The sequence below is a fragment of the Lolium perenne genome, chromosome 3, assembly GCF_019359855.2.
Source record: "Lolium perenne isolate Kyuss_39 chromosome 3, Kyuss_2.0, whole genome shotgun sequence".
NCBI classification, from domain to species: domain Eukaryota; kingdom Viridiplantae; phylum Streptophyta; class Magnoliopsida; order Poales; family Poaceae; genus Lolium; species Lolium perenne.
Window position 1 is genome coordinate 94,857,659 of NC_067246.2, and position 72,089 is coordinate 94,929,747.

A 72,089-nucleotide genomic window follows, 5' to 3' on the forward strand; every position below is an offset into this window, starting at 1 on the left:
ATTAAGCAACACTTTGGGCAGGAAGAGAAAGATAACAACTCCATTTCTCTTGATTTGGAGATGGGGATCTCCAAAACATCTCAATATGAGGTAGGTGAAAGTTCTGGAGTGAAGAAGAAGAAAAAGAAGAAGGTGAGGGGGCAAGTTGATAGAAACCCTTAATGGATGGCGAATGAGGGAGGTGTGTATCCTACTGGGGATACATACGAGTCACTGTCCAGCTATTTCGGCATGACAGATCTCTGTCTCGGCACTTCGTCTGACTCAGACTACATTCCAACTGGAAGGACTTATGTTCCGGATGATGTTGGGAAGACCAACCGCTGTACCGGATGGACTCCAAGCATGTACGCGGAGGCGAACGAAGATGATGAGGAGTAGTTCTCGAGAGAGGAATAATGTAGTATAGTTGGTACTGTACTAGGATGTAATTTAAATTCCGTTGGCTTGGGCATTGAGCCAAAATAAGTGGTTATATACGCCACATGTAATATATGTGTGTAATGTTATGTTATATACGGTGTATATACATACTAAATGTTTGCTTTGGATTTGCTTCTTGATTTCATTGTGTGACTAGTACTGAGCAATGAGTTGAGCTCAGAAAACATTTGCATGGCGTAATTATGAGTAATGGCTCTTTGTTACAGGACTAGGGGGATATGGCGTTAATTGAAACCGAAGAGGCTAGAAGAGAGCGGGAGGCGAAGGAAAAGGAAGAAGCAGATGCAGAAGCCAGAATGGAGAATGGAGAATGCACCACCACCACCACATCCTATGATGCATCCAGATTTCCAGCAGTATATGATATCAATGGAAGAAGATAGGAGAAGGTACCAGGAAAGCCAAAACAAGAACATGCAAGATTTCTTTGCTCATGTTATCAACGAGAGGGGCAACGAAGGCAGAGGTGTAACCCTATCATACTTTCAAAATGCAAGGCCACTACCTTTTGCATCGGCTCCAGAACCAATGGATGCAGAAGATTGGCTGATGGATACAGAAAGGAAGTTAAGAATCGTTGGATGCAACGATGAGGAGAAGATTAGGTATGCCACCTATCTGCTGTCAGGACAAGCGGCATCATGGTGGGAGAATGTTGTCGCAGTACATCCTCCAGAAAAGGTGTTCACATGGGACGAATTTATGAAGAAGTTTCGGGATGCTCATGTTCCGGAGAGCGTGGTGGAGTTAAAGAAGAGGGAGTTTGACGAACTACAACAGAACACTGCACCAATCATGCAGTATGTTCGTGATTTCAACAGACTGTCAAGGTATGCGCTCGAGGAAGTGAACTTGGATGAAAAGAGAAAGAAGAGGTATATGAAAGGAATGAACCCTTACATGAAGATGCAACTGAGGTTGGCACAGACTGCATAATTCCAGGAACTGATTGACTCGGCAATCACTTTCGAGGATGACTACAAGCAGGTCCAAGAGGATAGGAGGAAGAGGGCTCGCATCGAGCCAAGGAAGTGCCCAGTTACTAAACCAACACCAGACGGGAGTTTCAAACCATGGTTCCGAACTACCGGTAATCAATACAACCGTGGAGGTCAGAACCAGAACCCAATGAATCAGATCATGTGCCACAGCTGTGGGCATAGAGGACACATGCATAAGTACTGTCAGAAGCCCAGGATTATATGATATGGTTGCGGGAAGGATGGACACATCAAGCCTGAGTGTCCGAACAAGGCATCGTGGAGTGGACATAACTCAGGAGGAGGGCGAGCCGAAGGTGGAAACTACAACAACAACAACCGCAACAACAACAACAACAACAACAAGGGCAAACCATATGAAAAGTTGAATTGCACAACCTTGGAACAAGGTAGAGAGTCAGCTCAAGCAGTCCTAGGTACGCTGATGTCTACTTCCCCCTCCTTTTCCTGTAGACAGTGTTGGGCCTCCAAGAGCAGAGGTTTGTAGAACAGCAGCAAGTTTTCCCTTAAGTGGATCACCCAAGGTTTATCGAACTCAGGGAGGAAGAGGTCAAAGATATCCCTCTCATGCAACCCTGCAACCACAAAGCAAGAAGTCTCTTGTGTCCCCAACACACCTAATAGGTGCACTAGTTCGGCGAAGAGATAGTGAAATACAGGTGGTATGAATATATATGAGCAGTAGCAACGGTGCCATGAAATAGCTTGCTGGCGTGTAGTTGATGGTGGTAGTATTGCAGCAGTAGTAACGCAGTAAAACAGTAAACAAGCAGTAGTAACTCAGCAGTATTTAGGAACAAGGCCTAGGGATTATACTTTCACTAGTGGACACTCTCAACATTGATCACATAACAGAATAGATAAATGCATACTCTACACTCTTGTTGGATGATGAACGCATTGCGTAGGATTACACGAACCCTCAATGCCGGAGTTAACAAGCTCCACAATTTGTTCATATTTAAGTAACCTTATAGTGTAAGATAGATCAACATAACCAGATAGATCACATCAATACCATCATAATGATAATTAACTCCACAATCTACAAGAGATCATGATCATAGCCTACGACAAGAACCACACGGTGCACACACTAGTCACCTTTACACACGTGCAGGAGGAATAGAACTACTTTAATAACATCACTAGAGTAGCACATAGATGAATTGTGATACAAAACTCATATGAATCTCAATCATGTAAAGCAGCTCATGAGATCATTGTATTGAAGTACATGGAGAGAGATTAACCACATAGCTACCGGTACAGCCCCGAGCCTCGATGGAGAACTACTCCCTCCTCATGGGAGCAGCAGCGGTGATGAAGATGGCGGTGGAGATGGCAGCGGTGTCGATGGAGAAGCCTTCCGGGGGCACTTCCCCGTTCGGCAGGGTGCCGGAACGAGAGACTCTGTCCCCCGGATCTTGGCCTCGCGATGGCGGCGGCTCTGGAAGGTTTCGTGGTTTTCGTCGAACGCATCGGGTTTTCGATCCAGGGGCTTTATATAGGCGAAGAGGCGGCGCGGGGAGGGTCGAAGGGGCGACGACACCATAGGCGGCGCGGCCAGGGCCTGGGCCGCGCCGGCCTAGGGTGCGGGGGCCCAGTGCCCCCTCCGGTCCTTCCCGGGTGTTACGGATGCTTCCGGTGAAAATAGAAACTTGGGCTTTGATTTCGTTCGATTCAGAGAATATTTGTATACTAGGATTTCTGAAACCAAAAACAGCAGAAAACAGGAACTGGCACTTCGGCATCTTGTTAATAGGTTAGTTCCTGAAAATGCACGAATATGACATAAAGTGTGCATAAAACATGTAGATAACATCAATAATGTGGCATGGAACATAAGAAATTATCGATACGTCAGAGACGTATCAGCATCCCCAAGCTTAGTTCTGCTCGTCCCGAGCAGGTAAAACGATAACACAGATAATTTCTGGAGTGACATGCCATCATAACCTTGATCATACTATTTGTAAAGCAGATGTAGTGAATGCAGCGATCAAAACAATGTATATGACATGAGTAAACAACTGAATCATAAAGCAAAGACTTTTCATGAATAATATTTTCAAGACAAGCATCAATAAGTCTTGCATAAGAGTTAACTCATAAAGCAATAATTCAAAGTAAAGGTATTGAAGCAACACAAAAGAAGATTAAGTTTCAGCGGTTGCTTTCAACTTGTAACATGTATATCTCATGGATATTGTCAACATAGAGTAATATAACAAGTGCAATATGCAAGTATGTAGGAATCAATGCACAGTTCACACAAATGTTTGCTTCTTGAGGTGGAGAAAGATAGGTGAACTGACTCAACAATAAAAGTAAAAGAATGGTCCTTCAAAGAGGAAAGCATCGATTGCTATATTTGTGCTAGAGCTTTTATTTTGAAAACATGAAACAATTTTGTCAACGGTAGTAATAAAGCATATGTATCATGTAAATTATATCTTACAAGTTGCAAGCCTCATGCATAGTATACTAATAGTGCCCGCACCTTGTCCTAATTAGCTTGGATTACCGGATCATCACAATGCACATGTTTTAACCAAGTGTCACAAAGGGGTACCTCTATGCCGCCTGTACAAAGGTCTAAGGAGAAAGCTCGCATTGGATTTCTCGCTATTGATTATTCTCAACTTAGACATCCATACCGGGACAACATAGACAATAGATAATGGACTCCTCTTTTATGCATAAGCATGTAACAACAATTAATAATTTTCTCATATGAGATTGAGGATATATGTCCAAAACTGAAACTTCCACCATGGATCATGGCTTTAGTTAGCGGCCCAATGTTCTTCTCTAACAATATGCATGCTTAACCATAGGGTGGTAGATCTCTCTTACTTCAGACAAGACGGACATGCATAGCAACTCACATGAAATTCAACAATGAATAGTTGATGGCGTCCCCAGTGAACATGGTTATCGCACAACAAGCAACTTAATAAGAGATAAAGTGCATAATTACATATTCAATACCACAATAGTTTTTAAGCTATTTGTCCCATGAGCTATATATTGCAAAGGTGAATGATGGAATTTTAAAGGTAGCACTCAAGCAATTTACTTTGGAATGGCGGAAAATACCATGTAGTAGGTAGGTATGGTGGACACAAATGGCATAGTGTTGTTTGGCTCAAGGATTTGGATGCATGAGAAGTATTCCCTCTCGATACAAGGTTTAGGCTAGCAAGGTTGTTTGAAGCAAACACAAGCACGAACTAGTACAGCAAAACTCACATAAAAGACATATTACAAGCATTATAAAACTATACATCGTCTTCCTTGTTGTTCAAACATCTTACTAGAAAATATCTAGACTCTAGAGAAACCACTCATGCAAACCCAAATTTTAACAAGCTCTATGTATTTCCTCACTAATGGGTGCAAGGTATATGATGCAAGAGCTTAAACAAGAGCACAACAATTGCCAAGTATCACATTATTCAAGACATCACACCAATTTCTACATGTAGCATTTTCCAATTCCAACCATATAATAATTTAACGAAGCAGTTTCAACCTTCGCCATGAATATTATGAGCTAAGAACACATGTGTTCATACGAACCAGCGGAGCGTGTCTCTCTCCCACACAAGCATTTATTCAAACACAAACAAAAACAAAAGCATACAGACGCTCCAAGTAAAGTGCATAAGATGTGACCGAATAAAAATATAGTTTCAAGAGAAGGAACCTGATAATTTGTCGATGAAGAAGGGGATGCCTTGGGCATCCCCAAGCTTAGACGCTTGAGTCTTCTTGAAATATGCAGGGATGAACCACCGGGGCATCCCCAAGCTTAGAGCTTTCACTCTTCTTGATCATAGTATATCATCCTCCTTTCTTGACCCTTGAAAACTTCCTCCACACCAAACTCGAAACAACTCATTAGAGGGTTAGTGCACAATAAAAATTAACATATTCAGAGGTGACACAATCATTCTTAACACTTCTGGACATTGCATAATGCTACTGGACATTAGTGGATCAAAGAAATTCATCCAACATAGCAAAAGAGGCAATGCGAAATAAAAGGCAGAATCTGTCGAAACAGAACAGTTCGTATTGACGAATTTTAAAATGGCACCAGACTTGCTCAAATGAAAATGCTCAAATTGAATGAAAGTTGCGTACATATCTGAGGATCATGCACGTAAATTGGCTTAATTTTCTGAGCTACCTACAGGGAGGTAGACCCAGATTCGTGACAGCAAAGAAATCTGGAACTGTGCAGTAATCCAAATCTAGTACTTACTTTACTATCAAAGACTTTACTTGGCACAACAAAACACAAAACTAAGATAAGGAGAGGTTGCTACAGTAGTAAACAACTTCCAAGACACAAATATAAAACAAAGTACTGTAGCAAAATAACACATGGGTTATCTCCCAAGAAGTTCTTTTCTTTATAGCCATTAAGATGGGCTCAGCAGTTTTAATGATGCACTCGCAAGAAATAGTATTTGAAGCAAAAGAGAGCATCATGAGGCAAATTCAAAACACATTTAAGTCTAACATGCTTCCTATGCATAGGAATCTTGTAAATAAACAAGTTCATGAAGAGCAAAGTAACAAGCATAGGAAGATAAAACAAGTGTAGCTTAAAAAAATTCAGCACATAGAGAGGTATTTTAGTAACATGAAAATTTCTACAACCATATTTTCCTCTCTCATAATAACTTTCAGTAGCATCATGAGCAAACTCAACAATATAACTATCACATAAAGCATTCTTATCATGAGTCTCATGCATAAAATTATTACTCTCCTCATAGGCATAATCAATTTTATTAGTAGTAGTGGGAGCAAATTCAACAAAATAGCTATCATTATTATTCTCATCAAGTGTAGGAGGCATAGTATAATCACAACAAAATTTACTCTCCATAGTAGGTGGCACCAAAAGACTACTATCATTATAATCATCATAAATAGGAGGCAAAGTATCATCAAAGAAAATTTTCTCCTCAATGCTTGGTGGACTAAAAAGATCATGCTCATCAAAACCAGCTTCCCCAAGCTTAGAATTTTCCATATCATTAGCAACAATGGTGTTCAAAGTATTCATGCTAACATGTTCCATGGGTTTTTTAATTTTCGCATTAAACCATCCATGTCTTAAATCAGGAAATAGAGTAAAAAGATCATTGTTGTCCATTATGCCTTACTAGTGTAAACAAGAAACAAAAAGATGCAATTGCAGGATCTAAAGGAAATAGCTTTGAGTACTTACAACGACGGAAAATAGCTTGGTAGCCGAGTTCCGGAGTGTGAGTACCTTTTACCTTTCCTCCCCGGCAACGGCGCCAGAAAAGTGCTTGATGTCTACTTCCCCCTCCTTTCCTGTAGACAGTGTTGGGCCTCCAAGAGCAGAGGTTTGTAGAACAGCAGCAAGTTTTCCCTTAAGTGGATCACCCAAGGTTTATCGAACTCAGGGAGGAAGAGGTCAAAGATATCCCTCTCATGCAACCCTGCAACCACAAAGCAAGAAGTCTCTTGTGTCCCCAACACACCTAATAGGTGCACTAGTTCGGCGAAGAGATAGTGAAATACAGGTGGTATGAATATATATGAGCAGTAGCAACGGTGCCAGGAAATAGCTTGCTGGCGTGTAGTTGATGGTGGTAGTATTGCAGCAGTAGTAACGCAGTAAAACAGTAAACAAGCAGTAGTAACTCAGCAGTATTTAGGAACAAGGCCTAGGGATTATACTTTCACTAGTGGACACTCTCAACATTGATCACATAACAGAATAGATAAATGCATACTCTACACTCTTGTTGGATGATGAACGCATTGCGTAGGATTACACGAACCCTCAATGCCGGAGTTAACAAGCTCCACAATTTGTTCATATTTAAGTAACCTTATAGTGTAAGATAGATCAACATAACCAGATAGATCACATCAATACCATCATAATGATAATTAACTCCACAATCTACAAGAGATCATGATCATAGCCTACGACAAGAACCACACGGTGCACACACTAGTCACCTTTACACACGTGCAGGAGGAATAGAACTACTTTAATAACATCACTAGAGTAGCACATAGATGAATTGTGATACAAAACTCATATGAATCTCAATCATGTAAAGCAGCTCATGAGATCATTGTATTGAAGTACATGGAGAGAGATTAACCACATAGCTACCGGTACAGCCCCGAGCCTCGATGGAGAACTACTCCCTCCTCATGGGAGCAGCAGCGGTGATGAAGATGGCGGTGGAGATGGCAGCGGTGTCGATGGAGAAGCCTTCCGGGGGCACTTCCCCGTTCCGGCAGGGTGCCGGAACAGAGACTCCTGTCCCCCAGATCTTGGCCTCGCGATGGCGGCGGCTCTGGAAGGTTTCTGTGGTTTTCGTCGAACGCATCAGGGTTTTCGATCCAGGGGCTTTATATAGGCGAAGAGGCGGCGCAGGAGGGTCGAAGGGGCGACGACACCATAGGGCGGCGCGGCCAGGGCCTGGGCCGCGCCGGCCTAGGGTCTGGGGGCCCAGTGCCCCCCCTCTGGTCCTTCCCGGGTGTTCTGGATGCTTCCGGTGAAAATAGGAACTTGGGCGTTGATTTCGTCCGATTCCGAGAATATTTCGTTACTAGGATTTCTGAAACCAAAAACAGCAGAAAACAGGAACTGGCACTTCGGCATCTTGTTAATAGGTTAGTTCCTGAAAATGCACGAATATGACATAAAGTGTGCATAAAACATGTAGATAACATCAATAATGTGGCATGGAACATAAGAAATTATCGATACGTCAGAGACGTATCATACGCTCAGCATTCTTACTCACCCTGGCAAAGTATTATTTGATACGGGAGCCACTACATCATTTCTTGCACGGGAGTTCATGGAAAATACGGGATTAGATGTTCCAAACTAGATTATCCCATAACTGTCTTATCTGCGGGGGGAACGATCTTAGTAACCCACGTGAAAGAGGCACATGTCATAACCATATATGACTGTGTTTATTTCGAGGACCTTTTCATCATTCCCATGAAGGATATATCAGTCATCCTAGGGATGGACTGGTTGACGGAGAATGGAGCAGTGATTAACTGTGGAGACAAAACAGTATCACTCCGTAATTCCATTGGAGGTTAGATAGTTTTTTAGGGAGACAAATATACTCAGTTGGAGATAGGATTGGAGCTTAACAGTTTGAAGGAGGTAAAAATTGAAGAAATCCCTGTGGTAAATGAGTTTCAAGATGTATTTCCCTAAAGAATTACCGGGTATGACACCCGATAGGGAGATAGAATTCATGATAGACCTGATTTCAGGCACCACACCAATAGCTCAACCACCTTATAAGATGGTACCAAAGGAGTTAGTGGAATTGAAAGCTCAGATTGATGAACTGAAACAGAAGGGATTTATCCAAGAAAGTGTGTCAACATGGGGTACACCGGTCATCTTTGTGGATAAAAGAGATGGAGGTAAGAGAATGTGTGGAGATTATAGGAATCTCAACAACGTGACAATCAAGAACAAGTATCCTTTACCCAGAATCCAAGAACTTTTTGATCAAGTTCAAGGAGCAGGAGTCTTCTCGAAGATAGATTTGAAGTCAGGATACTATCATATCAAGACTAAGAAGGAAGATGTTCCAAAAACAGCTTTTGTATCAAGGTATGGACACCATGAATACTTGGTTGTACCATTTGGACTAACAAATGCACCAACTATTTTCATGAATTTGATGAACAAGATATTCATGAAGTAATTGGACAAGTTTGTGATAGCTAGTCTTCATCGACGATATTTTGATATATTCCAAAGACAAAGAGGAACATGCAAAGCATTTGAAGATAGTTTTGCAGATCCTGAGAGAACATTAGTTGTATGCTAAGTTTAGCAAGTGCAAATTTTGGTTGGATAGTTTCGAATTTCTTGGACATGTCATAACCAAAGAAGGGATAGCTGTGAATCCAAGCAAGGTTCAGTCTGTATTGGAGTGGAATTCACCCAAGAATGCGAAGGAAATAAGAGGATTTCTTGGAATGGCAGGTTATTATCGAAGGTCATCGAGGGATTTTCGAAGATTGCAGGACCAATGACCAAGCTACTCAAGAAAAACACTCCATTTGTGTGGACTGATGAATGTGAAGCGAGTTTTCAGAAACTCAAGGAGAAGTTAACCACAACACCAGTGTTAGCAGTTCCAGAACCCGGAAAGGATTACATGGTATATTGTGACGCTTCCATGAATGGACTTGGATGTGTTCTAATGCAAGACCATAAAGTAATAGCTTATGGATGAATGCAACTGAAGCCACATGAACATAACTACCCAGTACATGATTTAGAATTGGCGGGAGTTGTGTATGCTCTGAAAAGTTGGAGACAATTTCTTTATGGATCCAAGTGTGAGCTATATACATATCATAAGAGTTTGAAGTATTTCTTCACCCAAAAGGAATTGAACATAAGACAAAAGAGATGGTTGGAGTTGATCAAGGATTATGAACTGACGATCAACTATACACCAGGCAAAGCTAATGTAGTAGCAGATGCTTTAAGCAGAAAGAGTACCGATAACCAACCTACTGAATGGGACATTGATGACCCACAAGTATAGGGGGTGTATCGTAGTATTTTCAATAAGTAAGAGTGTCGAACCCAACGAGGAGCAGAAGGTGTTGACAAGCAGTTTCGATGAAGGATTCACTGTAAATGCTCACAGACAAATATTCAGGGGGTTTTGATGTAGCAGATGAATAAAGTACGAGTAAGTAAAGTGCGAGAGAAATAATTGCAGCGAGTGGCCCAATCCTTTTTAGCACAAAGGACAAGCCGGTTTGTTTACTTATAATGACCAAACGTTCTTGAGGACACACGAGAATTTAGTCTAGTGCTTTCGCTTCATATAGCTAATTAATCTTCATTGTTTTGATAAGTGTTGTGTGGGTAAACCTATGCTAATGCACCGCCCTTCCTAGGACTAATACATACTTGTGATTATACCCCTTGCAAGCATCCGCAACTACAAGAAAGTAATTAAGATAAATCTAACCACAACCTTAAACTCTGAGATCCTGCTATCCCTCCTGCATCGATATACCAACGGGGGTTCAGGTTTCTGTCACTCCGGCAACCCCGCAATTAGCAAACGAGTACAAGATGTATTCCCCTAGGCCCATAAAGGTGAAGTATCATGTAGTCGACGTTCACATGACACCACTAGAAGAATAACACCACAACTTAAATATCATAACATTGAATATTACTCAACCATAATTCACTACTAACATTTAGACTTCACCCATGTCCTCAAGAACTAAACGAACTACTCACGAGACATCATATGGAACATGATCAGAGGTGATATGATGATGAATAACAATCTGAACATAAACCTTGGCTCAATGGTTTCGCTCAATAGCATCAATAACAAGTAGAAATCAATACCGGGAGAGTTTCCCCTATCAAACAATTAAGATCCAACCCCAAATTGTTACAGCGGTGACGATGTGCAGCGATGGAGACGGCGGTGATGATGATGGAGATGATGATGATGATGATGGTGATGGAGATGATGTCCAACTCGATGTCGGTGACGATGGCGTCGATTTCCCCCTCCGGGAGGGAATTTCCCCGGCAGATTTCAGCCTGCCGGAGAGCTCTTTTCTATCTGGTGTTTTCCGCCCCGCAGAGGCGGCTGTGACTCTTCGCGACTATCCTCTGGAGCTTAGTTTTTCGGGACGAAGAAGTACGCGAAGGAGAGGAGGCCAGAGGGGGCTGTGGGCCCCCTCCCCACAAGGCGGCGCGGCCAGGCCTTGGCCCACGCCGGCCTGTGCGGTGGGCCCATGGCGGCCCTACTCGGCTCCTCCTTCTGGCTCCCTTCGTCTTCTGCAAAAATAGGATTTTTCATATAATTTCCGTCAATTGTTGATCTTCCGAAATATTGCATTCTGACGGCGCTTTTTCCAGCAGAATCCTGGCTCCAGCGCGCGATCCTCCAATAATCATGAAACATGCAAAATAGATGAAATAACATAAGTATCACCTCTAAATATGAAATATATCAATGAATAACAGCAAATTATGATATAAAATAGTGATGCAAAATGGACGTATCAACTCCCCCAAGCTTAGACTTCGCTTGTCCCCAAGCGAAACTGAACTCGGTAAACAGGAGCACATGTTTATGGAGTGAAGAGTCGATAAATAAAATACGGACAAGAAGCACCATATCAAATCAGACAAGACATTCTAGTAAACAACTTCCTCACATAATTCAACTTGAAACAAGTAGAAGGTAATCACAAATAAAGGTGCATAAGAAATCATAATTGGTGATGGCAAACTTCGTTCTTGGTCAGAGAACAATTAACAGATTATGTTAAAGCTTATATGGCACAACTTGCATACTCAATCATAATGATCTCCTCATAATCATTGATAACATTCAAAGCTATATTCATTCAGATAAAACTTGTACTAAAGAAGGAAGAGTAAAAGACATGATGAAGTAGATCACAATATAAATGGTTTGATCACAACAACTCAAATACTTGCTTAAGATGGAGGGAAATAGGTTTACTGACTCAATCATAAAGTAAAAGACAGGCCCTTCGCAGAGGGAAGCAGGGATTAAATCATGTGCTAGAGCTTTTTCAGTTTTGAAATCATATAAAGAGCATAAAAGTAACATTTTGAGAGGTGTTTGTTGTTGTCAACGACTAGTAGTGGGTACTCTAACCCCCTTGCCAGACAAACTCTCGAAGAGCGGCTCCCATAAAGTTTTATTTTTGGTTGACACTCCTTCCAACCTTTGCTTTCACAAACCATGGCTAACCGAATCCTCGGGTGCCTTCCAATCATTCTCATACCATGAAGGAGTGCCTATTTATTTAGTTTTATTTAGGTGACACTCCTCCCCACCTTTGCTTTCTCAAGCCATGGCTAACCGAATCCTCGGGTGCCTTCCAACAATCACATACCATGGAGGAGTGTCTATTTGTAAAGTTATGAAAGTTAATTAATCGGGACTGGGAACCCCATTGCCAGCTCTTTTTGCAAAGTTATTGGATAAGCAGATGAAGCCACTAGTCCATTGATGAAAGTTGCCCAACAAGATTGAAAGATAAAACACCACATACTTCCTCATGAGCTATAAAACATTGACACAAATAAGGGATGATAAATTTTGAATTGTTTATAGGTAGCACACGAAGTATTTACTTGGAATGGCAGGAAGTACCATGTAGTGGGTAGTTATGGTGGACACAAATGGCATAGGTTTGGGTTAAAGTTTGGATGCACGAGAAGCATTCCCTCTCAGTACAGGTTTTTGGCTAGCAAGGTTAATTAGCAAGCATAAGAGTTGAGGGAAACAAACAAATATACATGTGATAGAAACAATCATGCATCTTCCTTGTAAGCACAAACAATTTTAACTTCAGAATATAAGCTAAAAGCTAACAAGAAAGGAAGACAATGAAACAACTATCTACATGTATTTCTCTTTTCTACTTAAACCTCAAAGTGTTGTTGCTATTGACCAATGCTAAGTTTGCCAAAACCAAATAGATTATTCAATGCTCCCAAAGTGATACCAATACTAATAACAAGATCAATCATATAACAGAGATTGCAAACTAAAATAAGATGTGCAATATGTAAATGATAAGACTTCTCATTAATATTCCATAACGATAACTCACACCAAGGGATTAGACAATCAACTAAAGGAGAGATACTTCCACACTGCAACCCATCTTATATGATAACTTCCCTACTCATGATATGGCACTACTTGGTAGTAAAAAGTAAAAGATAGTGATGATGTGATACCGCGGCACTCCCCCAAGCTTGGAACAAACCAAGGGGATGCCAATATCGATGATGAATTACTCCTTCGGCGGTGGTGATGATGAATTCCCATCATCAGACTTCCAAGGAAGAGGCTCTCCATCAACAAACGACATCTTGGTCTCGGGAATCCTGAAACTAGCAGCATAGCTTATGTGTTTAAACAAGTTTTCATACTCACAGTTTTGATTCTGAACATCATAGAGTTGAGCTTGGAGTTTGTTGGTGGTGTCGTGAAGCGAGAGGATGTCGTCCCACAGCTTTGCAGTCTCCTTCTTGTGTTCATCAATAAGTTCAGACACAATCTTGTGGAAGATGTCCACTTCACGCTCAGCCATCTTCTTGTAGTTGAAGACATCTTGTTCTAGCTTCTCCATCCTGTCTTCCAAGCTTCCTTCTCCTTTGGAACCCTAGACATCTTTTATCTGCAACTCTCCATCGACGAGCAGCAACTCCTTGGGGTGCATCTTCAGCTCGTTCATGTACGGGTTGATGACATCCTCGCGGAAGCTGTCCTTCGAAATTCCCGACGAAGACATGATGGCTCTAGCTCCGAAGCAGATCCTGGCAGAAAACAGCTCGAAACAAAACACGTCGAGAAAACGATATACGGACCTCCAGGGGTCCGGGTGATTATGTAGCAGGAATTTTTACGACAAAAGGAAAGTACCAGGTCGAACCAGAGTCGGAGAGGGGCAACGAGGGAGCCACCTCATAGGGCGGCGCGGCCAGGCTGGGGCCCGCGCCGGCCTATGGGGGCACGCCCTCGTGCGTCTCCTTCACTCCGTTTCGATCTCGTAATTTTTCATATATTCCAAAAACAGCAAAAACATTGTTCGGAAAGTAAAACGCAAACTTTTTATTACCAGTACTGTTACCTATTCAAAGTCAAACTCTGCCGGACTGTCAATTTGACCTTTGATGAAAGCTTCCGGAGTTTCCACTCGAATAACATCAACATCTTCGTTATAAGAATCACCTGAGATATAATGCTTGAGTCTTTGTCCATTCACCACTTGTGTGGCATCGCCTTGGAGAGAGCTAATTTTAATTGCTCTTGAACGATACACCTCCTCAATGACATATGGTCTTTCCCATTTCGAGAGTAATTTCCCTGCAAAGAATCTGAGACGAGACCGATACAATAGGACTTTATCCCCAATATTAAATTCTCTTTTGATAATTCTTCTATCATGCCATTTCTTAACTTTCTCTTTAAAGAGTTTAGCATTTTCATAAGCTTCATTTCTCCATTTATCTAGAGAACTCAATTGTAGCAATCTCTTCTTACCAGCTAGTTTAGGATCTTTATTTTGTTCTCTTACAGCCCAATAAGCTTTGTGCTCTAGTTCTAAAGGTAAATGACAAGCTTTTCCATAAACCATTTTATAAGGTGACATACCCATGGGATTTTTATAAGCAGTTCTATAAGCCCATAATGCTTCCTTCAATTTACTAGCCCAATTCTTTCTAGATTTATTAACAGTCTTTTGCAAGATAGATTTAATCTCTCTATTTGATAGTTCTACTTGCCCACTAGTTTGAGGATGATAAGCAAAAGCAATTCTATGATTAATACCATATTTAGCAAGAGTTTTTCTAAAACCACCATGAATAAAATGAGAACCTCCATCAGTCATAAGATATCTAGGAACTCCAAATCTAGGAAAAATAATATCTAAAAGCATTCTTAAAGAGGTCTCACCATCAGCACTTTTTGTGGGTATGGCTTCCACCCATTTAGTAACATAATCAACAACAACAAGTATATGAGTGTTACCTTCTGAAGAGGGGAAAGGTCCCATGAAGTCAAATCCCCAACAATCGAAAGGTTCAATAACAAGAGTATAATTCATAGGCATTTCATTGCGTCTGGAGATATTACCAACCCTTTGACATTCATCACAAGATAAAATAAACTTCCTTGCATCTTTGAAGAGAGTTGGCCAATAAAAACCTGATTGTAGAACCTTTTGCACGGTTCTATCTCCGGCGTGATGTCCTCCATAAGTACTACCATGACACTTACTCAATATCTCTTGTTGTTCATATTCGGGAACACATCTTCGCAGAATACCATCCATTCCTTCTTTATATAAGTGTGGGTCATCCCAAAAATAATGCCTCAAGTCATAAAAGAATTTCCTTCTTTGCTGAGCTGAAAAGGTTGGAGGCAAGTACTTGGAAACAATAAAGTTAGCATAATCAGCATACCAAGGACTATCTCGCGAGCTCACCTTTATTACAGCCAATTGTTCATTTGGAAAACTATCATTAACAGGAACAGGATCATAAGCAATATTTTCCAATCTAGACAAATTATCAGCAACAGGATTATCAGCACCTTTCCTATCTATAATATGTAAATCAAATTCTTGCAACAGAAGCACCCATCTAATAAGCCTTGGCTTAACATCTTTTTTTTGCATAAGATATCTAATTGCAGCATGATCAGTATGAATTGTAACTTTAGAATCAACAATATAAGATCTGAACTTATCACAAGCAAAGACTACAGCTAACAATTCTTTTTCAGTAGTAGCATAATTTCTTTGAGCAGCATCAAGAGTTTTACTAGCATAATGAATAACATTCAATTTTTTATCTACTCGCTGTCCAAGAACAGCGCCTACAACAAAATCACTAGCATCACACATAATTTCAAAAGGAAAGTTCCAATCAGGAGGTTCAACTATAGGAGCAGTTGTTGATGCTTTCTTTAGAGTTTCAAAAGCTTCCTTACAATCATCATCAAAAACAAAAGGTACATCTTTTTGAAGAAGATTAGTAAGAGGTTTTGAAATCTTGGAGAAGTCTTTAATAAATCTCCTATAAAACCCAGCATGACCAAGAACACTACGAATACCTTTAACATCCCTAGGATAGGGCATCTTCTCAATTGCTTCAACTTTAGCTCTATCAACTTCAATACCTCTCTCGGAAATTTTATGTTCCAATACAATTCCTTCATTAACCATAAAGTGGTATTTCTCCCAATTAAGAACAAGGTTAGTTTCTTCACATCTCTGCAAAATTTTATCAAGGTTCCGCAAGCAATTATCAAAAGAATTCCCATAGACAGAAAAATCATCCATGAATACCTCCACAATATTCTCGCAAAAGCCATGAAAAATAGCAGACATGCATCTTTGAAAAGTAGCAGGAGCATTACATAAACCAAAAGGCATACGTCTACAAGCATAAGTTCCGTAGGGACAAGTGAAAGTGGTTTTCTCTTGATTCTTAGTTTTAACAGCAATTTGTGAAAACCCAGAATATCCATCAAGAAAGCAAAAATGAGTATTTTTAGACAACCTTTCTAACATTTGATCAATAAAAGGTAAAGGGTAATGATCTTTCTTAGTAACCTTATTAACTTTTCGATAATCAATGCACATTCTATACCCTACAACTACTCTTTGAGGGATGAGCTCATCATTATCATTAGGTACAACAGTCATTCCTCCTTTCTTAGGAACACAATGCATAGGACTAACTCATCTACTATCAGCAATAGGATATATAATACCAGCTTCAAGAAGTTTTAATACCTCATTTCTTACCACATCCTTCATCTTAGGAATTAGACGACGCTGATGTTCAACAACAGGCTTTGCATCATCTTCCATATTAATGGCATGTTGGCAAATAGAGGGAGAAATCCCCTTCAAGTCATCAAGAGTGTAGCCAATAGCTCCTCGGTGTTTCTTCAATATTTCCAATAACCTTTCTTCCTCAATCTCTGAAAGCTTAGAACTAATAATAACAGGATATATTTTCTTATCATCAATATGAGCATATTTAACATTATCAGGCAATGACTTTAAATCAAAAACAGGATCTTCTTTTGGTGGTAATGTTGTACCTAGATCTTCAACCGGTAAATCATGTTTAAGAATAGGTTGACGAAGGAAAATTTCATCAAGCTCATTTCTTTCTTCCCTAAAGACTTCACTCTCACTACTCTCCAAATGTTGCTACGAAGGATTATTAGGAGCAAGAGCAATAGATGCACACTGTTCAACTCTAAAATCATTATTAGGCGAATCAGCTTTATAAGGAGTTTTGGAAAATTTAGAGAAATTAAACTCGTAAGATTCACCAGCAAATTTAGTCAAAATTTTCTCTTTTTTGCAATCTATAACAGCTCCACAAGTATTTAGAAAAGGTCTACCAAAAATGATAGGACAATACTTACTAGCAGCAGAACCAAGTACCAAAAAGTCAGCAGGATATTTAATCTTACCACATAGAACTTCCACATCTCGAACAATACCAATTGGAGAGATAGTTTCTCTATTAGCTGGCCGAATAACCACGTCAATATCTTCAAGTTCACAAGAACCAATTTCGTGCATAATCTCCGTGTAGAGCTCATAAGGAATAGCACTAATACTTGCACCAATATCGCATAAACCATAATAACAATGATCACCAATTCTAACAGAGAGCATAGGAACACTAGCTTTCCTAGACTTATTAGGATGTGAAACAATATTAGAAGCATCTTCACAAAAAATAATATGACCATCTTCCACATTTTCAGTCACAAGATCTTTAACTATTGCAATAGCAGGTTCAACTTTTATTTGCTCTTCAGGTTCTATAGGTTTCTTTTCACTTTTATTAACCGCACTATTTATAATAGAATACTCCTTCATTTTAGCAGGGAAAGGAATTTTTTCAATATAAGCTTCAGGAATAACATGATCAACAGTTTCAACTACAACACATTTATTTATAGATGAATCAATTTTATCTTTATACGGTTCATGATACTTATCAAAATTCTTCTTAGGCAATTCATAATGAGAGGCAAAAGCTTTATAAAGATTTGCAACGACTTGAGAATCAAGACCATAAGTAGCACTCATATTACGAAATTTATCAGTATCCATAAAAGATTCAATGCATTTATAATCATAATTTATACCTGACTCTCTATCTTTGTCGTTCTCCCATCCTTCAGTATTCTCCTGAATCCGATTAAGAAGGTCCCTTTTAAACTCTTCTTTGTTGCGTGTAAATGATCCAGAACAAGAAGTATCCAGCAAGGTCTTATCTTGAAAAGAAAGTCTTGCATAGAAATTATCAATGATAATATTACTAGGAAGCTCATGAATGGGGCATTTGAGCATTAAAGACTTCAATCTCCCCCACGCTTGAGAAATACTCTCTCCATCATGAGGCCAGAATTATATATGCGGTTCCGGTCTTTGTGAATTTCACTTGGAGGATAGAAATACTCATTCCATTCAAGAGAATCCCCATTATTCAGTAATTTATACCAATGCGCCGCTTTACCAGACAGCGATATAGAGAATAGCTTCTTCCTCACTTCATCCATAGCAATACCTGCACACTTGAATAAACCGCACAATTCATGTAAGAACAGTAAATGATCTCCAGGATGGACAATTCCATCCCCTGCATAACGGTTCTCCACAATACGTTCAATAATTTTCATAGGTATTTTGTATGGAACCTCTTCCTCACCTGGTGCCTCATCCACTACCTTTGCAGTAGTAGTAGATTTTCCAAATAAAAATTCAAGAGAAGATCTCTCCATAATGAATTATAGCAGCAGGCAGAAATAAAATCAGCGCGAACAGTAAAAGTTTCCTTTACCAATTCCACTTACCAAATAGCGCTTCACTCCCCGGCAACGGTGCCAGAAAATAGTCTTGATGACCCACAAGTATAGGGGGTGTATCGTAGTATTTTCAATAAGTAAGAGTGTCGAACCCAACGAGGAGCAGAAGGTGTTGACAAGCAGTTTCGATGAAGGATTCACTGTAAATGCTCACAGACAAGTATTCAGGGGGTTTTGATGTAGCAGATGAATAAAGTACGAGTAAGTAAAGTGCGAGAGAAATAATTGCAGCGAGTGGCCCAATCCTTTTTAGCACAAAGGACAAGCCGGTTTGTTTACTTATAACTAGCTGGGTGGCCCGCGCAATTTGCGCGGCTAGTATATTGTATTTTCTCTTTGATATCATGTTTTTGAATAATTTAAGAGAAAAAAATGCAACTCTCTCACATATTTACATCAATGTGATAAGTGTTTTCCACACGTGATAGATACTAAACCTAAGTAACTTCATCTTTTAGTCTACCGAGTTGTGTTATGCAGTAGAGGATTCTAATATACGACATGCCTTATTTCCTCAAAATCCATCAATAAAGTTTTGCATCATCGCCCATGCAGTAATTTTACCATGTCTACAAAATAACAACAAATATAAGCGATGTACCAACTGGATTCATTAGCTACTTTCCCTACTAACGGTGCCACTTCTTTTTCAAGCTCATTAACTACAGTATATATATCAAGTAGAATTGTTTTATTTAATTTATTATTATGATAGAATAGAGACGGACAAAGATATATGTTCTTGACTTTCATACATAAGGTATAATTAGTTATTAAGGTTATAAATAAAATATTATGTATGGTTGAAAATTTTATATTTTATTATTATTGTGCTCTCTATATTTTTATGACCCAACTTACCTTAAATCTTAACCTATTTTTCATTTTTAACCCGCACTTAATTCGGCAACCATGAATATTTTAATATGTTTTTGTCACCTATTTGTTATAACATCCTTTATATTTTTATGCTCTCCACATAAAGTTCTCGTATATCTTAACCTATCTCCCTATTGTAAATTTTCTACAGTAATTTATGAAAAGCTTTATTATACATACTACGACTTAATCATGTAGAACTTGTGCTTCCTAAAAGGTTAAAGCAGAAGATTTGTGGAGAAAAAGTTTAAATTAGTATGTTTAATAAAATATTGTACCCCTCCATTATGCACTACTTTTTTTTGTAAGGATACGCAATATAAATTGTTTTTCGTGAAATAGTGATCTTCTCCTTCTTACTTCATTACAAAATGTCTCAGTATTTCCCCCTCTAATTATTTCACATGTTTATAGGAAAGCTCAATACCAATAATCATGTTAATTTTGTTGAACTCAAGATCTACGAACAATTATTCATTTTGAGCAAACAAAAAAGAAAGCAAGAAGTAATCTCTACCTGCCATCCACCCAGAAGAGTTAACTGAAATCAGATTATTACCTAGTCCACAAACCATTATTATCTAAAACATCTAATGCCTGCAAAATAAAGAAAAGAAAAATGTATTAGTACAATGAGGCACTGAGCCACCGAGGCTGTAAGCATTACTTGTTGTTTCCAGCGTAGATGGCAAGTAGAGTAGAAGAAATTTCGTGCTCTTTTGCCAAAAATATCGGTAGTAGTTGCAATCTGCAAGTGCTGTACTTTTCTGTGCAGCATACCAAGCAAAATAAGATTGTTAGAAATTTGTGGCATCATTCATGGAGGGATTTAAATAACGATTGGAAACTCTAGGTAAAAAACTTATATTTAAAAACATGGAGATATCTTCGTCGGAGCGAGATCAACATTGTCTCTTTGATGCGCCAGAGACGGACCAGATGTCGTAGGTCTGGTCGGGACTGCCCTCGTTCTCCACCATGCCATCCCTATCCCAGTCGAACTGGTCTATTACCCCTTGGCCAGGTAGGCAGGTACACCGCTGGCCGCGCCGCGGCAGCGAAGCCGAGGTTGCCCCTGGCTGCGACTTCGGGGTACAATTGGAGGACGATCTTTGGGCTGAGGTCCTTTCATCGCGCCGGGTTGTGCATCATGTACCGTTGAGCTCAACCAGGGCCGGGGTCGCCCAGACCGATGTCATGCCGCAGAGCTTCCACTGATCCTAACCATATCCAGGTCCGCCGACGTGTTGCTTCTCGCTAGATTTATATCAGACTTGCAGTAGACCTTGCTAGCCATAAACCTTTGTGTATTTGGCAGTTCGTCGGGCGTTGAACTCTGAAAAAGGTCTCACTGTAATAAGCCATAATGGGAAAAGTGTGAGAGAGCAGGTGCGCTCTGCGCACCCTCACACTTTTTCCTTTTCTCTTTTTTATTCCTCTCAAATTATGTAATATTTTGATTTGATTTTTTTTCAATTCACTAAAAAATAACAAATGGAATGAGACAAAAATAGCTCAGAATTTTTTTGTGCAATTTCAAATTTCAAATTATTTAAAATTCAAAATAAATTCTTGAAATATATATTTACACAATGAAATAAAAAATCCAAAATATTTTTATCATGTTCTAATTGTTATGTTTAAGTGATGTACAAAAAATTTTGTTCAAACAATGTGTGGTGAGAGAGATACAAAAATGAGAAATTGTTTGAGAGGGGAACAAAAAGAATTTGCACGAATCTTAATGCAGTATACACGGTATGGATACGGGTGCTCACCAAGCACCTGCTCCAAAAGTCCACTCTCAGCCATAATACTTGCTCGATTAAGTTAGTTCATTGCAAATAATAACTTTCTGATTGATGTGCATGTGGTGCACAACCCAATTAATCTGAATGGCACCACGACAAACAATGCCCAAAGTTTGGTGCTCCCTCCATCCCATCAAAGTTATCAATATTCAGATACATCTAGATTCCGATAAATTTTAGATAATTTTTTGAGAAAGAGGGAGTACCAAATTGTATCTATAGTACATATGAAACCAACACACGGTCACCTGTTGACATATGCATGCAAAAGAACATTCTGGGAACACGGATGGGGAGGATCTAGAACTGACCTTGAATTGTAGTGATTTGCTTACTCTACCCGTTGTTCTTGCATATCCAGATCAATCAACTCGGTCAGGAGCTCGCGATTGTAGCCTTCGACACGTAATTCTTTTGTTGTTAGGAAGGAAGAGAGACAGCAGTCAGACGTCGAGATCTCCGACGTGCACAAAACCTGCAAAAGCGATGGCTACACTGCTGCCATGGGTTGATCATCTGGACAAAAGAACACAAATCACTACAGCCGAGACAATCAGCCGTCTAGATCTACAACATGCACTACCTGAAATCGCTGCCAAGCGTTTGATCGATCTGGACAAAATAAGAACACTCGAATGGTGTCAAGAGAGGAAGCAATCTACTATGGAGATCTACAAAATAAGAACAAAAATCGTGTGAAGAGAGAGCAATCAGCTATCATGATCTACAATATGCACAACCTGCAGAACGTGTTGGTTGGCACCGCTGCCAAAATCGATCTGGACAAAGGAAGAAAATTCACTTTTGTGCAATCGCGAAACAGAGAGAGATTAGCAACGGCGGCGGCCGCATGAGAGGAAGCATTATGTAAGCATTGTTGGCATGTATGCCTGTGTACGGCCACGAACAGGATAGACGTGGGGAAAAGGACGCCTGGTATGCGCGTACGGAAATAATCACCGGCCGGATGTTTACGGAAGTTATAATCTTGATCGTTGTTTTCTTATTAGCTAGATTAGGTCTAGCTAATCTACACTGTTGGTTGTTTGTTGTTTTAATTATATAATAGATGACCAAACGTTTTTGAGAACACACGGGAATTTAGTCTAGTGCTTTCGCTTCATATAGCTAATTAATCTTCATTGTTTTGATAAGTGTTGTGTGGGTGAACCTATGCTAATGCACCGCCCTTCCTAGGACTAATACATACTTGTGATTATACCCCTTGCAAACATCCGCAACTACAAGAAAGTAATTAAGATAAATCTAACCACAGCCTTAAACTCTGACATCCTGCTATCCCTCCTGCATCGATATACCAACGGGGGTTCAGGTTTCTGTCACTCCGGCAACCCCGCAATTAGCAAACGAGTACAAGATGTATTCCCCTAGGCCCATAAAGGTAAAGTATCATGTAGTCGACGTTCACATGACACCACTAGAAGAATAACACCACAACTTAAATATCATAACATTGAATATTACTCAACCATAATTCACTACTAACAGTTAGACTTCACTCATGTCCTCAAGAACTAAACGAACTACTCACGAGACATCATATGGAACATGATCAGAGGTGATATGATGATGAATAACAATCTGAACATAAACCTTGGTTCAATGGTTTCACTCAATAGCATCAATAACAAGTAGAAATCAATACCGGGAGAGTTTCCCCTATCAAACAATCAAGATCCAACCCCAAATTGTTACAGCGGTGACGATGTGCAGCGGTGGAGACGGCGGTGATGATGATGGAGATGATGATGATGGTGATGGAGATGATGTCCAGCTCGATGTCGGTGACGATGGCGTCGATTTCCCCCTCCGGGAGGGAATTTCCCCGGCAGATTTCAGCCTGCCGGAGAGCTCTTTTCTCTCTGGTGTTTTCCGCCCCGCAGAGGCGGCTGTGACTCTTCGCGACTATACTCTGGAGCTTAGGTTTTCGGGAAGAATAAGTACGCGAAGGAGAGGAAGCCAGAGGGGGCTGTGGGCCCCCTCCCCACAAGGCGGCGCGGCCAGGCCTTGGCCCGCGCCAGCCTGTGAGGTGGGCCCATGGCGGCCCTCCTCGGCTCCTCCTTCTGGCTCCCTCCGTCTTCTGGAAAAATAGGATTTTTCATATAATTTCCGTCAATTGTTGATCTTCCGAAATATTGCATTCTGACGGCGCTTTTTCCAGCAGAATCCTGGCTCCAGTGCGCGATCCTCCAATAATCACGAAACATGCAAAATAGATGAAATAACATAAGTATCACCTCTAAATATGAAATATATCAATGAATAACAGCAAATTATGATATAAAATAGTGATGCAAAATGGACGTATCAGAGATTCCCAAGGAACTTCGGAAAGAGTTAGAAGAAGCTCAGATCTTACTTATTCAAGGTGATATGATGGGAAGAGTAGCAACCTTGATGACATAGGCATCCCTAATGGGCCTGCCAAAGATAGTACCCGGGGTTTGATGAAGGCCCACTACCCGAACAATAAGAAGACTCGGAAGCCCAAAGACATTATTAAGGAAAATTAGAGTTGTAATAGGAAGTGTTATTTGTAATCTTACGGGATGAGTTAGAAACCTTCCCGGACTCTGTAACTTGTACAATACGAATCCCTCGGCTCCGCCTCATATATAAGGGGGGGTCGAGGGACGAGAGGATCATCGAATCATTGTTAACAAACCCTAGTTTTATTTCGTCGAGTACTTTTCGGCTGAAACCTTCGAGATCTACTTGCCCTCTACATCCAACGAAACCCTAGTCTACTACTTGTAGGCATTGACAAGTTAATACCTTGTCAATTGGCGCCGTCTGTGGGATTTAGAGGCGACACGGAGCTGATCTCGATGGCACGCTCAGAATCATCGACTTCATCGGCAGCAAGCAACATCCTGGATAGAGGTAAACAGATCGAAACTGGTCTCGTTGATTTTGTTCCTCACCCGCCCTCCCGTTTGGATGCATATACATATCCGGAGGAGCCCATGGAGATGACGTTCGGGAGGTTCCACTTTCGCGTCGGGAAGGAAGGAAGTTATCGTCTCGAAATTCCAACCTTCCCGAGGTTTCCTGTGGAGCATACCGAATCTTCAAGCTCGGCATCATCAATTGAGTCAGGCGACGAAGAAACCTCTTCGCCACGCTTCGTCAGCACCAAGGCAAGCGAAAAACTCGCCAAGATCTTCAGCGACATGTCTTTCGAATCGTCTGCGGACTCCTATATAAGCAGTGATTCCGAAAGCGTCGACAGTTTCGACTTCATCGACAAATCTATCACCATTGGAAAGGTCTTCACCAATCTCTATGATGGTGTCACCGAATCCAGCAAGACGCGGAATTCTAAATATCATCAAATCTACGTCATCGGAGAAGCAAGTCGTGATCAGGATGAAACGTCGGAGGCTTTCGACGATCTGGGAAATCCATACGTCGATCCCTCTGACTTAAGGCGAGGATTGGGCAACAAATACGCTGGGCCTACACCACGTATGAGAGTTCAGTTGCCACAAGCAGCATGGGATAGAGCCGCAAGAGCTATGGATGGTTCAGAACCAATGGCGACAACCGCCACGGTCGAGGAATTGCAGGCATACCAATATAGACTCGCTTGAGCTGGAAGGGAATTGGAAAAACAAACAGAGGTTCTGAATAAAAGAAGGGAGGCAGCTTCAGCGTCAAGCAGGCGAAGGGCAGACCTCAGTCGACATTCAGGAACTTCGGGAGATAGTCACAGAGAAGCTCGGAACAGGGCAAGGTCAAGGTTGCAAAACATACCTGAAGCAGAAAGAGAGAATCTAGTCCAAAACCTCGACATGTCTTTTATGTCGATAGACACGAGAGGAAACATCATTCCCAAAACACCGGAAGCTGGGTACATGGCGACACAAGCCTTTATCCTCGCATCTAGACCACCTCCTGGAGATCCAAGGGAAGCACTGTATAATATGGCCATGGCAGGCGTTGGAGCCATGGGAACGGCGTTCGCATCGACGCCTCCAGAAGGATCAGCAAGGCAAAATAGTCTACGACCCGCGGTTGCAGCAGCAGCTCCCGAGAGAACAGGCGAAGCAAGGGACGCAGAAACCCAGGCAAGGGTAGACAGGGCACGACAACATAGAAGGGAACGTCGACATTCTCCAGACTTAGCCGAAGAGGATATGTGCGGGCTACCATGTTTCACGAGGAGGGTCCGAAAAACTCGGGTGCCTTCAGGGTTTAAGCTACCCGATAATTTCAAAAAATTCGACGGATTGCAGGATCCTGAGGATTGGCTGGTAGATTACCTCGAGACAGTAAAATTAATTGGCGGCACAAGGGCAACGGCAATGCAGAGCATTCAGGTGCACTTGAGTGGAGCCGCAAGATCTTGGATAAAGAAGCTTCCAGTAGGTTCCATCGACAGCTGGACTGATTTTGAGGACATATTCATCAAAAAATTTCGGTCCACTTGCAAAAAGCCTGCAACACTCGAGGAGTTAAGATCATGTCGACAGAAACATGATGAATCAATGAGGAAGTATATCCAAAGGTGGAACATCATCAAAAACTCGGCAGAAAACATATCTGACGAGAGAGCCATAGATGCATTTGTGGCAGGAGTCCGACGAGGAGATTTCGTGGAGGATCTGGGGAGAACTAACCCAAAAACAGTATCAGCATTGATGGAGATAGCAAACAAATGGGCAGATGGCGAAGATGCTGTGCACAATAAGCGACACAGGTCACCAGAGGAGGACCGCAGTCGAAATTACCAGGCGACGACGATTCTCTCGATTTTCGAGTTATGATCCACCTGGCCAAATTTCGCCGGGTTTCGATCAGGCACTGGAGGAAACAACAGAGACAATTATCAGCCAAGAACAATGACAGCGAAGTGAGAACAGAGATGACTCGCGAAATAGCAGGCCAAACAACGGTTCTAGGTTTCAGAGGCCCTTTGTGACCCCTGAGGATATGATGAACGGTCCATGTCAGATGCACTTTTTCGTCGACAACAATGGGGTAAGGCAGTCAGGACACCTACAGAAAGATTGTCGGAACTTTCAAGCAATGATGAGGGTTGCCGCGCATGCGCACGCTCAGGCAGCAAGTCAAAACACCCAAGGACCTAGGAGTGAGATCCATCTACCACCTCCTCCCGCAATTACGGAAGAAAATCGACACCAGCTCAGGATAGCGGCAGCACCAGCACCACCACCATACGTCGACCCCAACTCCCATGGAGCGGTCTTGATGATTCAGAAAGGCAGGCCATCCAATAGAGCTCAGAAAGTAATCTCGCGGCAGGTGTTCATGGCAGAAAAGATGCCTCCACCAACAGTCGAGTATCTCAATTGGTCGGGACAAGACATTGGTTTCACAATTGCGGATCACCCGCAGCAAGTTCCTCGACCAGGGCAATCAGCACTTATTTTGCCCGCAGTAATTGCAGGATTCGACGTGTCTCGAGTTTTCATCGACGGGGGAAGCAGTCTAAACCTTATGTATGCAGATACACTAAGGAAAATGAACATATCCTTGGCGAACCTCAAACCAACAGATACGCGATTTCATGGCATCACACCAGATAAACCAAGTTACCCACTGGGAAGGATTAATCTCGACGTTCAGTTTGGCACTCGAGAGAACTACAGGATCGAAAGGTTGGAGTTCGAAGTCGTGGATTTCCCATCACAGTACCATGCTCTGCTGGGGCGCCCAACATACGCCAGGTTTATGGCAGTACCACATTACACATACCTGCTGTGGAGGATGCCTGGACCCAAGGGGCCAATCACGATTAAAGGAAGTTTTTCGCTTGCCGATAAATGTGATAAGGATTTTCATCGGCTTTCAGAAACCTTCGGGATGCAAGCAGAATATATGGAGTCAAAGCTCACAACAGATTACGACGTACTACCAGATGTGGGGAGGCCTGGCAAGGAGTCAACTTTCAACACAGCAAAGGATTCTAAGGAAGTACAGATTGACCCGACAGATCCGAAGAAAACGACGTCCATTGCAAATAACATGGACCTCGCATAGGAAAGCGCGCTCGTCGAGTTCCTCCGTGAGCACTGGAAAATCTTCGCATGGTGTCCAGCTGACATGCCAGGAGTACCCAGGGAACTTGCCGAGCACCACCTACACTTGGATCCAATCGCGAAACCAATCAAACAACCTTTGCGGCGTTTTTCGGAACCAAACCGCAAGGCTATGCTGTCGGAAATTAACAGACTTAGAGAAGCAGGTTTCATCAAAGAAATACATACAGAGGCCACATGGGTAGCTAACCCAGTGTTGGTGCCGAAGAAAAACACGAAGGTCCTTCGCATGTGCGTCGACTTTACGTGTCTTAATAAACATTATCCAAAGGATCACTTTCCCCTCCCAAGGATCGATCAAATCATCGACTCCACGGCAGGATGCGAACGTCTTTCCTTCCTGGATGCTTATTCTGGTTATAACCAGATTAGATTGAAAGAAGATGATGAGGTGAAAACAGCGTTTATCACCCCTTACGGCGTGTTCTGCTATCGAACAATGCCCTTCGGGTTGAAAAACGCGGGAGCAACGTATCAGCGGATGATGCAGAAGTGCCTAGCAGAGCAGATAGGGAGAAATGTACAAGTGTACATCGACGATGTCGTCATAACATCCAAAAAAGGCGACACCCTAATTGAGGACCTGAAGGAAACTTTCGACAACCTCGACAAGTTCTGCCTCAAGCTGAACCCGACAAAGTGCTCTTTTGGCGTACCTGCAGGAGAACTTCTCGGGTTCCTAGTATCAGCAAGAGGGATTGAAGCGAACCCCGAAAAAATACAGGCTATCGTAACAATGAGGAAGCCAACGAAGTTGAAAGAAGTACAGCAGTTAACCGGGCGAGTCGTAGCTTTAAGCAGATTCGTCGCCAGGCTAGGAGAAAAGGCGTCACCATTCTACGCCTTGATCAAACAGGGAGACAAGTTCCAATGGAACGAAGAAGCGGACAGAGCCTTCGAGGACCTCAAGCGCAAAATCTCGACACCGCCAATCTTGGTGGCGCCAAAAGAGAAGGAGCCTCTGTTGCTGTATATTGCGGCCACACCCCAGGTGGTAAGCACGGTCCTTGTCGTCGAAAGGGAGGAAGAAGGAAAACTCTACGGAGTGCAGAGGCCAGTATACTTCGTCAGCGAAGTTTTGTCGCCCTCAAAACAAAGGTACCCTCAGTACCAAAAGCTAGCATACGGAGTGTTCACAACAGCACGAAAACTGCGCCACTATTTTTCGGCACACCCAATCATAGTGGTCAACGAAGCTCCCTTGTCAAATATACTAAACAATCCAGAAGCTACGGGTCGTGTCTCCCTTTGGGGAATAGAACTTTTCCCTCGGGACATCATGTATGAAAAAAGAAAAGCAATCAAGTCGCAGATTTTGCCAGACTTCATCGCAGAGTGGATGGAGCTGCAAAACACAGGACCACCAGATTTATCGAGAACTTGGACCATGAACTTCGACGGATCCAAGAGATTAGAAGGAGCTGGTGCAGGTGTAATACTAATATCACCAGAATGCGACAAGCTGAAGTACGTCTTGAGGATGACGTTCCCAAACGCTTCTAACAATGAGGCAGAATACGGAGCCCTCATACATGGGATGAAGATGGCAAAAGCTTGCGGTGCAACGCGACTAAAAATCTTTGGCGACTCGCAGTTGGTGGCTCAACAAGTCATGAACCAATGCGACGCAGTCAATGATAGTATGATAGCATACAAAGAAGTTTACAACGAGCTCGAGAAGTTGTTCGATGGATGCGAAGTAAATCATATCAGCAGATTGAGCAATGACGAAGCCGACGTTCTTGCAAACATCGGGTCGCAATGCCTTGCAGTGCCACCAAGTGTATTTTGGGAAGAGATAGCAGAGAGATCTACGAAGTCGACAAAACCAAAAAAGAAGGAGAAAAAACCCTCGGGGGCTACCAAGGAAGATCAAGAGGAAGAAGAAGAAGATCAGGACCTGGTCATGATGATACAGATACCATGGATGCAGACGTACATATCATACATCCTGAAGAAGGAAATACCCGACGATCCAGTCGAAGCAAGGCGAGTTATTAGACGATCTAAGGCTTTTACTGTGGTCAAAGGAGAGCTATACAAACGAAGTATCTCGGGAGTACTACAGAGGTGCGTCACACCCGAAGAAGGAAGGACGATCCTCAAGGACGTACACGAAGGAATTTGTGGCCACCACGCGAGTAGCCGGGCTATTGCTGCCAAAGTCTTTCGAGCCGGATTTTACTGGTTGACAGCAATAGAAGACGCAAAGGAGATAGTACGAACCTGTGATGCGTGCCAGAGGTTTGCCGCAAAACCTCACTCCCCGGCAGCAGAGCTGATGCCAATACCTTTGTCGTGGCCTTTTGCTCAGTGGGGCCTCGATATGGTGGGAAAGTTACACAAATCCTGGCCAGGAGGAAAGGAGTATATGTTGGTAGCCGTCGACAAATTCACAAAGTGGATAGAAGCGAAGCCGATAAATTCGTCGACAAATTCACAAAGAGGATCATTGTCGGGATCTTCAAGCTCAAATTCTTGGTTTGTTTTGGCTGCCGAGGAAAATACACGTTGGTTGCCAGCAGGAAGGAAAATTAATATTAAAAAAAAAGGGAACGGATAGAAAGGTACGATACAATTACCGACAAAACGCCGGTTCTGCGAGGTCAAGCGCTTGGTGATTGCCTTTTCACGAGCGGCTTGGGAGGCCTTGTGTTCATTCAAAGCAGTTTCGGCGTCGGTCAGCCTCTTCTGCAGATCTTCGACACCAGCAGCTTTGGCTGTGGCCTTTTCAGCCTCTGCTTTAGCTTGGCTAGCATCAAGTTCAGCCTTCTCACGAGCCATTTCACTCTGCTTTAGTTTCTGAGCAAGAGTGTCGACAAGCTTGTTGGCTTCTGCAAGTTTCTCTGCAACAATAATCAAAGAAGTTTTCAAAAATACAAGCAAAGCGGGAGCAGAAAATCGTAAAGTGGATGTCATAAAAAATTCGTACCTTCAGCTTTGCTAGCACATTCACGGTACCCAACAAATTGGGCACCGATACGAAGAAGCTCTTTGACCATAGGCTGTCAAAGGAAAAAGAAAGCAAAAATGTCGATATGGGAAAAATACGAAGGCATGCAGAAGAAAACAAGAGGAAATTCAGACAGTGATAAGCAGATTGAGAACTTACGTCCTCCAAGAAGGAATTGGAAGAGTTGCCCAATTCAAGGGTAGGTTCCACGATTGGCTCCACCCTTGTCCTTTTTGGAGAAGGAACAAGAGGGCTCGAAGGAGGAGTGGTAGCACCAACATTCAGTTGAGGAGGCGAGGATTTCTCTCCTTCAGCTGGTGTCTCTGAAACAACTAGAGTACGCGACGAGCTCGTTCGAGCAGCCGCGTCAAGAGTTGGTGGTTCTTCCTCATCATCACTGCGAACAAAAGACGACAGCATCAAACGCAAGATAGACAAAAAAAATCGAGTACAACAGATAAGAAGAAGTAAGGACAACTTACGAGCTGATGAGGGATCCAAGATATGGATCATAAGCCGCCTTCTGACGTGAAGGATCAACTTCTTCGGCTTTGGAAGTGCCGGAATCCTCGGTGTCATTCCTTTTCCTTTTGTTCCTTGGAGAAACAGCAGGAGGAGGAGATTGTGCCGATGTGGTGCCCTCGGAGGTAGCATCTTTTTCGGAAGAACCCGCAGATTTTCGAGAAACTACGGGTTCATTCGCAAATGAGGGGGCATCTTGGTTGTCATCGGTGATGATAGCCCTTTCTTCAACTTCTCCACCTTCAGGAAGGGGAGGAAGCGAGTCGAGATTTGGATGGTTCTATAAAGAAAAAAAAAGCAGTGGAGGATGTTAAAAAGTCGGAAAGGAAAAAATAAAGATAGCAAACCAATAGCAAACCAAGCGAAAAAACTAACCTTGGGAAGTGCATTGGTGGCGTCGAATGGTTTCACGCGGAAAGAAGAAGGGACAGGATCTTTTTTGCTGAGAGACGAGATTCTTCGGACAAGTTTTTCCAAATCCTTGACCTCTAAATCCGTCGACAACCGATCAACGTCCGTGTCGCCAGAATATTTCCAGAGAGGGTGTTTGCGAGCCTGAAGAGGCTGCACTCTGGTCCTTAGAAAATAAGCTGTGATTTGGATGCCTGATAATTCTTTACCGCGAGTATTTTGCAACTCGTGGATACGAGCCATCAGGGCTTCAGTCGCGATTCTTTCTTCTTCGGTGGCCTCCGCGTCCCAGGAGCGGCGGCGAAGAATTTTTTCGGCACCGTCAAAAGGAGGGATGTTGTCTTCAGCACAACCAACGTTCACCTCTTGAATGTACAACCACTTCTTGCGCCACCCTTGAACGGAGTCAGGAAGCTTGACGTCGAAGTAGTCGACAGTGGGCCGAACGGAAATTACAACGCCGCCTATATTATAGGCGACGTTTGGAGAGCCATTACGGCGACAGAAGAAAATGCGCTTCCATAGCGCCCAGTTAGGCTGGACGCCAAGGAAGGCTTCGCAGAGGGTGATGAAGATAGAGATATGGAGGATAGAGTTGGGGGTCAAGTGGTGAAGTTGCAGACCATAAACAAAAAGCAGTCCGCGGAGAAAAGGATGAATGGGGGCGGAAAGTCCGCGAATGAGGTGGTCGATGAAACTTACCCGATACCCCATTGGAGGGGTTGGGTAGCTTTCCTCGCTAGGAAAGCGCAGTGCGTTGGGCTTCTTGCTGAGCCCTAGTTTCTTCAGAAGGTTGATGTCCTGAGAGGAAAGCTTGGATCTTTCCCACTCCGCGGTTCCCAGATCCGCGGCAGCCATTGAGGATTCCGGCGTGCTGTGCCTGGTCAAGCGGCGCGGAGGCATCAACAATGGCGCAGCAGTGCAGAGCTTGGAGAATTATGGAGCGCAGGAGGATTTGCAGAGGGGAGTACAACAACGGCGCGAGCGGAAGTGCTCGAGGAAGAAGAAGGAGATCTTATATAGAGGTGCGGCGAAACCACGGACCGTTGGATGGAAAAAGTGTGCAGCAGATGATAGCCACGTAGAGACAAGGGTAAAAAAGTATTTTAACATTGGAGGAGTTACAGTACGTGCGCCAGAAAAAGCGGAGGACGTGTGTCCCCCACTTGCACGACGTGTCAACGTGGTGGAAAGAATGGACCCACAAGGCAGAAAAATTACGACTATTAACAGAGATGAAGTAACTTTGACCAAAGGAAAAATGTCGACAAGAAAAATAAAAGAAGATTGGCGACAGGAGAAGTTATTGAATACTTCGGGAGCCTTTGATCAAATACAAGTTTTTGCCCAAATGCTCGGGGGCTACTTCGAAAAAAGTAAATCTCGAGTATGACAATATAGAAATTGCGGGAGCCTATGATCAAACGCAAGCTTTTGTTCATAGCCTCGGGGGCTACTCCCATCGGGAGCGCTGTTCGCGCACCCGAGAGATGAAAAGAATAAAATATCGAGAAAGAATGACAATATAGCGACAAGGTGTACTAAAATGTTGAGCCTACAACCAAGCACAAATTCTTGGCTGTAGCCTCGGGGGCTACTCCCATCGGGAACGCTGTTCGCGTGCCCGATGAAAATTATCAAAAGGAAAAAATAGAAAGAAAGAAAGTAATGGAAGGAAGAAGGAGCATATTTCGAGTTATAAAGATAACTCTACATATACTCCCATCGGGAGAGCAATATAAGTCAGAAATTGACTCGATGAAATGTGCTATTCCAACAGCCGAATAAGCACTCGATAATATATTCTCAGAACGCCAAAAGTTGCGAATAAACTCTGAATGCCGCGAAACACTGCGAAGGTAAGACCCCAGATCCGTTCTGTGCGGCGTGGCCCCATCTCTGACGATGGTTTGCTACTTTTATCCGTATCAACAGATACGATGAAAAATCCTAACGGACGCGTTAGGTACCCGATAAATTTAACTGGGACTCGACAGAATGGTAAGACCTTAAGCGGCACCTGTCGAAGTTTACACCAGTATCCCGAGATCATGTCCAGGGACGTGATCTTGAAGTAGGTTTTTGTGGATAGCCACTAGAGCAGTTAACTAGTACCTGATCCGTCAGATGAACTAGCCCCAACTACCATTATCCCTGTACAATATAGAAATTCATGTGAAGAAATATAGACAAGTCAAAATTGTCGAGTAAAAATAAACAGGGGAGATTTTCCCTGATTCTACGATTCAAGCAAAATCTCGGGGGCTACTGACATAGGCATCCCTAACGGGCCTGCCAAAGATAGTACCCGGGGTTTGATGAAGGCCCACTACCCGAAGAATAAGAAGACTCGGAAGCCCAAAGACATTATTAAGGAAAATTAGAGTTGTAATAGGAAGTGTTATTTGTAATCTTACGGGATGAGTTAGAAACCTTCCCGGACTCTGTAACTTGTACAATACGAATCCCTCGGCTCCGTCTCATATATAAGGGGGGGTCGAGGGACGAGAGGATCATCGAATCATTGTTAACAAACCCTAGTTTTATTTCGTCGAGTACTTTTCGGCTGAAACCTTCGAGATCTACTTGCCCTCTACATCCAACGAAACCCTAGTCTACTACTTGTAGGCATTGACAAGTTAATACCTTGTCACTTGAGGACCATGGATGAGATGTATTCAGATTTGAAGTATGAGATCATTCGAAAGCAAGTTGATGATCCATTCATCCAGGAAGTACCAAGATGTATATGGATTTGAAAGAAATGTTTTGGTGGAACAATATGAAAAGAGAAATAGCCAAGTATGTCTCGGAATGTCATACATGTCAGCGAGTCGAGGTAGAACATCAGAGTCATGCTGGACTACTTAAATCCTTGGATATTCCGGAATGGAAATGGGATGAAATCGGAATGGATTTTGTTACCGGTTTACCAATGACCAGTAAAAAGAAGGATATGATTTGGGCAATTGTTGATAGACTTATCAAGAGTGCCCATTTTCTAGCGGTAAATCAGAAAGATACTTTTGAGAAGCTTGTGGAGATCTATGTCAAAGAAATAGTTAGCAAACATGGAGTACCAAAGAAGATAGTCTCGGATAGAGGTTCGATCTTCACGTCAGCATTTTGGAAACAACTCCAAGAAGCTCTGGGATCCAAGTTAGATTTCAGCACGTCTTATCACCCACAAACCGGATGACAGACGGAAAGAACCAATCAAATACTTGAAGACATGCTTCAAGCTTGTGCTCTAGACTTTGGAGGCTCATGGGAGGACCATTTACCATTAGCAGAGTTCTCATACAACAACATTTATCAAAGTAGTATTCAAATGGCACCGTATGGAGCATTATACGGTAGAAAGTGTAGATCTCCAATCTGTTGGTTTGAGACCGGAGAAAACAAGGAATTTGCACCAGACTACATCAAGGAGAGACAAGGAGTCATCGAGGTTATCAGGGATAGACTCAAGATAGCTCAGAGTCGACAGAAAAGTTATGCCGACCAGAAAAGAAGATTATGGGAACCCAAAGTGGGAGACATGGTATATTTGAAAGTTAGCCCAATGAAAGGACTCAAGAGGTTCGGAGTGAAAGGAAAGTTAAGTCCTCGATACATAGGACCATTCAAGATACTCAGTCAGAACCGAGAAACAACTTTTGAGCTAGAACTACCTAAGCAGTTGAGTTTGATTCACAACACATTTCATGTATCTCAACTCTGAAAGTGTTTAAAGGCACCAAATGATCCAGTTTCACATGAAGAGTTAGAGCTGCAATCAGACCTAACCTATGTCGAAAGACCGAAGAAGATATTGGAAGTGCATTGGAAGAAGCTAAGGAATAGGGCGATCAAGTACTGCAAGATACAATGGCAGCATCATCCTGAGCGAGAAGCAACTTGGGAGAAGGAGGAAGATCTCCGAAAATCCTATCCCGAGCTATTCAGGTACCTCAATAATAACTTCAGGACGAAGTTTCTGTTAAGGGGGAGAGGCTATAATAACCCAGAACATAGGAACATCGAAGGGTAGATTTAGAATTGGGATGTGCATTTCATCGCAAAACGAGGGAAATTTTCGCGCCTTATTGTATAAAAACCTAAGATGGATCGAGGTTCTCTCTCACTACAATTAGGGTTAGGCAATGTGAGTATTAAGAATTTCGACATGATCTCTTTTGTAACTTATTGATTTTGGGAGATGGTTTGAATTGACAAGTCATATTGAATTTAAAATAAAAGAAGTAAAAGATAAACAAAGTATATAAAGGAATTATGAATTCATAATTCAAAAAACATCATGATTCAAATCACTTTATATTTCAAATCACATTATACATACATAAATAATTCATAAGTAAATAATATATTTACAAATAAGCTCATAAGCAAAACTTGAGCTTTATTGATCATACACAAATAATACATTGTCTTTACAATGTTTGTCATACAAGAATTGAATGGAATGATAAATGAAATACAATTACAAGAATAGAATGAAATAATAAACAAAATAAAAAGAAGATTACAAGAATTTGATCCTATACTAAAATCCTAAACTAAATGTCTTGTAATGCTTTGTCCCTAGATCATATTGACCTTGAAACCTGCAAATAAGAGGAGAAAAACTAGACAGGGGGTTAAACCAAGTGAGAAACTAGATAGGGGTTAAAACCAAGTGTACATGACACTTGGCAATGTCCAAAACTTGGCCAGAACCAAGATAGGTTCCACCAGACCAAACCTGAGCCACATAGGGGCTCAAGTTTCACCAAAGTAACACAAAGCTCATAGAGCTGCTGTGCATCCAACAGCAAGCCAAGGCCTGGCTTAGTCACCAAGCCATGCCAGGCTTGTGTGTCACAGCCATGGTGCACAAATAGGCAGTATAAAAGGGTAGAACACCCAGGAATAAGTGACAAGTCGACCAGATAACAATTTATCCAGTAACCAGCAAGGAACAGTGCATAGTTCATCCTTTTCTTGCTCAAGAACAGCACAACCAACCACTGAAACCATTTATCCATCCAAATCAACCAACCAAAACCCAATAGAAGACATGGGGACTTAAACAAGATCACCAGGAGCTAGGAGGAGCAGGGCAAGTAATCAAATCATCAAGCAACAGCTCAACAACAGCTGAGCATAACCATCTAGGAGCTGAAACAAGGTATAGCAAGTACCTGGAGAGGATCCAGTGGATCCAATCCATAAATATTGCATGACACAAGGCATGAGATGATCAGATGCTCATGGGGTTGTCATCACTTGGTGTTGACCAAGGATCACTGGCAGAAAAGGAAGCAGCTAGAGCCCAAAACCATCTAGATACTATTAATGTGCAAATAAGAAAGGATAGATGCATAGATGTGCAAATAAGCAAGGATAAATGCATAGATAGCACCAGTGGAGGATCTATAGGAACTAGAAGCTACCAAGAACTACCTAGTGGGATCCTAGCCACTAAACCATCAGTTAAACCCTAGATTTCTTCACAGGCAAGCATAGTGGCATTCATAACATGTATGATTCCCTACTGTGCAAGCAGAGATGAGTAGCCAACAAGAACTAGACAAGCTGTGTGAGCAACCAAGCAGTAGAAATGCTACTGTGGTCACATCAACCACAAATCCATCCATTTAAGTCAAGATTATAAGTCATCATTATCCAGAAATGGATTCAGACATTATTTATTTCCAAATTGATCATGGCAATATCAAATCATGCATAGAAATGTATTTAATCAACACTGCATAAGCAGTTCATCCATAAATAATCCACCCAAGTACACAGATACAGTAATCCATGCATGAACAATGCAATAGCATCACTGAGAGGCAACAACATCATGCACCATTGCATCCTAGCCATTGGATCATGTCCAATGAGCTATGGACAGCAACAACAACACATACACACTTGAGCATCATTAGCAAGCATAAGTCACAGAAGAAGCTAGCACAAGCCATTCATTTAGCCAAGGATTTAACCAGTAATTAGACACTAGCAGATGATTGATAAAATGGATCAAATAGATCAAGCACAAGGCACAACACAGTATCACAGGCATGCAGGGATCCAAGAATTGGATCAACTGAAGCAAGCACATGGCACAGGTGAGCATCACAGACACCATAAGTGTCAGTAGTGCTAACCTAGGTCAACAGTAGGCCATTAGCAAGAATTTGCACATCACAAGGACATGAACAATTAGAATAGGCCTAACACAGTGAGCCAGTAAGCATAAGAATAGCACTAGGGCATGCATAGATAGGATAGCATGAGTCCAGTGTACCGGGAAGAACTACACAGGCATAATCCAAGCACCAGTAAGCATGAACAGGCTAGATCATGGCATCAGTAGGCTTAGGTGAACAAGCACAGCAAGCACAGCAAGCGCAGCAAGCACAACAAGCCCAACAACACAGCAAGCGCAGCAAGCACAGCAACACAGCATCGCCAGCATACGCATAGGGGGCAGTAGGCATAGATCGAGAAGGAGAAGATGTAGTAAAAGAGGTAGCAGAAGAAGAGAAAGGGGTTACCTGGCGTAGAACGTGGATGCAGACATGGTGGCACGGTGGCACGGCCAGCCACGGTGGCGCCAGACCGCGGCCAAGCCCATGCTGGGCCATGCACGCCAGCGTGGGAGGCGACGAACGCCAAGGCGTGGCAAGGATACACAGATCAATGGGGAATCGCCAAGGATCTATCGGCGTCTGCAGGGAGTCGCGCTCGCGCACGAACCGTCGAGGAAGAAGTAGTCAAATCGACGCGGATGAGAAGATGCGCCGTCACGCGCCGTGTCGATAGCGACCAACGGCGTGCCCTAGAACAGCCGGAGGCGGCCGGAGCACGGCGGCAACCATGGCGGCGACACGGTCGCCACACAAATCGCCACAGTTAGGTTTAGGGTTTCATGATAGAGACGAGTGAGCGAGTGGGAGTGGGCCGACGTGGTCGGTGCCCACTGCACCGTTTTGGGCGAGCCCAGGTGGGCTGGCCAAATGGGCCGTTTTAGTGGGCTGGCCCAATTGGGCCAGAGAGGGGCATTTTGGTCTTTTCTATTTTTAATTAATCTGTGAATTCTACCAAATATTAAATAATCAAAAATACCTCTAAAAATACAAGAAAAATAGGTTTCATGAATAATAAATGATTCTTAACAAGAATAAAATAAGAAATAGAATTTACCACAAAAGTTCAAAGTTTGAAATTTTTGAATTTAAATAGGGAACTTGGAATTTTAAATTGCAATTTTCATTGGATTTAAAAATCAAGGAATTCCAAATGAATTCAACCATTTGTTATTCAAATGTTTTCAAAAGGAATTCTATTATTTCAAATCTTTTCTTCTAAAGATTAAGATTTTCCAAAAAGATAAATACCTTAATATTCCAAAATTCCTTTTATTTCCAAAAAGGAGTAAAACCCTATTATTTCAAATTCTTTATTTGAGATAAATATTTTCCGAAGGAAAATTATATTACTCTTAAATACTTTTCTTTTTATAAAAGAAAACAATGTTAGAGGATTTGAAGAATTTATAAATTACTGCCAAAGGCACAAATACTTAACTCAACCCTAAATCTTAAAACCAGGGTAAGGGATTCAACATGAAATAATACACTCATGCATGCATCATTTGGATTTTATAACATTTTCCTTACCCGACAATGATGCTTCTTTACAGAACCCGAGGTCCAGGTTCCATCCAACACATCGAACTACATTATCTCGCAGTCACCAGGCAAGTTCACTCTTGCTCATGTCATCTTGATTATTTTATATCAATTTACCCGCAAAACTAGTATACTTATCATTAATGCATTGAAAATCAAATGTTACTTTTCCAATTATGAATATGACTATGTGGAGGGCAATGGAACCATGGTATGTGTTGATATGGTGGAGGTTCCATTGCAATGGTTCTATTAATCTAGGACTAATCACCAATGCCTTCTAGTGATTCTAGCGCCGTACAATTCGCGTTAACCATGAGAACTATAATGGCTCTGGGGAAGTCAGCTATATCTTTACCCTCTTGCATATCAACGGACTTGATAGGGCATGGCTGGGTGTTGGGGATAACACCACAGTAGGTTGGGAAATCCTTTTAAAATCCCCATCTGTGTGGATGAGAGGCTCTACCTTCTATGAGGGATTGTCCATAGTACATCGGGGGTAAAGCCGTATGATCGGGAGATGTCTACTGGGGATGTACGGATGGACAAAAGGGTGGGTATGCAAGGTCGCGGAGAAGGCAGTGATTGGCTTGGATCTTACACCTGGCCCCACACCAAGGAAGTGTGGACGAGAAACGCATCTCGGTTGGTATCAAGGATAAGTTCTCTTATGGGAAAAGTAACGCACCTCTGCAGAGGGTATCAAATTGTGGCTGTCACTCCCTGTTCTGGGAAGGTAACTACGAACGCGGCAGGAAAGGAACTCCGTGAAGTTCCGTTCAACCTGTGAAGACTGGCAGACATAGTTTTCAGAATAAAATCAATCTTTTGAAGAAATGTTTTCAAAACATGCATTGACCTGAGATTTTCTGATCAATGGTCTTAGTTAGTGCATCAAACACATTTTCTCTTTTGAACTTGCTGAGTACCTCTGTACTCACTTTCTTTCGACACCCTTGCTAGACTGTGAAAATGAAGTGGAGGCCACTGACGGAGCACCAGAAGGAGATTACGAGCTGGTCTACGAGGAACCTGATCTGTCTGGAGGAGTTGAAGGCATGTACTATGGGATAGTCTATGGACCTGACAACAATGAGGCGGAGGAGTAGTGTCTTACCCTAGTTATCATAGAGCCGAGCAGTGTGGTAGCTTACGTAAATAAGTTGTTGACCTCAGTTTATTCTTTATGTTGGATTGTAATAAGACTTCAGTAGTATCTTAAGGTGTTCTCATCGGATCTGTGAGAATACCAACTTGTTAAGATCATGATTGTAATATAATCTCGAGTGTTATGACCTGCAAATTTCTGTTGTACCACTCTGAGGGATGTGATATTTGTGAAGAAGTCCCTTCATGAAGATCATATCAATGACTTGTATACTACCAAGGATGGCAATGGGCAGGGTAGAGCAATACCATACCCATACCCATATAGTTGATGGGTACAAACTTCTACCCATACCTGTGACCATGGGTATAAAAGTTTACCCATACCCATACCCGGCGGGCACCCGTACCCATTGGGTAGGTTAAATCTTACACAAGTCACTCGTAATTTTATATTTATCAATAACAAATTTGATTAAAAAAATGAATTTTCTCAACTCGATAACAAGTAGTTTAGTACATAAAAATTAAAAATTATGAAAATCCCATTCTCATATAGTAACTCATAAGTAAAAAAATGTAGACGTGTCACGTAAGAAATTGACAATAAACGGGCAGGGTATGGGTATACCCGCGGGTACAAAGCTATACCCGTGCCCTACCTATGACTTAACAGGTAGGGTATGGGTACTACCCATGGGCATGAAAGTGTACCCATACCCTGCCCATGCGGGTACGGTACCCACTGATACCCGTACCCGTCGGTAAAATTATCATCCTTATATACTACAACATGTAGTGGTATGCTGGGTCACCGCACCAGGGCTACAAGCTAAGGTGCAAGTTATACCACTTGATGATGGTGGTCGACGATGATCACGAACTTGCTATGGTGGTGGGAGGTGTCAAATGAACCGCTTGGATCCTCGGGGTGCCGTCGTCGTTGTCGATGTTGCAGAAGCTTTTGGTAGCTGAAATGACACTCAAAACCGAAGACCAAACACAAATGGGAAGTGCCAAAACGAAAACGAAGTGAGCTGTGAAAATTTCGGGCCACCGGTAGTGCCGGCCTGTGGAGGGCGGCAGTGTCGGCCCTGGCGGGTTTTGGGGGATGTGGGGATCAAATCTGTGGCAACCAAGGAGCTCTGATACCATATGATAAGGGCTGAGTGTAAGAGTATATTGCCCCTATGTGTGGTTTTGGTAATTAATGACAACCCCTATGGACTAATGTTTTCATTGAGTTTATATGAAGGAATATTCCATAGGTACTTCTTGTATTCCATGTGTTGGATTCAAGTATGGATGCCATGAAGATAAAGATACACCTTGTGTATTGGCATCAAGATCATCGATTTGAAGATACATATGTGATATGATCAAGAAGAAGAAATGAAGATGGGTTCTTATATGGAACCCAATATTAGCCATGCTCTATCTTATGTGAGTACGAGAAGATACAAGGTTGAGTTGGACAAGTTCAAGATGAGCATCTTGAGTGGATCACATGCTTGAAGCTTGTCGTCCATTTGGTGATAATGGACATGTGAAGATGTGCATCAATGGAGCTTTCCCATCATAGTGTATGGGGGAGCATTTGTGAGTCTTCACGGAGCAACTATGATCAAGTGAGGCATTTCGGCTTGAGTGGAGCTTGAAGAGTTATCATCAAGATCAAGCGGGATGCGCAAGGCAAAGTTATGGCCTTGCTAGGTTTTCCTTTTACCGGTCTCAAGGTGGTTGTTGGGAGACCGGATTATAGGATAGATAGCCGCACTATCAAGAGGGGCTTTCGGTTGGGTAACTTGATCGCATCGTCTTAGGGAGCTCAATCCTTTGCATACTTTGCATATCCCTATTGCTTCTTGGTGTTTCTCTGTGAAAGGTTCTTGAGCTTGTTGCTAGCTTTACAACAAGCCCAAGTTCATCGAAAACGGAATCCGCATGCATCTTCTATTGCGTTTTCGAGTTTGGACGTCTTCACCATTTCTTGACGGTGGGAGACTCCATCTCTAAAATCATCTAAAATTTTCTGTGAGGAGTCTCCATATTTGTCGTTATCTTTCCAACAAAATTGGTTTCGTGTCAATCGAGGTCCGGACACAAAAGTTATCACAGTTTTTGTATAACATGCTTTCCTGCTGGCCCGGTTTCTAGCCCGGCTTGACCGGCCGTCTGACCGGATGGCCCGGTCCAGTAAGCTTTTCTGCTTGGTCCGGTTGCCGCCCGGTCGGTGGCCCGGTTTAGACCGGCCGTTCCGGTCACTGGCCCGGTCTGACCGGGCCCTGCGCCGGACCGCCCGGTCCCAGGGCCGGTTGACCGGATTCCTCGAAGCCCAACTTTTCCCCAACGGTTATATTTGCTCTTGGGCTATAAATAGCCCTTCTTCCACCTTGGGCTGTGTAGTTCTTCCCATTCTCTCTCCTCCATTGTTGCATTTGAAGAACTTGCTCTCCCCTTTGATTCCTCCAACCATTCTTGCTCATTCTTGAGGATTTGGGAGAGGAGATCTAGATCTACACTTCCACCGATCCATTTCTTCTCTAAGTGAGGGGAACTCTTGGGATCTAGATCTTGAAGTCTTTGGTTGACTTTTCCCCTTGTTCTTCCTCTCCAATCTCATCCTAGCATTCGTTGCTTTGGTGGGATTTGAGTGTGAAGGACTTGAACACCTCTAGTGTTCTTGCTTTGCATCGTTGCGTAGTGTTGAGCTCTCCACCACGATTAGTTCGAGTGAGAGACCGTGAGCTTGTTACTATTGGAGGGAGACCTCCTAGTTGGCTTGGCGGTTGGTGCTCCGGTGATCTCTTCAAGAAGATTGTGAAGAGGCACGGGCTTCTCCTTCGTGGAGCTTGTGAAGTGGTTGTGGAGCTTGCCATCTCCGGAGCGGAGGAAAAGCTAACCATAAGGAAAGGGCCATTATCCTTCGTGGGTGTGGTTCGGAGAATAGGGTGACCTTCGTGGCGCGGGGAATCCTTCGTGGGACCTCCACTCCTCCAAACGTGATGTACCTTCTTGCAAAGGAAGGGAACACGGGAATACATCCTCGTCTCCGCGTGCCTCGGTTATTTCTATACCCGAGCTCTCTTTCCTTGTGATAGACTTCGTGCTTGAAGTACATATATCTTGCTATCACTTGTGCTACATATATCTTGTGCCTATCTTGCTTAGCTCTAGTTGCTATTGTTACACTTAGTTGAGCTTAGCATATTTAGGGTTTGTGCTTGTAAACTAAACGATAGTTTAATTCCGCATTCTTACAAGACAAATCCGCAAGAGTTTTTAATTGCCTATTCACCCCCCCTCTAGGCGACATCTCGATCTTTCACTGAGCCCTAGGGGAGGCCCGATCTTCACGGATTCGATGGCGGTGGTGAATAACACGAAGAACCCGGGTGGAAAGCGGAGGGGATCGGAGATACAAACGCAACACACACACAACCAGTTGTTCTTCGTTGACCCGTTACACCAACCCAATAGAATTGCAAGGCAAAGACCTACAAGGAGTAGAATCCCTCACAAAAGATTGGCAAGCAATTGGTAGAGTTCCAAAGAGGGAAAGAGTGCAAATAGATAGAATTGCAAGAGCAAAAGATCCACAAACACTAGAATCCCTAGAATGGAATAGACCAATCACTCAGAAGATCCTTGATACACTTCATAGATTCATCTCTAGAAGGGTTTCCCATGGGGGAGGAGCTAAGCTCATATCAATCTCAAAACAAGTCTAACCCTAATTCGTGGCTGGGGAAGCCCTATATATAGGTCAGATCCAAAACATGGGTAACTTAGTCATTTGCGAAATAAACACAGCCACATGATTAAAATCAACGGTTCAGATGAAGTCAACTCGGGTGGGCTCGTTAGTGTCGGGGTGCGCCCAGCGGCAGTGCTGGCCACTTGCTGCTGCTGCATCTTCGGGTGGCAGTGCCGATGCGTGGAGGCCGGCAGTGCCGGGGTGCGTCGGCCGGCAGTGCTGGGGTGCGTCCACCGGCACTGCCGACCTATGGAGGGCGACAGTGCCGACCTTGAGCTGATGCCACCGGCTGAAGTGGTTCTCCCTTCTTCTCTTCTTCTTCCTTGACCAATGGTGCTTCTTCTTCTTCTTCTTCTTCTTCAGATCCTTGGTGAGACTTGTACCTAATGACACATAGAGCTTCGGCATGAGGTAGCTTCCATCCAATGAGGTATCAAACGTATACGTGGAAAGGAGCGAATTCACCTCTTGGTGTATGGCTTTGGCCCGAGCTCGGGTCATTGGGCCACGAGGAGGGCTTGTCGGTCTTGAGGAGGACGTGTCCAAGACCCACCCCATATCATCCTCTCTCTCTTCCTATTCCATCCTCCCTCTCTTGTCCCGTCTCTTCCTTTCCTCTTGCCCTAGGCCATGGTCCTCGTTTTATAGTTCAGGGGGATACCACAATGGCCTAAGATTCTCTTCCGCCTTGCTCCAGCTTCCTCCTCACTGCTTGGGCATCGGTGTGGGAAGACGTGGGTGTGGGACCATGCCATATTGCTCCTTATCTTGTAAGAGGGCATGTATCATCGTTCCCGCGTTACCGTATGGCCTCCCGGGTTTTTGGCCCCATTACCTTGTCAGCTGGCTATGGGCTACCTCCTGCACCGTCCTAGCTATGACCTTCCCCATTGCAGCTAACTCTTCATTTCCTTTCGTCTGCGCCCTTCTCTGCTTTATACATGGAAGAGGGCAGCCTTGTGAAGGAGTCCATCGGTGATACCCACGCCGTTACCAGCCCGGGCCTAGACTATCCCACCGGGCAACGCCTGGTCCAAGCGGTCAGGGCCGAGTCACGACTAACGCTGCCATTCCCCAGACATTGCGGTTATGTCAGAGCTGATGATTCCCTCTCGAAAAATGACCAAACGAGTGCTCTCCTAGGTATCTTGAGTCGATTCACGGGACCCTGGTCCCTCCGGTGTCGACACGTGACACCAAAAGTATGGGAACCCGCCGGTGGCTAAGCAGCCAGCCACAGGGGAGGTGGACATCGTTCCACTCCACAACGCAGCCGTTCGGTTGCAGTAGAGGCCTCGACCACGTCGACTGTGACGCGGACGCGGGTGTGCGGCTTCTTCTTCTTCGCCGACAACGAACCGACCTCTTTGTCGTGCTTTGTCTTCCTGAAAGGCCATCCCTTGCCCATGTCCATGGTGGCGATGCTTGTTCTCTAGAAAACACGGAGGGATATGGTGGAGGAGAGTTGGGCGAGATGGTGGCAATGGCGGGGAAAACTTCATTGTCTTTATAAAGGACAGGGGCGCAACTGCTATGAATACCGAGGATAGGTTCTAGGCGCATGTCATTGTTGGGTGCGCAGAAGCCCTAATTTCGCCACTGAAGCCAAAGCGTGCCATTAATGGTGCCGCAGCGACTAGATACACATAGAAGTGTAGCAATGCAGTCGTGCAGGAGGCGACGCGGTGCAACCCGCTCACCTACCGCTAGGCGGGCCCTACTTAGATGGACACGGACACTCGATGCGTCTGCGCTTTGTGTGAGACCGCTGGGCTAGGTTTTTACCCATTTCTATCCACGTGGATCAAATCGGATATGTTTGATTTCACTTAAACGAGCTCCGCGCGAGCGTGTATATATGCGCCGGCGTCCTCTCCTCCTCACCGTACTCCCACCGGCCACTATCCCCTCTGTCATCGCGCCTAGGTGTCTTCCCGGGAGAAGAAAAGGCGCCCGTGCCGGTGCCGCTTTGTCCGTTGCCGCGGCGCGAGGTGGCCGCGCCCGCCCGTGCATGCCGCGGCGGACACCCCAAGCCCAAGGTGCGTGCGCCCACGCCCAGTGGGCTCCGGCCTCGTGGCCATGCCTCCTCCGACCTGTTCTTGTCTCTTGCGCTGTACTGTTCTTTTCTGGAGCTCCTGTCTTCGATTCACGCCATTTCGTTCCTGTTGCTGCCTCGAACAAGAGAAAACCGCTGGATCTTTGTCTCTCGCTTGAACCAATTTGGCAAACAGGTCTTGCAAGTTGTTCTACCCCGCGCGCGTAGCGAGAAGCACGCTACCTTGTGGCTGCTGTTCTCAACTGTTCCCTCCTCTGAATTTTGGTGTTTTGTTCCATCGAAGAAAAGTCCTGCTCTTAGTTTTTGTCCCGTTTGAGGCTTTTTTTTTTATCCGAAAGAGGGCTGTTCGATGCAGAATCTCATCGCTGGCGTTCGTCCTCAAGAGCTGAACCACCACCACTCCCATGTTCTTGACTTGACTTGGTGCCACTTGTTGCTATTGCAGCTTCTTGCATCCCGACCGGGGCAGAGCTAGCGCCACTGCATCAGGAGTGATCATCCTGTAAGAAGAAGCAGCAGCAAGATGTTGGAGAAGAAGGGCGGGAATTTCAGCGGGGAGAAGGTGATCGCCGAGTTCGACCGGCTCACGCGCGACGCCGCCAATGTGCAGCGGGAGACGCTCAGGCGGATCCTCGCCGAGAACGGCGCCGCCGAGTACCTGCAGGGGCTGGGCCTCGCCGGCCGCACCGACCCCGCCAGCTTCCGGGCCTGCGTGCCGCTCGCCACGCACGCCGACTTCGAGCCCTACATTAACCGCATCGTCGACGGCGACGCCACGCCCGTCCTCACCGGCAAGCCCGTCACGTCTATCTCCCTAAGGTTTGTCATTAGTTACCAAGTCCACTAGCTCTGGCTTTAGCTCCTCTGTTAGCTCCCGAATACTGATCATGGTGATTTGCAGCTCCGGCACGACGCAGGGGAAGCGCAAATACCTGCTGTTCAACGAGGAGCTCGTCAAGTCCACGATGCAGATATACCGCACCTCCTACGCTTTCAGGAACAGGTGCGTACGTACACAGCAAATCTCCTTCAGATTTCGTTCGAGTTCTGGTGCCAGGCCTCGGTCCGTGGAGTCCTTCTCTCCCATGATTCTGCTGTTCCCAATTCATACACCACGTGAAGCAACAGTGTTGATCGATCAGTGAGTTGAAATGGAGTAATCAAATTATAACCTGTGTGGATTAAATCTTTGATCCGCGCCTAATAACGCACGAGCACGATTGTCGTACAGTCAGTCAGTCATTCTCGTTATAGTTCTACTACTTAGTGAGATCTCCATTAATGAGCTCAATTCTTGGACGACGTGTGTGCTAACTTGTTGATGCAACGACTGCTTAACGACGACGGCAGGGAGTTCCCCGTGGAGAACGGCAAGGCGCTGCAGTTCATCTACAGCAGCCGGCAGTTCACGACCAAGGGCGGGCTGACGGCGACGACGGCCACCACCAACGTGTACCGCAGCGAGGCGTTCAAGGCGACGATGCGCGACGTGCAGTCGCAGTGCTGCAGCCCCGACGAGGTCATCTTCGGCGCCGACTTCGCGCAGTCGCTCTACTGCCACCTCCTCTGCGGCCTGCTCCGCGCCGGCGAGGTGCAGATGGTGTCGGCCACGTTCGCGCACAGCGTCGTGCTCGCCTTCCAGACCTTCGAGCGGGTGTGGGAGGAGCTCTGCGCCGACATCCGCCGCGGCGAACTGTCTCCGATCCGCGTCACCTCGCCGGCCGTCCAGCAGGCCGTGTCGGCGCTCCTGGCCGGGCCGAACCCGGAGCTCGCGGACGCCGTGGCGCGGAAGTGCGCCGGCCTGAGCAACTGGTACGGGGTGATCCCGGCGCTGTGGCCCAACGCCAAGTACGTGTACGGCATTATGACGGGGTCCATGGAGCACTACGTGAAGAAGCTCCGGCACTACGCCGGCGGGCTGCCGCTGATCGCCGCCGAGTACGGCGCGTCCGAGGGGTGGATCGGCGCCAACGTCGAGCCGGCGGTGCCCCCGGAGTGCGCCACCTTCACCGTGCTCCCCGACATCGGCTACTTCGAGTTCATCCCTCTCAGGCGGTCCAGCCCCGACGACGCGTGCTGCTGCCACGGCGAGGCGGAGCCCGTCGGCCTGACGGACGTCGCTGTCGGCGAGCACTACGAGGTCGTCATGACCACCTTCGCAGGTACGCATGAACCACTGCGCTAGTACTTTAATTACTGTCCATACATCAACATTGAACCCAGAAGCTAGGGCGACTTTGGTATCTAGGCCGATTTTTATGCTTCTTGGGGTGGGGCTCCCTGGGGTCGGTTGGCAGAATCACAACGAGCAGGTGTTTAGGGAACTGGATCCTCTAACTTCTAGAAGGAAAGTTAGACAACCCTAACTTTGCTTGTTTAAAATCATGGTTTCTGGATACAACCACCTTCGAATGGTTGATCAGGATATTTTCTACCAGATTATTTGGCGGCCTATTAAGAGATTACATGATGTCTAGTTTGCTTAGCAATCTCCTCTTTTTTCGGTGGTTGATTTTTATATCGACCCTCGTTGATCCCTGAATTGTAAACTTTTAATATTTAGTTTATTAATAAAAGATTGTGTGCATCAACCGATGCATAGGCCGGGGCTCACCCCATTTCGAAAAAAAGAAAAAAACTTTGCTTGTTCAAAACCATTTAGTTAAGGCCAAAATAACCGAAAAACATGTCATAATAATTTGGCCATGTATTTAGATTAATTACAGACATACAAAACTTATGGTCTAATAAAACTTAGTTTAACTTTTTATGACCACAATAATTACCCATAGTAATTAATTAGTGTATACAACAGGGTACTAATGTTGCAATTCCCTCTCTTCGCTCTGTTGTTTTTCCTAACTTGCCTTCTGAAACGTTAAAGGAGCCGGTGTTTAGGTGTTTAGTTCCTCCTTGATCTTGAACTTGGCCAACAACATCTAGAGAATACTTTATTTACAATGATCAAACCCTAACCCATTTGGAAGGGGGGGGGGGGGGGGGGTTCAAATCTGCCATTGGATGGAGGGAGACTGGTCCCATCTAAGGAGGCATCCTCGGAGCTCTTGTATGTGCTAGATGTGCTAGAGTTGGTGCCGATGGTCCCGGTGCACCTGCGGGAGCCAGTCAAGCCGCCATGGTAGCTAGAAAAGGAGGAAATGCGGGCGGGATCCGCGGTAATGGCTAGCGTGCCACGGAAAAGGGACGAAGCCTGGTGGGACCTCTATCTACCGGCTAGACCCGGTTTCCCGCGCTGCTCTGCTCGATGCGTACCCGTTTCTGGGGGGGAAATGTCCCCATCGGTAGCCCCGTCCTCCCCATTGAATCCTCGTGGCCGCCCTGGCTGCCACGGCCGCCCTCGTGCTCGCCATAAGCCCATGTGCAAAGGGGACGACTGATTTAACACTTGCACCACGATCGGGTCAATTGGCGTCACTGCGTAGTGGAGCCCACCGTCTTCGAACTCGCGGAACTTCCCCTTGCTCCTTGCGGCCCACCAGGGAGAAAGCTTCGGCGGGTGCGGTAGAGGGGGCAGAGGTGGCGACGAATACATGGAGGCGGGGAGTTGGTTGATGGGAAGAGAGAGGAGAGGGGCCGGTGACTGGAGTGGAGTGCGTGCAGGCGAGCACATGTTCCGCCTCCCGCGCTTCTCCACGCTTGCAGCCATTGCACGCGGCACTATGATATTCCCCTCGAATGGGTCATGTTCCACGGAATTTGCAGATTTGGACATTCCTCCCGAAACAAGCCGGAGGGTGCTATAATACTCGTGATGGGCACGGCGTGGGGAGAGCCAAGAAAACCAAACTGGCTAAATTCTTCATCCTAGGACTTGGTTAGAGTGGCTGCGAACTATCAAACGCGCCCCTAGCAAATCCAGAACCTGGTTAGAGTGGCAGCGGGCTATCAAACGCACCCTTAGTAAATCGAGTTCGTGGTTTGCAGAGACATTACAGTACAGTAAAGACAATAGATTTTTTCTTCAGTCCATAGGCTATCCTAGTTGTTGGCATCACGCCTGACTTGGCAAGGGGGGCATTGACTTTGCCTGTCGCCTTCGAGTTCCAAACCCTTGTGCTCGGTGATCACTCCTTCACTGCGCTTCCATAAAACAAGTGGAGCATCCACTTTTCAGACAAATAAATGTCCAGAATTCCAAATGGCCATTGCGCAGATAAAGGCGGTCACCGGTCGATGGAATCCTGCTGAAACGCACAGGGATTTGAAGTGGACGTTATACTGGCGTTTATCTGTTGGGTTATCTAGTCCAGAGTTTAGTGGGTCAATTTGGTCACAACTAAGCCGGCCATCTGATGAACTAGAGACTTTATTTTGTTGCGACATATATTGGGGGAGTGGGTACTTTTTGAGGGGATACAGAAGAGCAAAGTCGCAGTGCTACAGTAGCTTCTCACATTGCTTCACGAAACAGAACATAGATAGTAGCCTGGTACGGTATAAAGACCATTTGTATCCGGTTTGTGCGCGTACTGCATTAGATGTGGTGTTACTGTCAGTCTGTCGATCACAAGGTAGCTTGCGCTGAATGATCTGTATGAAAGTTACACAGTCGAGTGTACATTAACTTTGCTGACTACTGGACACGGGTGATGCGGGCGCAACTCCTTTTCTTCAGCAAAAAAACAAGGTGATGCAAGTCCAAGGACTTTTTCGGCACTATCTGAAGTGAACATAATCATTTCATAAGTGGATAGACATCTCAGCTCTCACTTGTCTCTAAAAATGCTCATTGTTTTGCCCAAAACCACAAGAAAAATCTTGGTTGGTACTACATGACTTCCACTTGGGAGCTAATTGGCTAGCATCCATCGGCTATCAAACAGTACGCCTATGTGTAAATAATCCACGGATTAGGTGTTGAACCGGTGGAGCAACAACAACAACAACAGTATGTTAGGACAAAAGGGTGACTCCTATGGCTGTCTGTCGCTTTGCGTTTGTTCATCGTTCTTGGCCAGGAGCAGTTTGCTTGGAACTCGCACTGTTCCATTCCCGGAGCAGGTCGCATGCCATGCATTCACACTTCTGAATGCAACACCTGCAACTGTCAAGCAAAACAAAACAAAAATAAGAACGAAGACCAATACCAGCTAGAAAAACTCTACCTCGCTACCATGATCTTATCCTGCTCTTGTTTAGTCTTCAGTACGTCAGTTAATCCGTCGGATCTGTCGTAGCATTCGGACTTTGATCACTCCTAGCTGCATATATAGCTCCATGCATTAGTTGAGTATGGGTGCCACATAAAGGACCCTGTACAGGAGATGTTGTGTCCCGTGGCCCTGGCAGATAATTAATCGGATAAGAACGGCACAATATGAAAGTGGTCAGGTACAGGTGCATGTCCAATCTGTCAACACAGAGTGGTCACCGGATCACATCTGCTATTGCTATCTTGGAGGGACCGAACTAGAAATATTGAAATGTTAGTTTGGATGTTTGTCTTGTGTTGGCCTATCATCCTACATGCTGTATTAGGCCTTTTAGCATTATACTTAATTTTTTGGGGGAAAGCATGCATGTATGATTTGATATTACTAGAGGTTTTTTCACGAGCGTTCCATTAGTGTTGTGTTTTGGGAAAGTTTGTAGGGCTGCATGTGTTGAAAATCTATCAAAAAACTATGATATTCTACAAATACCACATGAAAAATATATAGCATCATGTATCTGATGATATTGATTTTGTATTTTGCATCTAAATGATTTTTAGTAAGAACTTGGTCAGACATTACATGATTTGATTTTAAAAAAAAATAGTGTGATCATTATTATTGAAACGGAGGTACTCCTATGGATGAAAATTTATTGTCATCCACTCTATAACTTGCTTCTATCAAATTGTTATATAATCATGTATGATTATACTTTTTCTTACTTCTTCTAGACACGCTATAAATGTCTTTAACATAGAGACATTGATATATTATTGCTATGGGTATTAAATAGGCGCCTAGAGGCATTCTATAAGGCAATTAATAAACTCCCACACATTTTATATGAACACAAATTGTTCAGCACTATTCATAAACTGACTTTATGTTGTAGCTACTGACACAATTTTAGACACTATTTACATTTGTGGATACATTTTTTCATACTTGAATGTTGCCGGTGTGAGGATTGATTCCATCACTTTCTTTAATTTTTTTTTCTCTATGCTAGAGTACAGAAACAATATACAGTGTCTTTAATAATGTCTTGTAGAATGCATATCTTTTGTCATAGCGACAGTTTTTATAGTGACACTTAACCAAACGTCTATAAGCTTATATAGAGACAAAACTCTAATGTCACAAACAGCGGCCAATATGTTGTCTCTACATGCTATTCCTATGTTAGTGATAGTGTTGATCCTCCCGAACAGCCCTAACTGGACAATTCTCATCTTAGAAGTGACGCATTTCTACTACTGATTAAGAAAATTGTGATGCCTAATGAACTTCTTGGTTTACTAATCGATTTATTTACTAGTGATTATTGATTCTGGGATGAATTTGGCAGGATTGTACCGATACCGGCTGGGCGACGTGGTGCAGGTGGCCGGGTTCCACAACGCGACGCCGAAGCTCAAGTTCGTGTGCCGGCGGAACCTGATGCTGTCCATCAACATCGACAAGAACAGCGAGCAGGATCTGCAGCTCGCCGTGGACACCGCGGCCGCCAAGTTCCTGGCGGTGGAGAAGCTGGAGGTGGTGGACTACACGAGCCACGCGGACATGTCGTCGGACCCGGCCCACTACGTCATCTTCTTCGAGCTCAACGCCGCCGCCACGGATGTGGCCGCCGACGTGCTGCAGGGGTGCTGCGACGAGCTGGACCTGTCCTTCGCCGACCCCGGGTACGTGGGGTCTAGGAGGTCCGGCGCCATTAGCCCGCTGGAGCTGCGGGTGCTGCAGAGGGGCACGTTCCAGAAGGTACTGCGGCATTATCTGGCGATGGGCTCCCCTGTGAGCCAGTTCAAGTCGCCGCGGTGCGTCGCGCGGTCCAACGCCGGCGTGCTCCAGATACTCGCCGGCAACACCGCCAAGGTCTTCTTCAGCGCCGCCTACGACTGACGCCAGGATCGCTCGTCGAGTCACATGAGAAGACAACGTGTGATCGAACCACCTCTGTAAGATATCTGAACCATAGGTGCAGCGAAGTGAAGATGTAACAGCGATGTGTCAGTAGTCTCTACCTTGTGCGGTGTTGCCGAGTGTGGCCACTAGCCAACGTGTACCGGCGAATGTACCTACCAGTTCGGTCTGCTCAACCTCCACACCTTTCAAATCTTAATGGAACACACTGCGTCAGGTATCCATATTGCCGGCACAAAAAAGTGCCGGCAAAGGTACCAAAAGTGCCGGCAAAGGTTTTTTGTGGCACAAAAAAAAGTGCTGCGTTTATTCCAATCGTTGTTGGTCTTTGCCGGCACTTTTCATGAAATGCCGCGGTATATATGTCAAGGCACAGGAACAGGTGCCAGTAATAGCTATTTCAGGCAGATCTGTTTGTGCCTGTTCAGAGTTTTGCCGGCACTTTTCATCTGTGCCGTGGAAGGTTTTTGCCGGCACAATCTGGAGATGCCGCGGAATCTTTTCCTGGCACAAGCTGGAAACGTCGCAGAAACCATTTCCTGGCACGCTACAGAGATGCCATTAATAGTTTTTGCCGGCATTTCATAGCAGGACTGCCAGCAGACATCAAGCAATTCATCAGTATCATTCAGTCATAACTTACAAGCAAGCATTCAGTCAACATTTTAAAACATCCAGTCATAAAACGCATTCAGTCATAACTTACAAGCAAGCATTCAGTCATATAGTTTCAAGCAAGCATCCAGTCATAACTTACAAGCATCCAGTATCCGCTTGGCAGGGTTACAAGCAAGCAACACATTGTATAACTTACAAGCAAGCAAGCATAGGCCTGGTCACACATCATCAGCCTTGTTTCCATCACCTATGGAGGCTTTTGATTTGAAGGTGAAGGTTCTCCTCCTCTTAGTTGTCTGGCTGTCAGGGTTTTCTGCCCTCCTCCTCATTTCCCGATTTGCTGCTTGTTCCTCCAATGTCAGCACCTTACCATCTGATCTGGAATGAATGCGCAAGTTCTTGTCCATGCAGCTCATAATTGATGCATGAGTCATGTCCATGTCCACTTCTTCAGTGCTGATCTGCAAGCATGTTTTGTGTCACATGGTTGATTCATGACAGTAAACTTACATTGTCAAGAGGCTGATGGAAACAAGGCTGATCATGTGGAGAACAAGTGATAATTGACATTCTCAAGAGGCAAGAGGCTAGTGGAACTTACATTTTTTCTTGGCCACTGGACTGAGCGTGCCTCAGCATGACCTAGTAGTGTCATTCTCCCCTTTGCTTGTGGTAACCTTTTGGTTCTCTTGAAGACCATGTTGATCATAACTTCGATGAATTCATCTCGTATGCATTCTCGAATCGTCCCAAGAGCAACCAGCTTTCATCGTATGGTGAAGTCAATGCTACATCCATCCCTTTTGTCACCTTGACTGGCCCTTTGTTCTTTCTCTTCTTCACCTCACTGTTTTTCATCCTATTCTCATGTGCCTTCTCCATTTTAACAGTTTTAATGATTTTGTTCACACTTGCTGTCTACACATTTTATTATATCACCCTATAAGCCTCAGTTATTGCATCAATCATTTAGTAAGTACAACTGCTGGAATAATTTCTAACCTTTGCCTCTAGTTGCTTGTAAGTAGTCTTTGAGTGATTCCCTTCTACTTCCTGGTTATACATTGTTTCCTGGCTGTATACATCTTCCTGGCTATAAATTGCTTCCTGGGTATAAATTGCTTCCTGTCTTGGTACCTTCAATTACCAATAATATGATAACATTATTATAACCATTTCTACTATCACCAGTTAAAAATATACCAATGTTACCAGCTCATACCTTTGGTACAGAACTATTAGGTTCCTTCACACTCTTTCTCTCCTTTATTTTTCTGGCTCTTCTATCTTCATGAGTTGAGGTGGCCTACATTTAAACAATCAGTACACACAATTAACATGACCATCTAGTAGCCAAGTGGACATGAAAGTGTCGATACTTTACCTTAGCTTGAGATCCTCCAACTTCTGAGGTATGACTAGGTTTTTGGCTTCTTCCCACAAGTGTTTCTTCAGTTGATCTAGTTTCCTACATTTCAACAATCAGTGCACACAATTAACATGACCATCTAGTAGCCAAGTGGACATGAAAGTGTCGATACTTTACCTTAGCTTGAGATCCTCCATCTTCTGAGGTATGACTAGGTTTTTGGCTTCTTCTCACAAGTGTTTCTTCAGTTGATCTAGTTTCCTGCATTTCAACAATCAGTGCACACAATTAACATGACCATCTAGTAGCCAAGTGGACATGAAAGTGTCGATACTTTACCTTAGCTTGAGATCCTCCAACTTCTGAGGTATGACTAGGTTTTTGGCTTCTTCTCACAAGTGTTTCTTCAGTTGATCTAGTTTCCTGCATTTAAACAAAATTATCAAATACTTAGCTGCACCATCTGGATAGTATGATTACAATACAGATCATGCAAGAAGAAGTTGCGTCTTACAATTGCTTTGCAACCTGTAACCTCACTGCTAGTGACTTTCTCAACATTTGGCTTGGTAACCTACATTAGGCCAATCATATCACAAATTTAGATATGACCAGTATGTAGGAAGATACTGTTGACCATGTAATTACTCTTGAATGAAGAAGTTGTAGTCTACCTGGATTGTAGGAATACCTTCCATTCCCTCTTCACCTGTCTGTTGTTGCTGTTGTTGGTTGTCTTGTATTTTCTGGCTAGCTTGGTACACTAGCATTAGTTGACTCAATTGACTTTCTATGATATCAGTCTTTCGCGCCATGTTCTCGACCACACGCTTGAGGTCTCTGGTCTCTTTCCTACTCTCTTCAAGAGCTGCTAGTGCTTCAGCTAGATTTTCTGATCCTTTCCCACCAACTACCATGCCTAGACCATACCTTGTTGATTTCTTTGCTTTCGGAAACAATGTTGAATACAGGTCATTGGGATTTGGTTCCTCCCCATGCAGTTCAGGATTGGCATTAAGTTTGGCATTAATTTCATTCTACAAGGAAATCAGTGTCATGGCAGGTATTGTTGCAAGAACAAGTATGTGTGCTAGCAGTAGTGACTTGAAGGTGAAACTTACAATTTTTCCAGCAGCAAAATCGTCAACTGGCAGTCCTTTGCTATTAGTGTGAGTTATCCTGTACAGCTTAGCCCTCCCAATTTTTTTTACCTTCTTGGATCTCCTGCAAATCACATGGATTATGCCCTCATGAACTTGTAAAAATATTTCAAATGGTAAGGTTGTACACAAAGTAAAATGCAGAAAATTTAAGTCTGAATTGATTAGTTTGGATTATTACTGTTTGATCTTGTACAACTGCGAAGCTCCTTGACCCAGTGGTGTGTGTACTATTTGGCTGGTTTTTCCTTGCAGTTTTGTTCTTCCTTGACAATCTCTGCAATTTAAGTATAATAATTCAGTTCATGGTAAGTTCAGGAAGCATACATTTTCAAATTGAAAGTTAGAAAATTTAATGATGCACCTTTGACTTTTTTTGCTTCCAACGCCTCACCAGCCAATCCCATTGAGCTTCAGGAAGTCTTTGGCCACACCCGTTCGCAACGTTCTCTTCTATTGATAACTTCGACTTGTAATGTTTCTTCTTTAGGTAGCACTTGAAATCTTTCCATTTTTTACCTGCAGACTTTAGTACCCAGTACCTATGTCTTTCTTCAACATTAAAGAATGCCTGCAATACATAAGTAGCAACAGTTAGACAAAAAAAAACCTTTCCACTGTTGCTGCCATTGAAATAAATGTAATGCAGTTTAAATACCTTAACAGTTTCCCACAAGTGCATTTTGTTACATCTGGGTACTTTGCTCCAGCTTGTTGCTGCCATTGAAATTTCTTTTCCTTTAACTAAACTTCCAATAAAATTAGTGAACTGGCTGGTGTTTGGACCACAAGGCTGTCCATTGTCATTGAATTCCACATCTATTTTACAGTTTGGATTAACATGTTTCCAGAACCCCTTCATTATTGTTGGACCTCTATGGGATTTCTCTTCTTCTGTGCCTAAAACCATAATTGTTATCACGGATTAGTGATACGTCTCCGACGTATCGATAATTTCTTATGTTCCATGCCACATTATTGATGATATCTACATGTTTTATGCACACTTTATGTCATATTCGTGCATTTTCTGGAACTAACCTATTAACAAGATGCCGAAGTGCCGATTCTTTGTTTTTGCTGTTCTTGGTTTCAGAAATCCTAGTAACGAAATATTCTCGGAATTGGACGAAATCAACGCCCAGGGTCCTATTTTGCCACGAAGCTTCCAGAAGACCGAAGAGGAGACGAAGTGGGGCCATGAGGTGGCGACACCCTAGGGCGGCGCGGCCCCCCCCTTGGCCGCGTGGCCCTGTGGTGTGGGCCCCTCATGCCGCCTCCTGACCTGCCCTTCCGCCTACTTAAAGCCTCCGTCGCGAAACCCCCAGTACCGAGAGCCACGATACAGAAAACCTTCCAGAGACGCCGCCGCCGCCAATCCCATCTCGGGGGATTCAGGAGATCGCCTCCGGCACCCTACCGGAGAGGGGAATCATCTCCCGGAGGACTCTACGCCGCCATGGTCGCCTCCGGAGTGATGTGTGAGTAGTCTACCCCTGGACTATGGGTCCATAGCAGTAGCTAGATGGTTGTCTTCTCCCCATTGTGCTTCATTGTCGGATCTTGTGAGCTGCCTAACATGATCAAGATCATCTATCTGTAATTCTATATGTTGCGTTTGTTGGGATCCGATGAATAGAGAATACTTGTTATGTTGATTATCAAAGTTATGTCTATGTGTTGTTTATGATCTTGCATGCTCTCCGTTACTCGTAGATGCTCTGGCCAAGTAGATGCTTGTAACTCCAAGAGGGAGTATTTATGCTCGATAGTGGGTTCATGTCTCCGTGAATGCGGGAAGTGACAGAAATCTCTAAGATTATGGATGTGCTGTTGCCACTAGGGATAAAACATTAGTGCTATGTTCGAGGATATAGTCACTGATTACATTACGCGCAATACTTAATGCAATTGTCTGTTGTTAGCAACTTAATACTGGAGGGGGTTCGGATGATAACCTGAAGGTGGACTTTTTAGGCATAGATGCATGCTGGATAGCGGTCTATGTACTTTGTCGTAATGCCCAATTAAATCTCACAATACTCATCATAATATGTATGTGCATGGTCATGCCCTCTTTATTTGTCAATTGCCCAACTGTAATTTGTTCACCCAACATGCTGTTTATCTTATGGGAGAGACACCTCTAGTGAACTGTGGACCCCGGTCCAATTCTCTATCTTGAAATACAATCTGCAATATTTTTCTACTGTTTTCTGCAAACAATCATCATCCACAATATACATCTAATCCTTTTTTACAGCAAGCCGGTGAGATTGACAACCTCACTATTTCGTTGGGGCAAAGTACTTTGGTTGTGTTGTGCAGGTTCCACGTTGGCGCCGGAATCCACGGTGTTGCGCCGCACTACATCCCGCCGCCATCAACCTTCAACGTGCTTCTTGGCTCCTACTGGTTCGATAAACCTTGGTTTCATACTGAGGGAAAACTTGCCGCTGTACGCATCACACCTTCCTCTTGGGGTTCCCAACGGACGCGTGCTGTACGCGTATCAAGCTCTTTTTCTGGCGCCGTTGCCGGGGAGATCAAGACACGCTGCAAGGGAGTCTCCACATCCCAATCTCTTTACTTTGTTTTTGTCTTGCTTAGTTTTATTTACTACTTTGTTTGCTGCACTAAATCAAAATACATTAAATATTAGTTGATAGTTTTACTTTATTTGCTATCTTGTCTGCTATATCAAAAAACACAAAAAAATTAGTTACTTGCATTTACTTTATCTAGTTTGCTTCATTTATTGTTGCTAAAATGGCTACCCCTGAAAATACTAAGTTGTGTGACTTCACAACCACAAATAATAATGATTTCTTATGCACACCTATTGCTCCACCTGCTACTACAGCAGAATTCTTTGAAATTAAACCTGCTTTACTAAATCTTGTTATGCGAGAGCAATTTTCTGGTGTTAGTTCTGATGATGCTGCTGCCCATCTTAATAATTTTGTTGAACTATGTGAAATGCAAAAGTATAAGGATGTAGATGGTGACATTATAAAATTAAAATTGTTCCCTTTCTCATTAAGAGGAAGAGCTAAAGATTGGTTGCTATCTCTGCCTAAGAATAGTATTGATTCATGGACTAAATGCAAGGATGCTTTTATTGGTAGATATTATCCCCCTGCTAAAATTATATCTTTGAGGAGTAGCATAATGAATTTTAAACAATTAGATACTGAACATGTTGCACAAGCATGGGAAAGAATGAAATCTCTGGTTAAAAATTGCCCAACCCATGGACTGACTACTTGGATGATCATCCAAACCTTCTATGCAGGACTAAATTTTTCTTCGCAGAATTTATTGGATTCAGCTGCTGGAGGTACCTTTATGTCCATCACTCTTGGTGAAGCAACAAAGCTTCTTGATAATATGATGATCAATTACTCTGAATGGCACACGGAAAGAGCTCCACAAGGTAAGAAGGTAAATTAAATCGAAGAAACCTCTTCCTTGAGTGATAAGATTGATGCTATTATGTCTATGCTTGTGAATGATAGGACTAATGTTGATCATAATAATGTTCCGTTAGCTTCATTGGTTGCCCAAGAAGAACATGTTGATGTAAACTTCATTAAAAATAATAATTTCAACAACAATGCTTACCGGAACAATTCTAGTAATAACTATAGGCCATATCCTTATAATAATGGTAATGGTTATGCTAATTCTTATGGGAATTCTTACAATAATAATAGGAACACACCCCCTGGACTTGAAGCCATGCTTAAAGAATTTATTAGTACACAAACTGCTTTTAACAAATCTGTTGAAGAAAAGCTTGGGAAAATTGATATACTTGCTTCTAAAGTCGATAGTCTTGCTGCTGATGTAGATCTTTTGAAATCGAAAGTTATGCCTAATAGGGATATTGAAAATAAAATTGTTACTACAGCAAATGCCATCCAAGTTAGAATTAATGAGAATATAAGATTGATGGCTGAACTGCGTGCTAGGTGGGATAGAGAAGAAAATGAAAAACTAGCTAAAGAAAAGAATGTAGCTAAAGTTTGGACTATTACCACCACTAGTAATGCTAATGCTACACATGTTGCTGCACCTCCTACTATTAATAATAAAAGAATTGGTGTTGGCAATGTTTCCACTTCTAATGCAAAGCGCGAGAAACTGCCTGAAACTGCTAAAACTGCTGAAAGCACTCGTGATAAAGCTGCTGAAATTTTTTCCAATATTGGGGATGATGATCCCATTGCTTTAGATTATAATGGTTTGAATTTTGATGATTGCCACATCTCTGAAGTTATAAAGTTCTTGCAAAAACTTGCTAAAAGTCCTAATGCTAGTGCTATAAATTTGGCTTTCACGCAACATATTACAAATGCTCTCATAAAAGCTAGAGAAGAGAAACTAGAGCGTGAAGCCTCTATTCCTAGAAAGCTAGAGGATGGTTGGGAGCCCATCATTAAGATGAAGGTTAAAGATTTTGATTGTAATGCTTTATGTGATCTTGTTGCAAGTATTTCTGTTATGCCTAAGAAAATTTATAATATGCTTGACTTGCCACCGCTGAAAAATTGTTATTTGGATGTTAATCTTGCTGATCATTCTACAAAGAAACCTTTGGGGAAAGTTGATAATGTTCGCATTACCGTTAACAATAACCTTGTCCCCGTTGATTTTGTTGTCTTGGATATTGAATGCAATGCATCTTGTCCCATTATATTGGGAAGACCTTTTCTTGAATCGTTGGTGCTATCATTGATATGAAGGAAGGTAATATAAAATATCAATTTCCTCTCAAGAAAGGTATGGAACACTTCCCTAGAAAGAGAATGAAGTTACCTTTTGATTCTATTATTAGAACAAATTATGATGTTGACACTTCGTCTCTTGATAATACTTGATACACACTTTCTGCGCCTAGCTGAAAGGCGTTAAAGAAAAGCGCTTATGGGAGACAACCCATGGTTTTTACTACAGTACTTTGTTTTTATTTTGTGTCTTGGAAGTTGTTTACTACTGTAGCAACCTCTCCTTATCTTAGTTTAGTGTTTTGTTGTGCCAAGTAAAATCGTTGATAGAAAAGTTCATACTAGATTTGGATTACTGCGCAGAAACAGATTTCTTTGCTGTCACGAATCTGGGCTGTTTTCTCTGTAGGTAACTCAGAAAATTATGCAAATTTACGTGAGTGATCCTCAGATATGTACGCAACTTTCATTCAATTTGAGGATTTTCATTTGAGCAAGTCTGGTGCCTCGATAAAATTCGTCAATACGAACTGTTCTGTTTTGACAGATTCTGCCTTTTATTTCGCATTGCCTCTTTTGCTATGTTGGATGAATTTCTTTGATCCATTAATGTCCAGTAGCTTTATGCAATGTCCAGAAGTGTTAAGAATGATTATGTCACCTCTGAACATGTTAATTTTTATTGTCCACTAACCCTCTAATGAGTTGTTCTAAGTTTGGTGTGGAGGAAGTTTTCAAGGATCAAGAGAGGAGTATGATGCAACATGATCAAGGAGAGTGAAAGCTCTAAGCTTGGGGATGCCCCGGTGGTTCACCCCTGCATATATCAAGAAGACTCAAGCGTCTAAGCTTGGGGATGCCCAAGGCATCCCCTTCTTCATCGACAACATTATCAGGTTCCTCCCCTGAAACTATATTTTTATTCCATCACATCTTATGTGCTTTGATTGGAGCGTCGGTTTGTTTTTGTTTTTTGTTTTGTTTGAATAAAATGGATCCTAGCATTCACTTTGTGGGAGAGAGACACGCTCCGCTGTAGCATATGGACAAGTATGTCCTTAGGCTTTACTCATAGTATTCATGGCGAAGTTTCTTCTTCGTTAAATTGTTATATGGTTGGAATTGGAAAATGATACATGTAGTAAATTGCTATAATGTCTTGGATAATGTGATACTTGGCAATTGTTGTGCTCATGTTTAAGCTCTTGCATCATATACTTTGCACCCATTAATGAAGAAATACATAGAGCATGCTAAAATTTGGTTTGCATATTTGGTTTCTCTAAGGTCTAGATAATTTCTAGTATTGAGTTTGAACAACAAGGAAGACGGTGTAGAGTCTTATAATGTTTACAATATGTCTTTTATGTGAGTTTTGCTGCACCGGTTCATCCTTGTGTTTGTTTCAAATAAGCCTTGCTAGCCTAAACCTTGTATCGAGAGGGAACACCTCTCATGCATCCAAAATACTTGAGCCAACCACTATGCCATTTGTGTCCACCATACCTACCTACCACATGGTATTTTCCGCCATTCCAAAGTAAATTGCTTGAGTGCTACCTTTAAAATTCCATCATTCACCTTTGCAATATATAGCTCATGGGACAAATAGCTTAAAAACTATTGTGGTATTGAATATGTACTTACGCACTTTATCTCTTATTAAGTTGCTTGTTGTGCGATAACCATGTTCACTGGGGACGCCATCAACTACTCTTTGTTGAATTTCATGTGAGTTGCTATGCATGTTCGTCTTGTCTGAAGTAAGAGAGATCTACCACCTTATGGTTAAGCATGCATATTGTTAGAGAAGAACATTGGGCCGCTAACTAAAGCCATGATCCATGGTGGAAGTTTCAGTTTTGGACATATATCCTCAATCTCATATGAGAAAATTATTAATTGTTGTTACATGCTTATGCATAAAAGAGGAGTCCATTATCTGTTGTCTATGTTGTCCCGGTATGGATGTCTAAGTTGAGAATAATAAATAGCGAGAAATCCAATGTGGGCTTTCTCCTTAGACCTTTGTACAGGCGGCATAGAGGTACCCCTTTGTGACACTTGGTTAAAACATGTGCATTGTGATGATCCGGTAGTCCAAGCTAATTAGGACAAGGTGCGGGCACTATTAGTATACTATGCATGAGGCTTGCAACTTGTAAGATATAATTTACATGATACATATGCTTTATTACTACCGTTGACAAAATTGTTTCATGTTTTCAAAATCAAAGCTCTAGCACAAATATAGCAATCGATGCTTTTCCTCTATGGAGGACCATTCTTTTACTTTCATTGTTGAGTCAGTTCACCTATTTCTCTCCACCTCAAGAAGCAAACACTTGTGTGAACTGTGCATTGATTCCTACATACTTGCATATTGCACTTATTATATTACTCTATGTTGACAATATCCATGAGATATACATGTTATAAGTTGAAAGCAACCGCTGAAACTTAATCTTCCTTTGTGTTGCTTCAATGCTTTTACTATGAATTATTGCTTTATGAGTTAACTCTTATGCAAGACTTATTGATGCTTGTCTTGAAGTACTATTCATGAAAAGTCTTTGCTATATGATTCACTTGTTTACTCATGTCATATACATTGTTTTGATCGCTGCATTCACTACATATGCTTTACAAATAGTATGATCAAGGTTATGATGGCATGTCACTCCAGAAATTATCTTTGTTATCATTTTACCTGCTCGGGACGAGCAGAACTAAGCTTGGGGATGCTGATACGTCTCCGACGTATCGATAATTTCTTATGTTCCATGCCACATTATTGATGATATCTACATGTTTTATGCACACTTTATGTCATATTCGTTCATTTTCTGGAACTAACCTATTAACAAGATGCCGAAGTGCCGATTCTGTCAAGTTGCTGTTTTTGGTTTCAGAAATCCTAGTAACGAAATATTCTCGGAATTGGACGAAATCAACGCCCAGGGTCCTATTTTGCCACGAAGCTTCCAGAAGACCGAAGAGGAGACGAAGTGGGGCCACGAGGTGGCGACACCCTAGGGCGGCGCGGCCCCCCCCCTTGGCCGCGCGGCCCTGTGGTGTGGGCCCCTCGTGCCGTCTCCTGACCTGCCCTTCCGCCTACTTAAAGCCTCCGTCGCGAAACCCCCAGTACCGAGAGCCACGATACGGAAAACCTTCCAGAGACGCCGCAGCCGCCAATCCCATCTCGGGGGATTCAGGAGATCGCCTCCGGCACCCTGCCGGAGAGGGGAATCATCTCCCGGAGGACTCTACGCCGCCATGGTCGCCACCGGAGTGATGTGTGAGTAGTCTACCCCTGGACTATGGGTCCATAGCAGTAGCTAGATGGTTGTCTTCTCCCCATTGTGCTTCATTGTCGGATCTTGTGAGCTGCCTAACATGATCAAGATCATCTATCTGTAATTCTATATGTTGCGTTTGTTGGGATCCGATGAATAGAGAATACTTGTTATGTTGATTATCAAAGTTATGTCTATGTGTTGTTTATGATCTTGCATGCTCTCCGTTACTCGTAGATGCTCTGGCCAAGTAGATGCTTGTAACTCCAAGAGGGAGTATTTATGCTCGATAGTGGGTTCATGTCTCCGTGAATTTGGGGAAGTGACATAAATCTCTAAGATTATGGATGTGTTGTTGCCACTAGGGATAAAACATTAGTGCTATGTTCGAGGATATAGTCACTGATTACATTACGTGCAATACTTAATGCAATTGTCTGTTGTTAGCAACTTAATACTGGAGGGGGTTCGGATGATAACCTGAAGGTGGACTTTTTAGGCATAGATGCATGCTGGATAGCGGTCTATGTACTTTGTCGTAATGCCCAATTAAATCTCACAATACTCATCATAATATGTATGTGCATGGTCATGCCCTCTTTATTTGTCAATTGCCCAACTGTAATTTGTTCACCCAACATGCTGTTTATCTTATGGGAGAGACACCTCTAGTGAACTGTGGACCCCGATCCAATTCTCTATACTGAAATACAATCTACTGCAATACTGTTCTACTGTTTTCTGCAAACAATCATCATCCACACTATACATCTAATCCTTTGTTACAGCAAGCCGGTGAGATTGACAACCTCACTATTTCGTTGGGGCAAAGTACTTTGGTTGTGTTGTGCAGGTTCCACGTTGGCGCCGGAATCCCTGGTGTTGCGCCGCACTACATCCCGCCGCCATCAACCTTCAACGTGCTTCTTGGCTCCTACTGGTTCGATAAACCTTGGTTTCATACTGAGGGAAAACTTGCCGCTGTACGCATCACACCTTCCTCTTGGGGTTCCCAACGGACGCGTGCTGTACGCGTATCAATTAGATATACTATATTTCTTTCCATTGACAAGATAGAACATTATAGATCAAGAATCTAGCCTGGAGTGTTGTTAATTTTAATTGATCCATCTTCATATTCATCACCAGGATCAGTAGTTGCATCACTGTCATAGTCTTCACCATCATTTACTCTCTGCCCATCCTCAGCACCATCTTCTTCCTCATCATCCTCTTCATCACTGTCATCTTCATCATCATCATCATCTTCATCTTCCTCTAGTTGTTCATATATAGTTTCATTCTCAACAATCTGAACAAAGGAAATTTAAAAGTAATAGTTAGACAAATATATTGGAATCCTGCAAAACTGGTTGTGTACAAAGGTGTTGAGATGTAGAATTCATTACTTACTTGCTGGTTCCCTGGCAAGTATCTAGTAGCTTTTGCTATGTGTATGAACCTTTCATAAATATTAGCACCATTACTTTCAGCTGTTACAGCTCCACCTAATTGGATTATCTTTTCCTTCCAATCTTGAGTATCTGACTTATTTGTTCCTGCACATATATTAACTGAATTATTTGTTCCTGCACATATAGTAACTTCAAAGAAAAGGAAGAACATGTCAAACAGGACTGTCATACCCAAACTAAGTGTCTATTCTAGGCTCCATGTCAAAGTAATCTCTAATTGAAGGGCAGACAACAGAGTACCAATCATCATCTACAACATCTTTCACATAGTATATCTGCTTAGCTTGACTTGCAAATATAAATGATTCTGATCCAAATTCTAACTGCTTCAGGTTAACTTGTGTTACCCCAAAGTTGGTAATGTTTTTAACTCCAGCAGGTTTTGACCATTCACATTTGAACAGTACAACACTTCCTTGGTTGGAATAATTTAACTCAACAATCTCTACTATTCTACCATAGTATTCTACTTCTCCTTTCACTGGGTTCTTATCTTTAGAACTAGAATAACTGGAAGTCATAGCTGAGTTTGACACTCCATCACATTGGGTGCTTTTGCCTGCTGCAAACTCCTTTGTGTGGAATACACAACCATTAATGCTGTAGCTGTTGTACTTCTTCACCATCATGTAAGGCTTGTTTGCTAGCAAAACAATTTCTGCTGGCAATTTAGTGCCTTTAAGAAGCAAAGACTGCACATGGTCAATGAACCAAAGATGGAATGTTCTGTGATGTTCTGCTTCTACCTGTCTTTTATTTTTTTTCTTTTTCCCAGCAGCTAAAGTTTTCATATGCTTCTCTGTGTAGTAATTGATGTGCTCATAATTGAAGAGTACATACTTCTGTGCTTGTGTCCATGACAGGTGATCTAGTTCAGAAGTACTGCAAGCTGATAATGGTCTTCCAAAAATCTTCAGGTACTTGCTGCAATTTTTTTTTGCACTACTTGTCATGTTATCATCATGTCTTGGAGCTTTGTTGAACTTGGTGTTACAATCATCCACATATCTAGAGCAGAATGTCAAACACTCATCGAACAAATATGACTCTGCAATAGATCCTTCAGGGTGGCTTCTATTGTGTACCCAATTTTTCATGTTGCCAATAAACATCTCAGTGGACCACATGTTCCTGAATTGAACAGGCCCAGCAAGTCTCACTTCAGCTGGGAGATGTATAACTAGGTGCTCCATTATGTCGAAGAACGTTGGAGGAAAAATCTTCTCAAGTTCACATAATATCTCTGGCAACTGTTCTTCAACAATTGCTATCTCTTTATTACTGACGATCTTCGAAGTAATGACTTTGAAGCACTTGGCAAGCTTCACTAAGGGCAATGCAACTTCTTCAGGCAATGTCTTCATTACAGCCAGAGGTAAGATTTCTTCAAACAAAATGTGGCAATCATGAGTTTTCAGCCCAACAAACTTGTTTTCCTCTAACCTTACCTTGTTGTACATGGAGGAAGCATGGTTGCCTGGAAATCTCACATTTTTCACCAGTCCACAGAACAGCTTCTTCTTTGATGACTCCATATAGTACACTGCCTCTGGCAAGTCAGGTTTTTCTTGTGTTTCATCAATATGCAAATGTTCTCTAATCTTCATTCTCTTCATATCCATCCTAGCTTTTGCATTATCTTTTGACCTTTTATCCACATCAAGCAAAGTGTTGACTACATTTTCAAACACATTCTTCTCAATGTGCATTGAATCCAAGTTGTGCCTCACAAGCAAAAATTTCCAATACTCTAGTTGAAAAAAAATGCTTCTCTTCTTGAAAGTTGATTCAATAGTATGTACTTCCTCCATATTCTCCAAATCCTCATCCACTTCACCTCTATTCCTTTTCTTCCTTACAATCCTCTTTTGCTTCTGCAGTTTTCCATATGCAGTTTGGATATCCATTGTCATAGCAGAAATTTCTTCACCTGTAGGCTGCACTGGAGGTTCCCTGAAATCAGTTGTCCCATCAAAAGATTCCTCATCACTTCTGAATGGATGATTCATTGACAAGAACCTTCTGTGACCTAGAAAACATGCTTTGTGTCCATGCTTCAACCTTCTAGAACAAGTTCCTAAGAGGCAATGAGAACAGACAACAATGCTTTCACCACTCAATATTCCACGGCCCAGCCAATCACTGATGGTCCAGAGCAGTGCAGCATAGACTCTAAACTTTTTACCAAAATGAGAATCATATACCAGAACTCCATGGTGCCACAACTCCTGTAGCTCATCAATTACTAGTTGCAGGTATACATCAATGTATTTCCCTGGTGATCTCCTTCCTGGTACAATGACAGACAAGATAAAGTTGGTCTCCTTCATGCAAATCCAAGGAGGGAAGTTGTATGGGATCATAATTATAGGCCAGATGCTCTAAGACAAGTTCATATTCCTGAAAGGGTTGAATCCATCTGTAGCTAATCCAAATCTGATGTTCCTTGGTTCTTTGCTGAACGACCTGTACCTGCTGTCAAAGTTCTTCCAAGCAGGTGAATCAGCTGGATGCCTCATTACTTCATCTTTGGTTCTCCCATCATTGTGCCAACTCATCAGAGATGTTGTTTTGTTAGATATAAACAACCTCCTGACTCTTTTGTTCAATGGGAAATGCCTGATAACTTTCATTGCCACCCTACTGATTCTCTTCCCACCTACTACACTTCTTACAGTCTTCCACCTGCTTGTTTTGCAAACTGGGCAGACATTGGCCTTGGCATGGATGCCTCTGAAAATTATGCAGTCATTCAAACAGGCATCATAAGTATCATATGCAAGACCAACTCCTCTGATGTACTGCTTTGCTTCATGCAATTTCTTAGGCAGAAAATGTCCTTCAGGTAGTGCTTCCCTGAACAGTGTCAGCATATCTTCAAATGCAGCATTTGTCATTCCCCTGACATTTTTAATATTGAGCAATCTTACTAGAAACTGCAGTTTAGAAAACTTCTTGCATCCTGGGTACAACTGCTGGCCACCATCATTGACTAACCTCCTGTATGATTCGACATCTTCATCTTCACTATCATCTTCACTCCCTTCTTCTTTTTCTGAATGCAATGAACTTCTATTGAACATGTCAAACCCATCTAACAGTAGCTGGTCAATCTCATCTCTAGCATTACTATCATCTTCTGGAGAGCTAGATTGTGTGTCAAGATCATTGTTAACAGCTTGTTCCCCATGAAACAACCAGGTTTTATATCCAGGCATAAAACCAGTACAGATTAGATGATCATTTACAGTTTCTACATCATACCAGAACCTGTTCCCACAGTTTTTACATGGACACAGTATCTTACTGTCTTTCTCTTCATTTCTTAGAGCAAATTTTAAGAATAAGGAGACTCCAGCTGCATACTCATCTGAAGACCTTGAAGCTTCCATCCAATTCTTATCCATTTTTACTGTTTTTTAGTAAAACTTAGAGTTTAAACAGAATCCAGTAATGAACTAAGCCATCTTATATTAATTGATACATTTGAAGAAACTAGAGCAATACAAGTATTCAAGCAAACCAGCAAACCAGGAAGGTTAGCATGCAATCCAGCAACTACAATCCAGTAATCAAGCAAGCAATCAATTAACCAAGTAATACAGGAAGGTTAGCATGCAATCCAGCAACTACAATCCAGTACTAGAGCAATCCAAGTATTCAAGCAAACCAGCAAATCATAGTCAATTTATAGCAAACCAGTGATACAGGAATTTGGAGTTGGAGGTTCGATTCACCACGTACCAGACGAACTCGCCTCAGTGTTGTTTGAGCTCCTGAATCGACGGAGAAACGATCGCCGCAGATCAACCTTAGCTTGGTCTCCACTTGGATTCACCATGGCTTGAACTCCAGTAGGATTCAGCATGGCTTGAACTCCACTAGGATCCACCATGGCTTCAACTCCACTAGGATCCACCATGGCTTCTGGAGGGTCGCCGTCAGCAGAATCGGTGGAGGAGGGCCGAGGTGGAGGAGGGCCGAGGTGGAGGAGATCTAGATCGGTGGAGGAGATCTAGATCGGTGGAGGAGGGCGGCGGCGAAGGAGGACGGCGGCGGAGGAGGGCGGTGGCGAAGGAGGAAGGCCGAGGTGGAGGAGATCTAGATCGGTGGAGGAGGGCGGAGGTGGCGGAGAAGGGCGGCGGCGAAGGAGATCGGCGGCGAAGGAGATCGGCGGTGAAGGAGGGCGAGATCGGCGGCGGATGAGATCGGCGGCGGTGGAAAACGAGAGAGGAAAAATGACGAAGGAAAACGAGCGAGTGAAAACGACGAAGGAAACCCTAAACGAGAGAGTGGAAGGACCATTTGGTAAAAATTAGTTCGGTGGAAGGACCATTTGGTAAAAATGAGTTCGGTGGAAGGAAACCCTAATCATTTTGGTAAAAGCAATGCTGCTTTTAAACAAAATAATCATTTGGTAAAAAATCCATGTTTAAAAGCAATACTTCATTTAAACTCATTGGAATCCATGCTTAAATCCATGCTATCCATGTTTATAAACATATCAAGGGAATCACTACTGCATAAGCAGTTCATCCATTTATCTATGAATTTTTTTAACCAAATAGACAATGTAAAAAATGACTTGCTTCTACTGCTAAGGACCAAGTAAACCAAACTAGCAGTAGAAGCAACAAGTACAAGATCAATTGTACATCTTGTGCAAAAATGCAGCAGCTATTGTTGCAAGAAAAATTCAATGCAAATGTGATGAAAGCACAAGTGCATTAGGAATTCTTGCATTGACATACATAGTAATACAAATTCAGTTAACTTCCTAACACATAGTAATAACACACATATTTGATCATGCCATCATCAGGTCTTACATAAGCAGCACATAAACAAAAGTAAACACCAACAAGATGTGTTCCATAGCATCACATCAACATTAGGCAACAACAGGATGTGTGCCATAGCAGCACATCAACAAAAGTAACCACCAACAATATGTCTTCCACAAACTAACAGTAATTACATATTGCACAAACTACAGTCAAAAGCACCAACATAAACTAAAGCATCTTCAGTCAGCAACCATCTTCAATCAGCATAGCATTAGATGTCTTCTATCTTGTGGACAGAGACACCAATGTAGTCTTGCATCATATCAAGCCTGATCAGAAGAAGAGAGCCTTGAACTATGGAGTTGGCCTCACAGAAATTGTCCATGTCTTCTCCATTCATCCAGACGACCAGCCTGCCCAAGACCCCAGTTTGAATGAAGTAATGCCCAGCAATGTCTTCACTCATAGTCCTGCTAGAAAACCTTGCAATTCCCCTCTCTGGGTAATTGTAACCATGGACAAGGTTCTCTGGCAGTGCCTGCAATAGAAACCACATGAATAGAGCAATAAGCAATACTGAATGTGAAATATCTGAACTGTATGAACTGCAGGAACTGTATGAACAAGGTTTTTGAGCAGGGAGATTACCAATTGCTTTGCTGTAGCATCAACTGCATCAACTTTGTGAACAATGTACTGAAGCTCATCAATTGAGTCCACATCTTTTGATGCATCCTTGTACATTTCCCAGACTATCTCAGTCATGTCTGCTTCACCAACAGCATGCATGTTTGAGAAAGCTGTCTTGTAAAGTGTGCCTCTGATCACTTCAGGTACATAAATTGGTCCTGCAAAAATTTATAAAACAGTGAACACAAATTAATAAACAAACTAATTGTCTGAACAAGTTTCCAAAGGAGTCATGTACATACCATTCATAAGATAGAAGGGTTTCTGGTTTCCATCAGGATCTGCAACAGTTACTTGGAAGATGCCATCACCAGCCTCTTCTTCATACTCCATGCCTTCTGCATCTTCATCAGAAGATGCATCTTCACTGTCATCTTCAGTAGGTAACTTGAAGGTGACAACATCGTTGACATCAACAAGGTGTGCCATCAGGAGAAAAGACCACCAGGGGCCACACATGGTTGTGGAGTTTGTTGTCTTCTCTAAGTATAAATCGAGCCTGTGGCCAGCAGCAAGAGCATGCAACCACTTGTCATTGTACTTGTTCAGTTTTTCCTTGAAGTAACAAGGAACAGTCTGTTCAAGCATGAAACGCAATGTGAGATTAGTCTTGCAGATAAATAGAAATTAAACAGTCTGTACAAGGAATTGCAT

General features: G+C 43.1%; 3 protein-coding genes across 4 annotated transcripts; 1 reads left to right on the forward strand and 2 right to left on the reverse strand.

The window, feature by feature from the left end:
• The first annotated feature begins 46,036 nt into the window (after positions 1-46,036).
• LOC127341884 (jasmonoyl--L-amino acid synthetase GH3.3) lies at positions 46,037-53,509 on the forward strand. Of its 2 annotated transcripts, none has more exons than XM_051367825.2 (5): positions 46,037-46,193; positions 46,656-47,029; positions 47,112-47,213; positions 47,561-48,372; positions 52,736-53,509. In XM_051367825.2, exons 2-5 carry the CDS (start codon positions 46,734-46,736, stop codon positions 53,287-53,289), a joined length of 1,764 nt encoding a protein of 587 aa, XP_051223785.1. In that variant the 5' UTR covers positions 46,037-46,193; positions 46,656-46,733; the 3' UTR covers positions 53,290-53,509. The 2 variants fall into 2 exon arrangements, with proteins under 2 accessions (XP_051223785.1, XP_071684137.1); XM_071828036.1 differs by lacking the exon at positions 46,037-46,193 and adding an exon at positions 46,413-46,580.
• Positions 53,510-66,134: 12,625 nt separating this feature from the next.
• LOC139837949 (uncharacterized) lies at positions 66,135-68,288 on the reverse strand. The gene has a single exon (XM_071827276.1). The coding sequence runs from the start codon at positions 68,286-68,288 to the stop codon at positions 66,135-66,137; it is 2,154 nt and encodes a 717-aa protein (XP_071683377.1).
• Positions 68,289-68,339: 51 nt separating this feature from the next.
• On the reverse strand, positions 68,340-69,880 carry LOC139837950 (uncharacterized). Its single transcript, XM_071827277.1, has 2 exons — positions 69,703-69,880; positions 68,340-69,370 (listed from the first exon to the last, which is right to left on the reverse strand). The coding sequence occupies exons 1-2, from the start codon at positions 69,878-69,880 to the stop codon at positions 68,340-68,342; spliced, it is 1,209 nt and encodes a 402-aa protein (XP_071683378.1).
• Between the last annotated feature and the right edge of the window lie 2,209 nt (positions 69,881-72,089).

Bases quoted from the DNA above. Each gene is read 5' to 3' on its own strand.
- LOC127341884 (XM_051367825.2), top strand. From the start codon at position 46,734: ATGTTGGAGAAGAAGGGCGGGAATTTCAGCGGGGAGAAGGTGATCGCC. The intron at 47,030-47,111 runs GTTTGTCATTAG...GGTGATTTGCAG, and splicing joins GTCACGTCTATCTCCCTAAG to CTCCGGCACGACGCAGGGGA. The intron at 48,373-52,735 runs GTACGCATGAAC...TGAATTTGGCAG, and splicing joins CGTCATGACCACCTTCGCAG to GATTGTACCGATACCGGCTG.
- LOC139837949 (XM_071827276.1), bottom strand. From the start codon at position 68,288: ATGAAGGAGACCAACTTTATCTTGTCTGTCATTGTACCAGGAAGGAGA.
- LOC139837950 (XM_071827277.1), bottom strand. From the start codon at position 69,880: ATGGTGGATCCTAGTGGAGTTGAAGCCATGGTGGATCCTAGTGGAGTT. The intron at 69,371-69,702 runs GTACGTGGTGAA...ACTAAAAAACAG, and splicing joins CACTGAGGCGAGTTCGTCTG to TAAAAATGGATAAGAATTGG.